Source organism: Sorex araneus, chromosome 4 (assembly GCF_027595985.1).
Source record: "Sorex araneus isolate mSorAra2 chromosome 4, mSorAra2.pri, whole genome shotgun sequence".
In the NCBI taxonomy this organism is placed as follows: domain Eukaryota; kingdom Metazoa; phylum Chordata; class Mammalia; order Eulipotyphla; family Soricidae; genus Sorex; species Sorex araneus.
This window is the reverse complement of record NC_073305.1, coordinates 10,483,949-10,541,650: the sequence shown is the minus strand read 5'-3', so window position 1 is coordinate 10,541,650 and position 57,702 is coordinate 10,483,949. Positions and strand designations below refer to the sequence as shown.

Below are 57,702 nucleotides of genomic sequence, written 5' to 3'. Positions count from 1 at the left end.
CCAGCCCGGCCAGAATTGCTCCCTCAGGGAGGAGCCTTGGGTTTTAGGGCCACACTGCGAGGTGCAGACAGTTACTTCGGTTTCGTGCCGGGAGTCACGGCCAGCCTTGCCCAGGGAACCACGTGGGGCCGGGGACCGAGAGGGGTTGGCTGCGTGCGAAGCACCTGCTGTGCTCTCTTCCGGCACTCCGTCCGGGTGCTCCCCTCTTCTCCTTACCCCAGTGCTCAGGGCACAGGAAGGGGGCGCTGTTCCCCTGACACCCCCATCAGGCTGAATGGCCCGGTGGTCAGGGACCCCTCGGTGGGTCCTACAGCCTGCAAAGTGGAAGCTCCTGAATCGTGAGGCTGTTTTTTGGAGGGGAGGCTCTTCTCCTGGTGCTCAGGGGCCTTTCCTGTCTCTGTGCTCAGGAGCGAGCCCTGCTGGTGTCCAGGGCTAAGTCGGTGGCACGGGGGTTGGAATCCGAGTCGCGGCCACCCCAGCGGCAGGGAAGACAAGCGTCTTATCCGTTGGGCCACCCCTGGCCCTCTTTTAAGTTTGTTGTCTTTTATTTACTTCTTTGTTTTGTTGGCGAGTCTGGGGATCAAATCCAGGGTCTCACATAAGGAAGGCATGGGGGGGAGGGGTCGGGTGGGGAGAAGGTGGCCGTAACCCGTGGTGTTCAGGGAGTGTTTTCCTTGGCTCTGTGTTCAGGGGTCTCTCTTGACAGTGCTCTGGTCACCGTATGTGGCACCAGGGCCGGCTACATGCTGTACCCTCTCTCTTGAGTCCCCATTATTCTGTCTTTATTTCAACATTTCTTTTGGTTTTGGGGCCCCACCCGGCGGTGCTCAGGGCTTACCCCTGGCTCTGCACTCAGGGATCGTGCCTAGCAATGGGCAGGGGACAACGTGGGGAGCTGGGGTGGCACCTGGGCTGGGCCACCCTGTGCAAGACAAGTGCCTTAGCCACTGTTCTATCTCACCAGCCCTCCTCCTCCTCCTCCTCCTCCTCCTCCTCCTTCTTCTTCTTCTTCTTCTTCCTCTTCTTCTTCCTCTTCCTCTTCCTCTTCTTCTTCTTCTTCTTCTTCTTCTTCTCCTCCTCCTCCTCCTCCTCCTCCTTCTCCTCCTCCTCCTCCTTCTCCTCCTTCTCCTCCTTCTTCTTCTTCCACACCTGGTGATGCACAGGGGTTACTCCTGGCTCTGCACTCAGGAATTACTCCTGGCGGTGCTCAGGGGACCCTATGGGATGCTGGGAATCGAACCCGGGTCGGCCGCATGCAAGGCAAATGCCCTCCCCGCTGTGCTATTGCTCCAGCCCCGAGCCCCCTGAGTTCTTTGCCAGAACCCACTGGTCTCAACTACTAGTTTCCTTTTTTATTTTTGTTTTGTCTTGCTCTGAGGGGAGCCACATCCCCAAACTCAGGGCTCCATCCTGACTGTGCTCCGATCCTGGCAGGGCTCAGGGCCCCCGACGCAGTGCTGAGGATTCGAACATTAAGTTCTTCCTGCCATGTTTTCTCTGTGCCCAGCCCCGGCTCTGGCACCAGCTGCCACTCTACGACAGCCTCGGGGCTTCTCTTGTTTCCAAAACAAGTTTTCACATTTTCTCCTGTTCTTTGCCCTGCATTCTTTTCTCCTGTTGATTTTCCATGCTGGGGGCTTCTCTCAAGCCGGGTGCACCCTCCCCACACCCCTTGGGCCCCCTGCGGGAAGCTGCCCGGGAGTCTCAGTGACCACTTGGTCCTGGTGGGTGGCAGGACTCCCCCCCACCCCCGCCACGGCCGCCTCCGGGCCAGGCCCGAGTGAGGGGGATGCTGCAGCCCCGGCCCTGGGTCTCACCCCTGCCCTCAGTGCCAGCTGGGCCAAGGCTGGACTTGGTCAGAGGCAGATCTGGCCTTGGGGCGGGCAGCAGGGCGCTTCCTCGGCGGGCAGAGGCTGCGCTGGGTTGGGGCCCAGGGCGCGGAGCGAGACCCCAGCCCCTCTCCCCAGATCTCATGTTCCCAAATCTCATGCCCCTGATCCCACACCCCCAGTGTAGACCCTGGGGTGTCTGTCCCTTTGCAAATGTTGGGTGGATCGTTTTTACCTGGGGGAGCAGACCCAGGTGTTCACAGACACCTCATCCTTGTGAATTTACCCCCCCCTTTTTAATTTTTTTTCTTTTTGGGTCACACCCAGCGATGCTCAGGGTTCTGCACTCAGGAATTACTCCAGGCCATATGGGATGCCAATGCCGGGGATTGAATTTGGGTTGGCCACGTGCATGGCAAACGCCCTTCCCGCTGTACTATCGCTCAGGCTCTCCCCACTTTTTTAAATGACCATCTAGTGATTGAGGCAGGGAGGGCAGTGTGGGGCGGCCATGGGTGTGGGGGCCCTGCGCTCGGGCAGAAGCTCGGGGAGAGCGTGTACACGTCACTAGTCACCAGCCCCTGCCAGAGCTGCTCACCCCTGGTGGGAGGGTGGCCGGGCCATCCCAGCAGGGCCTGTCTCAGTCCTGGGGGGGACACCTCACACACGGCTGACCAGCACCGCAGAGGGTCCCTGGACACAGCCAGGAGAGATTCTGAGCATTGTCCCCTGCCTCGAACCCCTGAATTAAAAAAAACAATCAAGAATCCTGTCAGGGTATTGATCTGGGGGTGCAATTGCATTTCGAGGCAAAGTGGAGAACCAAATAATCACAAACAGGCGTGTCATTTGTTCCGACTGTCCTCAGAGAGGTGTGACATCTGGAATCTATCACGCGCCATGTGACAAATGTCATGTGTCTGCAATGATTTACTCTCCTCGTTTCTTAATAAGCCCCATATGCACGACCCCACGGAAGCCCCAGCTCCGTCACACAGATGGGGCCGTCCAGAGCGCCAGTGGGGCTGGAGCGACAGTGCAGCGGGGAGGGCATTTGCTTTGCACGCAACCAACCCGGGTTCGATCTCCAGCAGCCCATCGGGTCCCCCGAGTCCCGCCAGGAGTGATTCCTGAGTCCAGACCCAGGAGTCAGCCCTGAGCATCGCGGGGTGTGACCCATCCCCCAAAGCCCCAAACACCACCACCAGTCGTGGGGCGGGGGGGTGGGGGAAGGCCAGAGGCACCCTTCACCAGGGCAAGCCTGTAGCTCACACAGCAGGTGCGGTAGGGAGTTGATGCGGCAAGTTCTTACTTTCCAAAAGACTGGCACTCTCAAAAACAAACAAACACACTTCCTGTAAGATTCACATAACAGGGGCTGGAGCGATAGCACAGCGGGGAGGGCGTTTGCCTTGCACGCAGCCGACCCGAGTTCGATTTCCAGCATCCCATAGGGTCCCCTGAGCACCGCTAGGAGTAATTCCTGAGTGCAGAGCCAGGAGGAACCCCTGTGCATCGCCAGGTGTGACCCCCCCCAAAAAAAATAAAGATTCACAGAACAGAACGTCACCACCTGGGGGCTGGGGCTCACTTTACTTGGCACGGAGCAGCCCCAAGTTCAGTCCCCAACACCACCACAGGGTCCCCCAGCAGAGCCGGGAGTGGCCCCCAGACACCGGGCTGGGGTAGCACACCAGGAAGTGTGCCCCAAAAAATGAGATAAAAGGATTATCTTCCGCATTGTTACAGCCCGGCTGTGTTCGGAACATTGGCATTCTTGGACACATCGCAGCATCTTCTTCCAAAATGCCAGGCTCTGAGTTTGTTAAAGACTTAAATGCACAACCAAAGACTTAGTTGGAAACAAATTTGGGGGGACAGAGCGATAGTAGGCAGGGCAGCTGGGGCATGTGCCTTGGCTGCAGTCGGGCCAGTGTCCCATACGCTCCCCAGAGCACTGCCAGAAGTAATTCCTGAGCACAGAGACAGGAGTAAACCCTGAGCACTATTGGGTGTCACCCAAAAACCACACACACACACACACACACATTCGAGCAATACTTTTTTTCTTTCTTCATTCCTTCCTCCCTTCCTTCCTTTCTTCCCCTCCCTCCCTCCCTCCCTCCCTCCCTCCCTCCCTCTTAATCCTTACTTCCTCCCTCCCTCTCTCCTTCCTTCCTCCCTTTCCTCTTTTCCTTCCTTCCTTCCTTCCTTCCTTCCTTCCTTCCTTCCTTCCTTCCTTCCTTCCTTCCTTCCTTCCTTCCTTCCTTCCTTCCTTCCTTCCTTCCTTCCTTCCTTCCTTCCTTCTTTTCATTTTGGGTCACACCCAGAGATGCTCAAGGGTTCCTCCTGGCTCTTCACTCAGGAATCAGTCCTGATAGTGCTCGGAGCACCATAGGGGATGCTGGGGACCGAACCAGGGTGGGCGTAAGACAAACGCCCTCCCTGGTGTCCTATCGCTCCAGCCCCCACACACCCACCCACAACACTCTGTCTGATCATGAAAACTTTCTGAACCCCAAGCAAGCATCAGTTCTGCAGGTTACAAAATTTCGGTCGATGGGCTTCTTCTGGAATCTAGAGCATCCCATAAGGCGGGCCAACACTTCTGCCGGAGACGCGGCGTGCTGAGGCTGAGTGGAGGGGGCCAGCAGCGGATGCCCTTCCCAGCCAGCTCTCGCGGTCATGGTTTCTCTGTAGCCCTCACTTTTGTTTTCTACTGAGGCCAAAGACCCAAACTAACAGAACAGAATTTCATGGGGTGAATGAACACAGGATTGGGGCGGTGGAGCGTGAGCAGACAGGCGGCAGGGGAGGTGGAGCCGGGCCTGTCTGTGCTGAGGCCGGGGGTGGGGGCACCCCCTCGCAGCAGGGGCCAGAGCCTGCCAGGTCTGCCTCCACCTCTTGACTGTGTTCTGGAATGTGCCACAGATAACACAGGGCACCTGGGAAATCAAATCCGAGTTCTAGACACTCAAGTGTCTGGCAGAAATGATTTCCCAGGAGGAAAGGGGAGGACAAGGCAGTCTCTGCTTCAAGCTAGTCACCCCCGATCAGCTCGGGGGTGGCCCCCAAACCCAGGTACCAGCCTGCCACCTTTGGGTCCAAATTCCCTCCATTAAGCTTGAGTTTTTCGTCTAAGAAATGGAGACAGTCTCGGGACTGGGGTGATAGAACAGCGGGTAGGCTGTGTGCAAGGCAAGTGCCTTAACCCCTGTACTCTGTGACCCCAGGGACAATTCTTACACTGCAGGGGTATCTGAAGATTAGAGATGACATTCTCTCTCTGTGTCTCTCTGTGTGTCTCTTTCTGTGTCTCTGTGTCTCTGTCTCTGTCTCTCTCTCTCTCTCTCTGATGTTTGAAACTGGGAATGAGTCTTGGTGGTACAGTAGATGCTTTGTAGGTGTGCGTGACCCTCGGTTTGGTTATCACCCTTAAAAACATAGTGTAGGGGGCTGGAGCGATAGTACAGCAAGTAGAGCATTTGCCTTGCACGCGGCCGACCCGGGTTCGATTCCCAGCATCCCATATGGTCCCCGAACACCACCAGGAGTAATTCCTGAGTGCAAAGCCAGGAGTAACCCCTGTGCATCACCAGGTGTGACCCAAAAAGAAAAAAAAAAAAATGGAGGGGGTTTGGCAGGAGGGAAACTCAGGACACCGCTAGTGGGAAATGTACACTGGTGAAGAGATGGGGGTTGGAAAACTATAGAATGGAAACCCAACCACAAACAACCTTGTAACTCCACATCTCACTGTGATTCAATAAAAAAAAAAATCAAGAAAAAAATTAAGAAAAAATAAAAATAAAAAATAAGCTGGGCGGGAAGGATAGCTCAGTGGGTTGGTACACACAGAAGCTTTTTTGTGCTGGAGGCCTGCGTTTGACCCCCGGCCCCATATGGTCCCTGGAGCGCCACAGGGAGCAGCCCCTGAGCACAGGAGAAGCCCCCAAGCACCACGGGGTGTGGCTCAAAAACAAAACCAGGAAAACACCCAAACATCAGTTTTTGTACAACAAATGGCTGGGACTCACCAAAGGAAAGTTTCCATCACAATGAACGTTGCCAAGTAGCTGATTGAACAAACCTTTTCAATTTTGTATTGTTTGGGGGCCTCACCCAGCGGGCTTGGAGGCGCCTTCCTGCTTGGTGCTCAGTGCTCCCGGCAGGACTGGGGTCTTTTAGGTCCGCACTAGCACACTGGTGTGTCCCCGGGTCCCGGGCCATCGGGCGGCCCCGAAGAGCTCTCCTGGGCAGCTGCTGTTATTGCCTGAGCAGATATTTGAGGGCCACCTTGAGTTTTTCTGGGGCTGGAAAGGAGAATTGAGAGGGAACGTTCTTGTGTTTGAAATGGATCTGACCTTTGACTCTCTAAATTCACTTCTGGGATTCTGTCCTGAGCAAACGGGCTAGATGTGGGAAAAGTTCTATGTAGGGAGAGTTCGTTCACGCTGCCATTCCGTTAAGAAGCAGAGAGAACTTGGAACTAATCTAAGTGGACCAGAAACAGGGTGGCATAGAAATTGGTCTTTGTCAAGGGTTTCATTAGAATATTGATTGAGGGGCTGGAGCGATAGTATAGCGGGGAGGGCATTTGCCTTGCACGCGGCCGACCCAAGTTCGATTCCCAGCATCCCATATGTATGATCCCCCAAGCTCCGCCAGGTGTAATTCTGAGTGCAAAGCCAGGAGTAACCCCTGTGCATCAACCCCCATGTGACCCAAAAAACAAAATAAATAAATAAATGAAATATATATATATATACATATATATATATATATATGGCTAAAAAGTGAAAGAAAGCAGACTGGCTGTTCCTGGTTAAAAAATTTAACTTAGGCGAATGTCCTAAGCTAAATGTCCAATCATAGATCAACACAATTTTGCACAAATCTGATGCACTGAAATCTGCTCTGCTACTCTCTAAAATGACTAAGTGAGGGCCAGGAGACGGTGCAAAGGGCTGGAGCTTACACTGTGCATGCAGGAGCCCTGGGTCCCCGTAACACCCAGAGAGGTCCTGGGCACTGCCAGGGGTGGCCTTCTCCAAATTAAAAACAAAACAAAACAAAAACCAGGGCAGAGGGACTGGAGCGATAGCACAGCGGGGAGGGCGTTTGCCTTGAACACGGCCGACCCGGGTTCTATTCCCAGCATCCCATATGGTACCCTGAGCACTGCCAGGAGTAATTCCTGAGTGCAGAGCCAGGAGTAACCCCTGTGCATTGCCAGGTGTGACCCAAAATGCCAAAAAAAAAAAAAAAAAAAAAAAAAACAGGGCAGAGCAATAGGACAAGCAGGTGGGGTGGTTGCCTTGCACACGGCTGACCCGGGTTTGATCCCTAGCATCCCGTGTGGTTCCTGAGCTTGCCAGGAGTAAGTAACCCCTGAGCATTGTTGGTTGTGACTCAAAAAGCCAAAAAAAAAAAAAAAAGGAAAGGCAGACCAGGGAGATAGTACAAAGGGTAAGGTGCTTGCTTGCCTTACATGTGGCCAACCTGGGTTTGATCTCCAGCATCCCATATAGTCCCCTGAGCACCATCAGGAGTAATTTGTGAGCAGAGTGTCAGGCGTAACCCCTGAGCATCGCTGGGTGTGACCCCAAAACAAAATAAGACACATCATGTGTATATGGCTGTGATGCATATGAAACATGAAAATAATGTTTTCAATTACTCTCATAAGTAAAAACAATTTTAACTAGTAGACCAAATACATGAACTGTTTTTTCCTGAAAACCTGGACGATAGCCAGGCCAGCTCTAGCCATGAACATCCCTCTGGGATATGAGGTTTTAGAGCTTTAAGTTTTTCTTTTAGATTTTTTTGTTTTCAGAATTTTTTGTCTTTTAACACAAATTAATAAATTCGGCTTTTAAGAAGCCAAAAATCATTCCCATTTAGGAAAAAAAAAGAGAAACAGTTGGGAAATAATGATTTTTTTTTTCTGGTGGTGATCTCAGTTTTCCCGAGAAAGACAAGAAAAGCATTACTGTGATGACTCTGAATGTTGTGTTTCCATTTCTTCTTTTCTTTTTTTTTTATTTTTTCCAATCAATTTTTTTTGGGGGGTGGGGTTGGGGTCACACCACCAGCTGTGCTCAGGGATCACTCCTGGCAGGCTGGGGAACTAGGTGAGGTGCTGGGGATTGAACCAGGGCCGGCTGTGTGCAGGGCCAGCACCCAACCCACTGTCCTAACCCTCTAGTCTCTCGACGACATATTTCTGCCTGATGCTTTCCTTCTGTGTCTTCACACCTTCCAGAATTAGAGAAGAAAAAAGACAGGTCTAGGGGGTAAATTGCATTGATTTGGGTCTTCATTAAAAAAAAAAAAATCGGGGCTGGAGCAATAGTACAGCAGGTAGGGCGTTTGCCTTGTATGAGGCCAACCCGGGTTCAAATCCCAGCATCCCATATGGTCCCCTGAGCACCGCCAGGAGTAATTCCTGAGTGCAGAGCCAGGAGTAACCTCTGAGCATCCCCGGGTGTGACCCAAAAAGAAAAAAAAATCCCGCAGAGTTCGGCAGGCTGAGCCCAGCCTCTTGCATTCAGAGGCCGGAGTTGGCCTTGGCCCACTTCCCGCCCCTCCCTTTGTGCTCCGTGGTTGTGCCTGGATCCCCTGTTAGTAGGGATTCAGTGCCATCAAATGCATCCGCAGTGTCGGGTGACGATGACCCAAAGCTTTTGCTTTTTCCCACCCCCCCCCTTTACTTAAACACTGCAGTTTACAAGGTGCTTTAAATGATGATTTATAGCAGGACATTCACTATCCCAGCCTCAGCCCCCACCGCTGTGACCTTCCCTCCATTATGTCCCATTTTCCAAACGGCCCCTAAGCCTGCCCCCGTCTCAGGCCCACCGTACTTTAATTGATATTGCTTGTTACCACTAAACGGCGAACAGAATGATCAAAATACATTTCTGGGGGCCGGAGCGATAGCACAGTGGGTAGGGCGTTTTCCTTGCGTGCGGCCAACCCGGGTTCAATCCCCGGCATCCCATATGGTTCCCCAAGCACCGCCAGGAGTAATTCTTGAGTGCGAGGCCAGGAGTAACCCCTGAGCATCACTGGGTGTGACCCAAAAAGCAAAAAAAAAAAAAATACATTTCTGTAGAAGAAAATTTGTGAAAATCATTGCATCTCACCAGAGACAGCAAGCCCGTGTCTGGGGGTTTGCTGAGCTGGTGTGACGCACGCAGCTTCCTGTGTTCGTGTTTCTGTTCCTTGAGACTGGCTGGCTTCTACGTTACACCCGTCCCCTCTGGTGTGCTGTTCCCGGGCTGTCGGTGTTGAGGAGTTTGGAGCTGTCCTGTGGCCACGCTTGTAGCCACATGCTCCAGAAAAGTCAGAATATTGACTGGGGAGGCTGGCCAGAGGTCTGGGAGCCCCTGAGGGGCTGTGGCAGGGTGGGAGCTGGCCCTCGCCCCCCTGTGGTCACCCAGGAGGCCTCAGCTTTTTCATCACCCCGACCAGCTCCCTGCACCCTGATGCATGCCCTCCTGTGCTGCTCTCGTGTGTCTTGCCCCCTGGTAGGGTGCTCCCAGGTCACACATGGTTGTGGGGCTCACATACTGGTGTGTGCTGGGACTGACGTTCATTTCACTGTGGTGCTCACTCCCTTCTGGAGGTCACACGGGCTGTGGCATGCCAGGCGTGAAGGACCTGCAGGGACCATCATGGCCGTACATGAGCAGCCCCGAGGCCCGAGCTCACGGCCTCATGTTTCATTCCCGGGGTCCCCTTTACATGTTTTATTATGTGCGCATGTGTGATGAAACACACACAGATCAATGGGAATTGCCTGAGCCGCCTGTTGGTATATAACTCAGGGCCGCTGAGCAGGTCCACGGCACTGGGAGACTATGACGCCCGGCTTCTTCATCACCCTGAACAACACCCGGCACCCAGTTACACTCCCCACCCCTCCCGCCGCTGGGAAGTTTGGTTCCCCTCTCTGCCTCTGCGAATTCTGCAAGAGTGTAGGAAATGGCCTTTTGGCTCCCCCCGGCAGTGCTTGGGGATTACTCCTGGCTCTGTGCTCAGGGATCACTCCTGGCAGAGCTCAGGGCACCGTATGGGATGCTGGGAATCGAACCCAGTTAGGCCACATGCGAGGCCTGTTTTCCTGACGTGCCGTATTACGGCCCTGACCCCGCCCCCCAGTTTGCTTGAAAGAATCCCCCATATTTTTAGAAGCCAATGCCCTTAGCCGGGAGAAGAGCAGGGAGGTAGGAGGGAGAGGGGAGACGTTTCAGGAAGATGGCGGCTTGTTTATATCTCAAGATTAGGAGAGGTCTTTGGAGACCTGGACTCCAAGTTCAACTTCCCTGGGGACTCTCCCTGCGCCTGATATTACAGACTTCCTGGGCCCACCAGTTTGGGCCCCGGGAGACAGCGCCAAGGGCTGGAGCACAACGTCTGGCCGCACGGGACCCCGGGCTTGAGCCTCGGCTCCAGGGAGCACCACTCTGGAGCACTCCCTTTGCCAGCATCAAATCCCAGCGCTGCTACTCCTTCACCCTCGGCGAAACGAGGCGAGGAAGGCACCAGTGACGGTCACCCCCCCCACACCCCAGCATGGCCGCGTGGCTTTCTGCCTTAATGAAGCAGGTGCTTGGGACAGGACCCACGTGGGATACAGTGTGGCAGCCCCGAGCACCGGGAGTGTCTGTCACTGTGACTCCTTTCCTGCAGGAACCTGACTCTGAGGGGGACCCCAGGGGGCACAGCTGGCTCTGCTCCCCCCAAACTGAGGGAAAACAGGCAGCATTCCGGGCGTGTCCCCGTACTGACAGACTACAGGGCGGAAGAATGGTTCTCCCCAGGTTTGCAGTGGGGAAGGCACCTCCTGGGAAAAACGCAAACCGAGAGACGCTCTCTGTGGGCCAACAGGGGGCGCAAGCGCAGAGACCTTGCAGCAGGTTTATTTATTTATTTTTTTTAATTATTAAAAGAGAGAAAAACTCTAATACACAGTTAGTGACAGCAAAGTGGGCCCGAGCTGTTCAAACGTTCAGGGTTCCAGAGAGGCTGCGGACGGGACAGGTGCCCCCACCTAGGACTGTATCCCAGGGACAGGAGCTCGTGAGGAGGGTGGGGGGTGGACTGACCCCACTGGGACGGTTGGACAGACCACAGGATGGCTGACAGGAGTGCCAGCAGTGGGCAGAGACCAGCGGGGCGGGCCTCAGAGGACAGGAGCACGTGTCTGGCAGGCGTGCGCTCCAGGTTCCATCCCGGACACCGCCAGGATCAACCCTGAGTCCCATAACGGCCACATCCTACCTTTTTGCCAGAAAGGTTTGGCATGAAACCAAAGACTCGTTATGTGGTAAAATATGGTGACTCTGGAAAATTCCACTATCTTTTTTTCTTTCTTTTTGTCACATCGGCGCTGCACAAGGGTTACTCCTGGCTCATGCACTCAGGAGTTACTCCTGGCGGTGCTCAGGGGACCATCTGGGATGCTGGGAATCGAACCCGGAATTGGCCGAGTGCAAGGCAAACGCCCTCCCCGCTGTGCTACACTCCAGCCCCTCCGTTATCTTAAGAGGCTGTTTTGTTCGTTTGCGTTGGGTTTGGGAGCCACACCCAGTGGTGCTCAGGGTTTACTCCTGACTCTGCACTCAGGAATCACTTCGGGCAGGCTCGAGGGACCATATGGCATGCCACAGATCAAACCCTGGTCAGCCACGGGCCAGGCAAGCGCCTTCCCCACTCCAGCCCCAAGAGATTGTTTTTTTTTTTTTCTTTTTGGGTCACACCCAGCGATGCACAGGGGTTACTCCTGGCTCTGCACTCAGGAATTACTCCTGGTGGTGCTCAGGGGACCATATGGGACGCTGGGAATCGAACCTGGTTGGCTGCGTGCAAGGGAAACGCCCTACCCGCTGTGCTATCGCTCCAGCCCCAGAAAGAGATTGTTTTTTGTTTGTTGCTTATGTGGTGCTGTGTAGGGTAATGTTGGCTAGCCCTTTCTCCCTGGCCACTGGAAGCTGGCGTTTGTTGATTGCCCTCCAACCTGTCAATTACCTTTGTCTTCTGATCAGACTCTGACTTTTAATATTGTCTTTCTCTTCTCCTTAATGTCCTTTGCATGGTGGGTTATTTCAGAGCAACTGCTTTTTGTATAGATACAGGAAGGCAGTTAAAAAGACAAGCCTGAAAAAAAAATAGTAAAAGAAAAAAAAAAAAGACCAGCCTGTGGTTTGGGAATTGATTGACTCCAGATAATATTACCTCCTGGCCATCTGCTCTCTCGACTTAAGCCTCAGTTGCCCTTACTTCCTAGATCCCCAAAAGTAGGGTCCTGACTGGGTGGTCCCAGGGCAAGAGGTGAGCTATGAGCTACCCTGGCATCAAAATGGGCCTGGCCAAAGATCCCTAATGTTTAACTATAAGTTAAGAGCTTGGTCATGGACAAATTCTGTCATGATCCAAAAGTAATAACAAGATTTGGACCCTGCTGGGGTTAGGAATGATTGATCCGGCCTGAGCACTGTAGTCTGAGTCTGTGGTAAGATGTCCCCAGGAGAGTCACCCTACAAGCCTAAAAGTATCTATTACTGTACGGAATGGTAAATATTAGGAAGGAGAATTAAAGATGCTAATTAAGTTGCAGGTCTACGGAGAGGAGAAACACACCTTAAGGGCTGTTTTGCCCTCTGGGCTGCAGGTGGTCGGGAAGTCTGGAAAAACATTTTGGATCACACTTCCCGTGGGGAGGCGTGGGGAGAGGATTAAAAGGAGCGGCTGAGGGGAGGAAGGGTGGGATTGTTGGATTGGAGAAATGGATTGTTGATTGGATTGTTAGAAGAAATGGAGAGTTGGGGGGCTGGAGTGATAGCACAGCGGGTAGGGCGTTTGCCTTGCAAGCAGCCAACCCAGGTTCGATCCCCAGCATCCCATATGGTTCCCTGAGCACCGCCAGGAGTAATTCCTGAGTGCAGAACCAGGAGTAACCCCTGTGCATTGTCAGGTGTGACCCAAAAAGAAAAAAAAGAAGAAAAAAGAAATGGAGAGTTGGATTGATGGTTGGATGGTGAATTGATTGACAGATTGATGGAGAGGAGAGAGAGAGAGAGAGAGAGAGAGAGAGAGAGAGAGAGAGAGAGAGAGAGAGAGAGAGAGGATGGGAGGGAGAGAGAGGGCTGGAGAGAGCTGGGAGAGACGAGAGACTGAATAAACAGCAACTAATCAGCAACCAGCTTGGCCCTTGTTCTTCCTTCGCCCGTCCAAGGCAACAGCCGTCCCGGGTGGAGAAGCAGCTGGAGAGCACTGAACACAGGCGGCGAGAGAGAGCAGCCCGGAGAGCCCGCGGACACCCTTTCACATGTAACCCCCTCGAGTGTGCGGGGCTCACACAGCCGAGCGGTGGGGGGAATTCACACAGCTCCCCGAGCGAGTGTGAGGGTTTTTTACAGCTGGCGTCCCTGGGTGCGGGCTCGAATGACCAGCTAAAGGACCAAGAGAAATTTCACTGTGCTGGAGCAGAAGTCAGAGCCAGACCACCAAGTCAGAACCCTGGATCCCTCATAGGGTCCCCCCCTCCGCCCCGCACCCTGGCTTTTGGGTCACAGGCGAGGCTCAGAGGTGACTTCCAGCTCTGCACTCAGGAATCACTCCTGGTGGTGCTCAGGCGACCCTATGGGATGCCGGGGATCGACCTCGGTTGGCCACATGCAAGGCTGTGTTATGCTCCGGGCCCCCTTATAGGGCTTTTGACTTGAGAAAATGAGGATAAAAATACACTACAACTACACGTCTCATCTTATGAATATAGCTTTGAACTTGGGGACCAGCTGAGTCTTAGGAAGTTCAGGAATTCCTAGGACCCCCTTTCAGGGGCAGTGGGTCTAGAGACAGCCGCACAGATGCTGCAGCAATGTACAGAGAACACAGGAGCCATCGTTCGGTCCTCTGCCAACAGAGGTCAAAGAAACGCAGGGCACAGCACAACGCGAACCCGCGCCGCAGCTAGAGAGGGAGTTGGGGAGGAGACCGCCAACAGGGCAGCTCCATAAATAACACGGCCATGGGAAGGAAAAGGCTGTTTCTTGTGTGTGTGTGTGTGTGTGTTTATGATAACATTCCCCTAAAAACTTGCCATACGACAAAAAATAGTCCTGTTGGTATGTATACACATTTGTAAGCGCATAGGAAAAAGTCCAGAAAGCTCGACCTCGAACTATCAGTTTGATGCCAGCCGTGGGCTATCAGCAGTGGGCATCTGCAGAATTGGGAGAGGGTGTACCCATTTGAAACGAGGAAACCAAGGCAGGCGAGCTTTTCTCGCTGAGTTGAACCCATGTTCTTGGGGCTATCTCGGAAACCCAAAGCCAAGACCAAAGTGCAAGTCAGCTCAAGTTAGCGTCTGCAGAGCCCTCCAGAGAACTGACAAGGGGGTGGGGGCAGCGTCCGCTGAGCCAAACTGTTTCCAGAAGATTCCCCAAGCTCCAGAATTCCCTCGGGGCTTCGGAGCCCAGGGCCCATCTTCCTCTGGCTGCCCGTAGGACACACACTTGGTGGCCCAGAGGCTGGGCTGGAGATGAAGAATGTTCGCGCTGGACCAAGAATCCGGTCTCAGGACTTTCAGGCTGTGAGCACACAGGGATGGGCACCACGTGGCTCCCAGATGTCCACAAGGGGCCTTAGAATCTCGGTGTCCGTGTGCACATATGTGCGCGTGCATGAGCACGCATTTGTGAGTATGCATGTGTGTGCATGTGTGCGTGTGTGTGAGCATAAGTGTGTGCATGTATATACATGTGTGAGCGTGCATGTTTGTGTGACCACATGTGAACATGCATGTGTGAGCATATATGTGTGTGTGCGTGCATATGTGAGCATCCGTGTCTCTGCAAGCGTGCGTGCATGTGTGAGCTTGCATGTGTGCATGCATGTGAGTGTGCATGTGCATGTGTCTGTGTGTGTGCATGCAGGCATGCATGTGGCTGTGTGGCTCCATGTCTGCAGAACCATGTGCTGTGTGCAGTGTTGGGGTCACGCTGTGGCCGGGGCTCAGGGTGGCGGGTGCCCCCTCTTCAGAAAGGGCCCTGGGCAGTGTCGCCTCTTGCTGGACAAGCATACACCCATAGCAGAGACCCGCCTTGGCCTTCAAGGGCGGGGCTGCTGACCAGTCCCAGGCCGGCTCCCCAGGGTCCCCTCTGTAACCCCGGCCAGGACTCGAGCACCCTGGCTGCTGGCCCAATGGCTGGAGGACGGCGCCCCGGTTCCCGGTCCCCAGAGGATGCCCTTGGCAGTTGCCCGGAGCTGTGCTGAAGCCCCCATCCCCCAACTGGGGCAGCTGACCACCCAGCTGGAGGCGGTGACCAAGGGAAGCCCGTGGTTGGGAGGGGGAAAGGGTGTGTCCCCAGGTGTCTTGTCCGATGGGGTGGTGCTGTCGGGGTGATGGATGACAGTGACAGTGCTTTACTAACCTCCAGTGGGACAGGCCTGGGGGTGATACCGCCTCGCACTGAGCTGAAGAGGAGGAGGGCGTCACGGGGAGGCAGGTGGGCAGGCGGCCATGTGGGGGCTCCGCCTGGAGTGAGGCTGGGGTGACGGCAGTAGGGCTCCCACAGGGGACAGAAGGGACCAGCCAGGAGCGCTGGCTCTGGTGGCCCTGGCTGGCCTGGAGGGTGCCGCCTGGGCACAGCTCTGCCGCCACAGAAGGGCCCTCGTGGCTTCAGGGACGGGGCTGAGTGCCAGAGGCCGGTGGGGAACGACGCGCCCCTCACCCCCACCGCACCCGCCTCTGCTGCCTGCTGGGTGGGCCTTGGGGAGGGGCTGGAGGAGCCGAGGCAGGAGCGGGCCCTGGGCGTCAGAGAGGGTGGAACTGGGGGTGCCTGGGTTGGGGCGCGGGGAGAGCCCGTTTTACTAGAAACGCGGGGAGGGGGGCAGGAAGGCCCGAAGTGCCTGTTGGAGGCCCGTGGCGCGGGTGCCAGGCTGCGTGGCTGCGCAGAGCGACTCGGCGTGGGTGGGCAGCTGCAGGTTTATTGCGCGCTCACGGGGGGCGGCGGGGAGGGGGGCGGCCCCCCGGGCTCAGCGCCGGGGCTCGGAGACCGCGCACAGCAGCGCGGCCAGCAGCGCCAGGGCCAGCGCGGCCACGGCCAGCAGCGCCACGTCCACCCAGAGCCGGCGCCAGGCCCCGTCCTCGCGCAGCCGCCAGCCGCAGCTGCCCAGCTCGTACCCGGTGAGCTGGCCCAGGGGCCGCGCGGCCGCCAGGGCCGGGCTGGCGCAGCGCACGTGGCGCAGCGCCTCGGGCGCGCGGTCCTCCAGCCAGAGGCGCAGGTAGGTGAGGCCGCAGTCGCAGTGCCAGGGGTTCCGCGCCACGTCGAGCGTCTGCAGCTGCGGCAGGTGGTCGAGGGCGCCGGCGGGCACGGCGCGCAGGCTGTTGTTGGCCAGCAGCAGGTGGCGCGTGTGCGCGGGCAGCGCGGGCAGCGCCGAGAGCCCGCGGCCCGCGCAGTCCACCCACAGCCCCATGGTGTCCAGGGGCTGGCAGCTGCAGGGCGCGGGGCAGTCGCTGGCGCCCGCCGCGGACCCCCGGAGCAGGAGCAGGAGCACGAGCACGAGCAGGGTCTTCCCGGCAGACATCGGGCGGGCTGGGGAGGGGGGGAGGGCCGTGAGGTGAGGGCGGGGGGCGGGGGGCGCCCGGTCCCTGGGGGCCTGGGGCGGAGAGCCACCCCCCCACCCCCCTGCCTTGGTGAAAGGGGGCCAGGCACAGCGGGCTGTGCAGGGGCGAGGGCGTGCCGGGGAAGGGCAGGCGCCTCCTTAGGGTCCAGGCAGCTCCCAGCTGGCCCCTGGGCTGGGGAAAGGGCCACGCAGGGGCCTCCCAGGCTGCCCCGCCCCCGCCCCCGGCCCCTGACTCAGCCCGGCCGCCCATTCTGTTGGTCACCGCAAGGCCAGCTCTGCCACAGGCCCCACTGCGGGGGCTGCGAGGGCAGGACGAGGCCACTGAGGGCAGCTGACCCTTGGGCTGGGACACTTAGGGCCAGAGAGGGGAGCGACTTGTGCGGGCTGCCCAGCATGTGTGTGTGTGTGTGTGTGTGTGTGTGTGTGTGTCTGTGTGTGTGTATCTGTATGTGTGTGTGTCTGTCTGTCTGTAGGGGGCTGCCCCAGCCTCTGTGTGTGTGTGTGTGTGTGCGTGTGTGTCTGTAGGGGGCTGCCAGCTCGTGTGTGTCTGTGTGTGTGTCTCTGTATGTGTGTCTGTGTGTGTCTGTGTGTGTCTGTGTGTGTGTGTGTGTGTCTGTAGGGGGCTGCCAGCTCGTGTGTGTGTCTGTGTGTATGTGTCTCTGTATGTGTGTCTGTGTGTGTGTCTGTGTGTGTATCTGTGTGTGTGTGTCTGTAGGGGCTGCCCCAGCCTCTGTGTGTGTGTGTATGTGTGTCTGTATGTGTCTATGTGTGTGTCTGTGTGTATGTGTCTCTGTATGTGTGTCTGTGTGTGTGTCTGTGTGTGTATCTGTGTGTGTGTATCTGTAGGGGCTGCCCCAGCCTCTGTGTGTGTGTGTATATGTGTGTCTGTATGTGTCTATGTGTGTGTCTCTGTGTGTGTCTGTGTGTCTCTGTGTGTGTCTGTGTGTGTCTGTGTGTCTGTAGCAGGCTGCTTGCCTCTCAGGGAAGGATCGGGGGCCCAGGCGGTAGCAGGTGCCCGTTTGCATGTGGTGATCCGGGTTATCCCCCGAATCCCGTAAGCTCCCCTGAGCACCGCCAGGAGTGATTCCCGAGTGGGAGCCAGAAGCAAGCCCTGAGCCTCGACAAGTGTGTTCCCACTGCCCTCTCCCCAAGAAAAGAACCAGAACCCGAGGCCGAGCCCTCGCCCGCCCTGTCCTCCAGAGGGAAGGGCCAAGAGGGGGTCGGGGCTGGCAGCGCCGGCTCTTACCTCCGAGGCAGCTGGACTCTCCTCTCTGGGCCCTGCACGTCTGGCCGCGGGGGGCCCGCAGGGGGGAAGGAAGCGGTGGAGATAGCCCGGCGTATCCCTCCTCCAGGGGCCGCCCGCCCGCCCAGCCACAGTTGACTGATAGCCCTCACAGCCCCCCCCCCCCTGCATGGCCCCTGCCTTGGCGGTCTCAGCCCAGGGCACAGGTGTGTTGGGACGGGGACAGGGCTGCCCATGGCTGCCCACCTTTAGGAGTGTGTGTGTGTGAGTATGTGTGTGTGTGTGAGTGTGTGTGTGTGTGTGTGAGTGTGTGTGTGTGTGTGTGAGCACGCGCGCATGGGTGCCAAGAACCACAGCGCACCTCCTGCCACCCTGCTCTGCTCTGCTTTGTGGCCTGTGACATTCCCCCCCCCACTCAGTCCCATATATTCCTTCTGGGTTGCAAGTCCAGCTGCACCCGTGCCCCCTGCCCTGAGCCCCCCATCTCTCCAGCCCAGCCTCGGGTGCCAGGGTCACTTGGGCAGCCCTCTGCAGGACACAAGCCCTTGTATTCCCCAGTGCCTAAGCCCTGCCCGCCTCAGCATTCCCCGCCTTGGAGGGCCGGCCCCGTCCTCTGCTCAGTCCCCAGCCAGAAACCAGGGTGCCCGGACCCGTCTCACCTCACTCCCACATCCCATCAGCCAGGCCGAGTTCCCTCCCCTCTCTGGACACTAGCCCCACTCTGCCCTCTCCTCCCTGCCTCTGTCCCTACTCCTGGCTTCCTCCCCCCACCTTCCCTCCCTTCCTTCCTTCCTTCCCTCCCTCCCTCCTACCCTCCCTCCTTTCTTTCCCTCCGTCCCTTCCTTCCTTCCTTCCTTCCTTCCTTCCTTGCTTCCTCCTTCCTTCCTTGCTTCCTTTTTTACTTTTTGGCCACACCCAGTGGTGCTCAGGCCTTACCCCTGATTCTGTGCTCAGGGAATCACTCCTTACAAGCATGGCTCGAAGGGGTCACATGGGGTGCTGGGGATCAAAGCCAGGCCCAGTGCATGCAAGGCAAATGCCCTCCTTCTGCACTATCACTCTGACCCCAGTCCCCCCTCTAACCCCGCCTTCTTTAAATTTTATTTTTTCAAAATTTTAATTTTTAAAATATTTATTTATTTATTTATTTATTTATTTATGCTTTTTGGGTCACACCCGGCAATGCTCAGGGGTTACTCCTGGCTCTGCACTCAGGAATTACTCCTGGCAGTGCTCGGGGGATCATATGAGATGCTGGGAATCGAACCTGGGTTGGCCGCATGCAAGGCAAATGCCCTCCCCACTGTACTTTCGCTCCAGCCCCATTTATTTTATTTTATAAGGTAGCTCATAACATTTTACTACATTTAATATTCAAACACCAATCTCACCACCATTGCACCTTCTCACCACCATGTTTGTGATGTTTCTATCCCAAACCCCAATTCCTGTCCCAACACAGAACCAAAATAATATATTTTGCATTGTTATGAAAACCGCTGAAAATGCTACAAAAAACTTATCCATAGGAGAAAGAGTGTGAAGATTGTTCTATTTTGGCAGGGGCCATTAAGACCTGTAAGATATCACTAACATGTTGTTAAAGGTTGAGCCTTATGAACTTTTGTATATATATTTGTATATATATATATATATATGTGTGTGTATATATATATACACATATATTCCCATCTATGATTGGTTGCCTACTGTTTGAGCCCCATCAGATGTGGTGTGGTGGGGCCAGAGCGATAGCACAGCGGGTAGGGCGTTTGCCTTGCACGCGGCCGACCCGGGTTCGATCCCCGGCATCCCATATGGTCCCCCAAGCACTGCCAGGAGTAATTCTTGAGTGCAAAGCCAGGAGTAACCCCTGAGCATCGCTGGGTGTGACCCAAAAAGAAAAAAAAAAAACAGATGTGGTGTGGTACCCTGGGAGAATGGGTCGGGTGGATCTTATGATGTGTCACGCGGCCACAAATGTGGCCACTCAGCCCAGGAATACGTTTACTTATGCGTGAGGCTCTGCCTGAGCCTGTGGGAGCCGCCTTGAGCACGGCAGCGGTTGGGTTCTGGAGGTTTTCGGCTGCCCGGGTGACCCGCTTTCTGAACCCTCTCTCAGGCAGTCTTCACCCCTGCTGTCTCTGCTGCTCCTTCCCCTGCAGAATGGGAGCCCCACTCCGCCTGGCTCTTGGTTTCCCAGCAGCTGCTCCGCATCTAAACCCCAGCTTGTGGGGGCCGTGTGCAGTCGGCCAGGCTGTCTGTTGCTCTCCCTCCATCTCCCCTGCCTTCTGGGCACCCCTGTCTGCCTGAACTCCGTCTTCCTCCAGCCCCAGCTCATGACCATAAGCCTTGGGCATCCTGGCCTCACAGCTTGCCGGCCTCTGTCTGCTGGGCTCTGCCCTTGGTCCACCACGGACCGGACACCACCGGCAACAGCTTCATTCAAGCACCACCCCCCCAATGGCACCTGCACGTGTTCTGCTTGGGACTGTGGCTGCGCCAGTTTCAGCCCAGCCCGGAGGTCATCGTGGTTTCCAGGCCAATGTCCTTGTCACTGTCCTTGTACCCTTCTCACCATCACGACCTCACACGCTGACCCCGGGATACCGTCAGCCCCACTATGTCCACTCTCCCTGGGTGCGCACTAAGGTTGACCTGGACACCTGGCCTTCTAGTCAAAGACTACAACTCCCAGGCGCCTTTGCTGCTAGATGCAGTCACATGACCAGGTGCAGCCCGGAAGTCGGCTGTTCCTCCTTGGCTCCGTGTCCTGCTGGCTGCAGGGCCAGGGAAGGGGTGGCCAGGGTGGTCCATGGGGCAGAGCCGGAAGCAGGAGAAACCTGGGTCCTCAGTGATTCTGGACTGCAGCCCCGGGGCCCTCCCTGAGCTTCCCCCGAGAGAGATGCCAGCTTTGCCTCGCTTGGCCTCTCGCGCAGGGCAGATGGGCTGCGGGTGTCCCTGGCCCGGGCGGCCGCAGCCCTGCCCTCACCCCCCAGACCCAGGGGCCCTGAGCGCAGAGGGGGAGCCCTCGGGGCCCTGCTGGCTGTCGACAGGAAGCGAGGGATACTGCAAGGGGAAGTGGGACCCCGCCTGCGGCTGCGATGACCAAGCCTTGGCTGAGCCCCAGGCCGGAAGTGGACACTTACTTCTTCCCCAGGGCCCCCGCCTGGGCCCCCGCCTGCCCAGAAAGCGTGATAAGCGGCCCAGGGGCGGCTCAGAGGGTCCAGCAGGGCTTTGTTTTATTTTTTTTTTTTTAAAAAGGCATTTGGGCCACACCCATTGGTGCTCAGGGGTCTCTCTACTGTACCCTGCACTTCCTCCTGGGGGAGGGGGGCTCGGGGACCGTACAGAGTGCTGGAGATTATTTCATGCTGGTCGTGTGCAGGTGCCCCACCCGCTGCACTGTCTCTCCAGCCCCCCAAGTGCAGGCTTTGTACACAGGAGCCAGGTCCGACCCCCAGCACCGCCCCGAGCACCAGTGGGAGTGATGCCCGACCACCACCCGTGTCACCCCAAAGCAGACAGACAGGAACAAGTGAGAAAGCAGCTGAGGGGCAGTGACCCCGAAGGTGGTGGTGGTCGTTGCTTCAACAGGAACAGGGGTGCCAGGGATCAGACCTAGGTCAGCCGCAGGCCAGGCGAGTGCCCGCCCTGCCATACTGCAGCTGCGGCCCGTCACGGTGCTGTCTGCCGTTACCCGAGTCTCCCCTCGGTCACTCCCCCCAGAACACAAGTGGCCTCGGCCCTGCGGCCTCTGCTGTCGCCCGATCCACCATCTCTCCAGCCCAGAGCCCCGGAAGGTCGGTCTCTGCTCACTCTCCAAGCCTTGGCCCGGACCTGTTCCAGAACTTTCCCCTTCTCCCCGTCCTGCCCCTGTTTGGGTGGCTCCTTATCCCCTCAGCTTCCCAGTGCCCACCCCACCCCCCATAAACCCCACTCCCCCATGGCCCCTGCAAGCTGGCTCCTGCCTATTTCTTTATTTTATCTCTTTGTTTTGGCAGGGAGATTCTTGCGCCACCCCTGGCAGCACTCGGGGCCACTCCTGGAGGTGCTTGGGGGACCACGCAGTGCCAGAAATCAAACTGGGGGCGGCTCTTTGCAAAGCAAGTGCTTCAGGCCCATACTGTCTGGTCTGTCGTGCCCCCTCCTGCCCACTTCTTGACCCCACTGGGCACTCTTTGCTTATTAACCTCCAACCAAATAGATCTGCTTCCCCCCCCCCCCAGACATTCTAGAATCTTCCTGCCTCAGGCTCTTGGCTCTGACTGATCTCTCTGTGCATCCTCCTCCCGGTCCCTCCCAGTCACTGCAAATGACGGTCTCAGTGCCAAAGACCTCTCTGAGCTTCAACCCATCCACCCCCGGGTCCACACGCCCACCTGGCCAGTGTGACCGTCTGCGTGGCCGGTGGGACTGGCTTCACTGGACGAGAGACCACAAACTTCCCTTCCTACAACCATTTCCAACAGTTTTAAGAGTGAGCTGAGGCCGGGGACGTAGCTCGATGGGGCTGGACACAAACTTTGCAAGCTGGACTCGGGTTCAACCCCCAGGACCCCGTGGCCCCCTGAGCACACCACTGACTGTGGCCCCCAAACCGTGTCTCCTCCCCACAAAGACAGTGTGTTAGATGCCAGGACCGCTGGGGTGGACAGAGAGGACACGGCCTGCTTGGCGTCACTCTGCCCACTCAGCGCTGGGGCTCCCTGGTGGCCGGGCAGTGGCTCCGACCATTCCCCTTGTCCCCCTGAGTCGGTCGCCACCTAGTGGCAGGTGTGTGCAACCTCAGCCTATTTTCCGGTGGAGGTTGAAGGAAGGCGATTAAAGGGCAACAGGGAAATTTAATTGTCAGAGTCGAGAGGGCATTGCTTTCACATTTGCAGGCATTTCCCCGACTTTCAGGTCATTTGAACAATCCCACAGGCGCCTTAATAAACGAGGGCCCGGGTAGAGTGTGTCACGACGGCTAAAATCCCGTTTTCCTGTTTTTTTCCGGAGAGGCGCTGGCACAGTCAGCCAGTCCCTGCGAGTCCTGCCTTCCCTCCACCCAGGGCTAGAGCAAAAACCGAGGGGCTGCCCTGGGCTTAGGGGGCAGTGCTCTCTGCCTGCTGGTTTTTTTTTTTTTTTTTTTTTGCTTTTTGGGTCACACCCGGCGATGCTCAGGGGTTACTCCTGGCTCTGCACTCAGGAATTACTTCTGGCGGTGCTTGGGGGACCATATGGGATGCCGGGGATTGAACCCGGGTCGGCCGCGTGCAAGGCAAACGCCCTACCCGCCGTGCTATCGCTCCGGCCCCTCTGCCCACTGTTTTGAACTCTTTTTGTTGTTTTGGTTTGGAGCCACACCTGGTGATGCTCGGGGCTTACTCCTGGCTCTGTGCTCTGGAATTACTCCTGGCAGTGCTCAGGGTGGGACCTTATGGGTCGTTGAAGATCAAACCTGGGTCAGCCGCGTGTAAGGCAAGCGTCATACCTGCTGTACTATTGCTCCGGCCCCCACATTTATCATCCTTAAAAAGTTTTTTTTTTGGGGGAGCTCACACTGAAAATTCTGGGGGGTGGGTCACTCCTGATGGTGCTCGAGGGGTGCTGGGGGGTGGGGTCACTCCCCCTGGTACTCAGGGGGCCGTGCAGTGCCGAGGGCTGAACCCGGCGCAGAGCTCCAGCCCCGAACCATCTCTCTGACCTTGACATTCCAGATCATTTTCTCTTGGAATTTGTTTGGAAGCCAATTCCCGTGGGACCAGCAGTTCAGGTATGGGACTTGCAGGCCCCGCTCACGTGTCCTCCTGGCCCTCGGGCCATCAGCCCTCAGACCTGCGCAAATCTGCCCGTCTGGTCACTGCCCCCAGCAAACAGTCCCTTCCCCTCCCCCATCCTGTGCCCTTGAATGCCCCTTCAGCCCACGCTGTGCCCACAGAAGGGCCCTGCCCTTCCCCAGCCTGCTGGGGGTTATTGCCAGGTCTCCACCGGTCACCAACTATTGAAGGTCATGTCCCCTCTCCCCCCCAGCCATCACACCATGTTTTGGTGAAGCATAATTTATTTTTATTAGAAACTATACTCATTGGGGGCTGGAGTGATAGCACAACAGGGAGGGCGTTTGCCCTGCACTCAGCCGACCCGGGTTCGATTCCCAGCATCCCATATGGTCCTCTGAGCACCGCCAGGAGTAATTCCTGAGTGCATGAACCAGGAGTAACCCCTGTGCACGGCTGGGTGTGACCCAAAAATTAAAAAAAAAAGTATACTTATTACCCCTTGCTACATAAGACATCGTCTCCCCCACAAAGATGCAGTAAGGGAAAATGTGCTCATTGACTTTCTTGCTCTCTTTTTCTTTTATTTTTTTTGGCTTTTAGGGCACTCCTGGCCAGGCTCAGGGGTTATTCCCTGGCAGTGCTGGGGGGAACATATGGGGTGCCGGGGATTGAACCCTGGTCGGCTGCGTGCAAGGCAAACGCCCTCCCCACTGTGCTATCGCTCCGGCCCCTCTTCCTCACACACTTTCTGCTGGAGAGTTCGGGGCTTGGCTGGGCCGTGCTGGTCTCTGGACGCAGCGGTCAGCACCGCGGCTGGGGCCAGGGTCCTGGGACGGCTGGTGGCTGGAGGCCTCGGCTCCTGTGGCCTTGGCATGAGCCAGGGTGCAGGGAGGGCGCAGTGGCCGGCTCTGAGGGGCCCGGCTGGGAAGAAACGCCCCATTCTGCCCCGTTCTCGGCTGGGCAAGGGCGTCGCTAAGTGGACGTCACGCTCGGGGGCCTGTGGCTTTCCCACTGGGTGGAGGCGGTGAGAGACGGGCCCGAGTGTGACGGGGACGTTCCCGGTTCCCGTCAGCCGTGTGACATGGAGACTCGGCTCCGAAGGAAGCGGGACGGGACCCCGGAGGCCCTGGGCTGGGCTGTGGCCGAGACTCAGCGCAGGTGTGGAGGGATTCCGCCCTATTTGGTGGCCCCCCCCCATTTTCTTTCCTGATGCCGGGTTCCCGGGAATGGAGCACCTGCCCCCACCCTGTGGAGGCCTCACCTCAGGCAGAGCTGGGGGCCCCGTGCTCCCCTCGGCAGGGGTGAGCCCCGTCTTTCTGTGACACTTTCCTCACCGCACCCCTTCCCAGCCATCGACGCTATCGATGGCCCTGCCTGCTCGGTGGGGACCAACGGGCCACGAGGCGGGGCCTGAAGACCAGGATCGGGGGGGCGGGCGGCGGAGACCCCGCCCATGGCTGTGGGTGCCCACCTGCCGTCTGGCCTGGGCCGTTCGCCGGGGAGACCCCAGTGTCCCCGCAAACTCGTTCACTGTGAGAGCAGCTGGGACCCGCCACCCTTAAGTCAGGCCATGCTTAAGGTCACACCCATGGCCGAGGGCTTCTCAAGCTCTGGTCACTCCACATGGCGGACGGAAAGGGCCCCCGGCTGCGGCTCGGCGAGGCTGAGGGGCCAGCAAGGCTCCACCAAGGCCCAGTCCACAGACAGGGCCGAGGGGCGCCTCTTAAAAAGTGTTCATCTTTCTCTTGGTTGGTTTTTGGGCCGCACCCCGCTGGGTTCAGGCTTGCTCCTGGCCCTGCACTCGGGAGTGGCGGGGCTTTGGGGCCCCAGGTGGGCTGCCGGGGGTTGAACTCGGGTCGGCTGTGTGCAAGGCCAGCAAGGACTACCTCTCCAGCTCCAGAGATTGTTTATTTGGTTTCGGGGCTGGGGCCCAGCCCGCAGTGCTAAGGTTTACTCCTGGCCCTACTCAGGGATTCTCCTTTTTTTTTTTTTTCTCCTTTTTTTAAATTTTCTGTTTTTCTTTATTTTTGGTGATGCTTGGGGCTTCCTTCTGGCTCTGCACTCAGGAATCACTGCTGGAGCTGCTTGGCGGTGCTCAGGGGACCCAATGGGGTGCCGGGGATCGAACCCAGGTGGCTGTATGCAAGGCAAGTGCCCTGGCTGCTGTACTGTCCCTCTGACCCCCAAAATTTAATGCATATTTTAGTGTGTGATTCCACGGGTTGAATCTACAGCCTCGTACGTGCAAGGCACGAGCTCTGTCACTGACCGCGCCCCCAGCCTGGCTCTGCTCTAAAGGAATGGGGAGACCCAGGGTCGGGAAGAACTGAGCCCAGAGCCCCCCTTCGCTTCCTGTTCTCCCGCACCCTGGCCACAGCCTCCCGCTGAGTGTTGTGCCGTCACGGTGACCAGTGACCGACGCTGTCACATCAGCACCCGCAGTCCACAGTTAGCGTGACCGTGGCGGTCCGAGTCTGGTGCGGTCTGTCCTGTGGACCTGGAGACGTGTGAGTTGACGTGGCGATCAGTCAGCACTGCCCTGTCCTCTCCCAGTGACTCCTGGGGACCGTCTGGGATGCCGGGGATCGAACCCGGGTCGGCCGCCTGCGGGGCAATGCCTGCCTCCCCTCTGTGCTGTTTCTCAGCCCCTCCCAGCACTTACTTACTTTAATTCTCTTTCCTGTGACAGTTTTTCTGGATTGGAAACCTCCAATTTTGACAGGAACAGCCTGGAAGGGTCGTGCCGGAGCTGTGGCATGTAAGATAGAGCGACTCCTTGGGCATCTGGCTCCCCCAGGCCCCCGTGTTATTTCCCTGGAGTTGGATGGTTCTGAATTTTACACAGAAGCCTGTGATCTGTTTGGAGTTAATTTGGGGTGAACATATTTTTGTTGTTTCTAGGTGGGTCCCGCTTGTTACGGCACTCACCTTCTTTTTTTTTTTTTTTTATTTGCTCAAGGCTTACTCCTGGTGATGGCCGGAGGACTATAAGGGATGCCGGGAATCGAACCCAGGCTGGCCACATGCAAGGCAAACACCCTCCCCATGTCTCGGGTTCCACCCGCCTCCTTCCATCCAGTTACCGGGGAACAAACTCTTCCTCTGACGGAAGTGCCGAAATATTTGTCCCCGGGCCTTTACTGCGAGGCTCTGAGGTGCTGCAGGGAGGTCAGAAACCGTGGCCCCCTGCACACGGCCCCCTGCAGCCTTCCCCATTCTCCGCCACAGCAGCTGGGGCTGGACAACCCGGTGGCCGCGGTACTGGCAGCATCACTGAGCCTTCTGGTGGCTTCTGAGTTTGCGTACGTGCTCATGGGCGCCACCTGGGACGGCTCTGGGTTGTGCTGCTGGCCGGGGGTCACTGCCGAGTCTGTCTGTGCCCGTCAGGGCCCGTCTGAGCTCCAGAGCTGGGGTGTGGTCTGAGGTTGCTTGCCGGGCCAGGCTGGGGGGTCACAAGCCGCGAAGCTGCTTGGATCACGTGACCATCAACGGTGGCACCTGGCGTGTCACTCGGGGTCCCATGCCCCACCAGAGCCTTCGCCTGACCACTGCCCCGCCCAGCTTTCCCTCCCTCCCTGCTTCCTGCAGCGTGGCGTCCACGCTGGCGACTCCCCTGTCCTGCTTCTCCATCTCTCCCGTTTGGGGGTGCAGCTCTCTAGACCCCCAGGCTCACACACGCGGGGCTGGAAACCAGACACTTTCCCCCCACTTTCAGGATGGTGCTGACTCGCCCCCACCCCCAGCTGCCCGGACATACAGGTGACCGTCCTCGCCGGCCCTGTGGCAAGGGACGCCCGGAGGCGGGGCAGAAGGGAAGAGGCTTCTCCGTCTCTCTCCAGGGTGAGGGCAGGGGGCAGGTGCAAGGCTGGTCACCGGCACCCCGGGCGGCCACGCGGAGCAGAGCGGCTCGGCTCCTGGGCCCCGGGGAGGAGGCGGCCTCTGTCCTCCTGCCCAGCGAGGGGGCGGGCCGGGCCGTGTCTCTGTACGGGTGACAGCCTGGCCCTGGCCCCGGACCCTGAGTTTCCGGCCTCTCGGGGCACCATCGTCATCGTCACGCGGCCCCGGGGTGAGGGGCAAGCGGGTGCCCGAAAAACGGCGCTGGGAGATTTTCCCCGATGCTCCCAGGCAGGAGCTCAGCGTCGCCGGAAGCACCCTCAGCTGGCCGGGGCGGGGGACCCTTTGGGAGGACTCTCTCCTCTGTTGCTCGGGGAGCTGGTCTGATGAGGGCCGGGTGGCTCCTGTTCCTCTAGGACCAAGAGGCTGGTCTGTAGTGGAGGCTGGTCTCTGTGGAGGCTGGTCTGTGGTGGAGGCTGGTCTATGGTGGAGGTTGGTCTCTGTGGAGGTGGGTCTGTGGTGGAGGCTGGTCTCTGTGGAGGCTGGTCTGGGTGGAGGCTGGTCTCAGTGGAGGCAGGTCTCTGTGGAGGCTGGTCTGTGGTGGAGGTTGGTCTCTGTGGAGGCTGGTCTGTGGTGGAGGTTGGTCTCTGTGGAGGCTGGTCTGGGTGGAGGCTGGTCTCTGTGGAGGCGGGTCTCTGTGGAGGCTGGTCTGTGGTGGAGGTTGGTCTCTGTGGAGGCCCGTCTGTGGTGGAGGTTGGTCTCTGTGGAGGTGGGTCTCTGTGGAGGCGGGTGTCTGTGGAGGCTGGTCTGTGGTGGAGGCTGGTCTCTGTGGAGGTTGGTCTGTGGTGGAGGCTGGTCTGTGGTGGAGGCTGGCCTCTGTGGAGGCAGGTCTCTGTAGAGGCTGGTCTATGGTGGAGGCTGGTCTCTGTGGAGGTTGGTCTATGGTGGAGGCAGGTCTCTGTGGAGGTGGGTCTCTGTGGAGGCTGTCTGTAGAGCTGGCCTGACAGTGTTCGGGCACTGCAGTGGCTGCAGGGATGGCGTCTGGACCGCAGACTCCCACGGCCGGGCCGAGACTCAGCAGGAGAGGAGCAGGGGGCTGGGGAGTGCGGGCGCCGCAGGGGCTGGTGCGAGCGGCTCTCCCTGGAAGAGCTCGCAGCTGGCCAGGGCTTGGCGCAGGGCGTCCAGGGTGGCCATGGGTCCGGGCGTGCCCTCTGGAGGACAGAGGCAGGGTCAGCCTGCGTGTGTCCCCTCCCCCTGCCCCCGGGCCCCGCCCCCCTCCAGCGCCCAGCAAGGACGAGAAGCGCATGCTTGGGGCTTCTCCACACGCTCGAGCCCTGGCCGGGGCGCCTGGCGGGGGGACCCTGGTCATGCTCCGCGCGCCATGCTCTGCTGGACGTGAGCGGGCCCGGGGTGGCTCTGCTGTCCTGGACTTCGTAGTGTCGTGCAGAGGGAGATGCCCAGAGTCCGGGCAGTGGCGGGTTGGTTTGCGGGTCTCAGTCCCCACATCTGTGAAATGGGGGCACTTGCGCCCCTTCCTTCTCGGGGTGCAGTGAAGGCACAGGGAGCATCCTGACTCACCCCCCAGTGCCTGGCCCAGCGAGCCCGGGGGCAGGGGGCTCGGCCGTGACCCCGACCCCTGTCTCGCCGAGGCTGTGCTCCGGGCAGGAGCAGCGACGGCATTTCTGGGTCCGAGAGTGCTGGGACTGGGCGCTGCCCGGCTGTCCTGGCCAGCAGGTCCTGCGGCCACTGAGGGGGCTCCTGGAGCGGGGGGGGCGCCTACCTTCCAGGGGGGGCCCGCAGGCATCCAGCGTGGTCAGCAGAATCTTGCCCAGCGCTTTCCTCGAGATGTTCTGAGGAGAAAGGAGACAGGCCGTGGCCGGCGGCTGTGCCGCGCCCTCCGGGGGCTTCTCAGAGACCTCAGAGGCCAGGGCAGGGCAGGGCCAGGCCCCGGGAGGCCCCGCGTGTGCAGACGGCCTGTGTGCGGATGCAGCCGCACTGCCCACTGAGCCGCCCAGCTACACTGCTCGCCCTGCACTGCCCGGACGCTCTGGCCCGCTGCTCCGCCCGACGGACGCCCTGTGCTCACGCCGGCTGCCACGGGGCGGCGCTGTGTCCCCGGGAGAGCAGCTGGGCCCGCTCAGCCCCTGGGCCCTGAGCACTGTTCTCTCCTCCTGGATTTGGGGGACACCCCGGCGGTGCCCCGCCCACACTCAGGGTCACACTGGCCGGCTCAGGGGCCCGCGGGGGTGCGGGGGGCGGACCCCAGAGGCGCGAGCAGGGCCAGCGCCCTCCCCGCGGGGCGGCCCCGGGGGCCCTGCTGGGGCTGCAGGGGCTGCAGGAGGCTCCGGCCCTTCCTGCGGGGTGGGGGGAGGCTGTTTCAGGCTCTCCCACCGCGGGGCTGTGTGCGGGCCCAGCTGCTGGCGCGGGAGGGCAGCCCCCGCCTCCTGATCCCCGGGGCTCCGGTCCAGAAACCCACCCCCGCCCCACGCTGCCCTCCTTCCCCTCTAGTCCCGGTGCCCCTCTCCTCAGAACAGGCTCTGGGCACACCCCGCAGTGCCGGAGGACTGAGCGACCAGCACCTAAGGCCCCTCCCCCGCCTGCTGAGGCGCTGGCCCTTCTCCCCTTGCTCACACCCTGGGCTGCCCGTCCTGTGCCCGGCGCCCCATCTCACTGCACCGGCCCGAGTGGCTTCTCAAACATCGGCCTGGGGGGGGTGGGGAGGAGCCCCCAGCCCGCACCCATCAGCGGGAGGGAGCACTGTGCTTCTGAGGTGCTCCCCAGGGAAGGATGTTGACCGTCTGGGAGCTGATGCCAGCCCCGGTCACCCACTCGGGCATCCGGGGACGGGGGTCCCACAGGCCGGGCAGGAGGCCCTGAGGCTGGTGCCCAGTGCTCGAAGGCTGCAGGGGCCTGACCTCGGGGTGCCCCTTGGTTGGTGAGAGTCGCCGGGCCACACCCCTCCCTGCTTGGTTCATCAGCTTCAGACCCGGGATCAGAGCCGGCACCCCCATGGGACCCGGGGGGCGGGCTCAGAGCCGGGCACGGGGGTGGGACCCCGGGGGGCGGGCTCAGACCCTGGGCACTGACATGGGACCCCCGGGGGCGGGCTCAGACCCTGGGCACTGACATAGGACCCCCGCCCCTGCCCCCGGGCAGGCTCAGACCCGCCCCCGCCCCGCCCCGTGGGACCCCGAGCGGGCTCGGACCCGCCCCCTTCCCCCCCCTCCCCATCTAGGCTCGGACCCGTCCCCTCCCCCCTCCCCCGTCCGGGCTCGGACCCGCCGCCCTACCAGGTCTCGCAGCCGCCGCAGCAGGCGCAGCGCGTCCACCAGCTTCTCCTCCAGCAGCGACAGGCGCACCCGCTCCGCCTCCACCATGCGCAGCTCCAGCCGCAGCTGCTCGTTCTCCGCCCGCAGCTCGGCCTGGCGCCAACGGGCTGTCAGCACCGCACCCAGGGCGCGGCCCGCAGCGCCCCCTCCCGGCCGCCCGCGCGTTACTGCCCCCGCGGGCTTCCCTCCCGTAGGGCTCCTTCCACAGTGCTCAGGGGACCCCGCAGTGCTGGCGGTTGGCCCGAGGTTGCTGGGGCTGCCGAGGTGAGGCAGCCCGATGGACACCAGCTCCCGAGCCCCTCCAGCCCCCTCCCCGCCCCACGTTTCACACAGACAGTCCTGGGGCCGCCGGCAGTGCTCAGGCACCCTCGGTAGCGGGACTCGAACACAGCCCGCACACGCTCCCGTCCCAAGCTCTTGCCCCCCCCCAACTCCGTGTGCTCATTTCCTGTTTGGGGGCTGGAGCCGGGGGTCAATTCCAGCACCACAGACCTCCCAAGCTGTGCCCGTGTCTGAGCACTGAGCCAGGAGACACCCTGCACACACACAGAGACACAGACACACACACACACAGAGACACAGACACACAGGCATACATACAGAAACACAGACAGACATAGATACACACAGACGCACACACAGACACAAACACAACACATACACACAAAGAGACATAGACACACAGACATACAGAGACACACAGACACAGAGACACAGACACAGACACACACACACTCACACAGACCGGGCTAGTTCCCTGTTCTGTGCGGGGCTAAGCCAAAGGGGCCCCTAATTAGCCCCCCCAAATGCGTGTCAGGTCTCCTCTGAGTCTGTGTCATCTCTGGAGGGGGCCCGGGTGGGGGCTGACCTCCTCCCCGGGGGGCTGCTCGGTGCTCCTGCCGCAGGCCGGGCTCCCCAGCTGCTGGGCGCAGGGCTCGGCTCCGTCCATGCAGTAGGTCACCAGCTTCCGGTCACCGCACCTGCAGCAGAGGGGAGTCCAGTCACAGCTGCCTCCAGAGTCTGCTCGGCCCCGGGGCCGGGGGCCAGGGGAGGACAGCTGGGCTGTGACAGCCTGGGGCACCCCGTCTCCTTCCCAGGAAGGCCAGCGCCACACCCAGCGGGCCTGTGATGGGCCTGTCTCCCTGGGCCTACGGGTCCCTGTGCCCCTCCATGTGCCCCAGGGCCTTGGCACTTGCTGCAACATGCTTCCTTCCTGCTTCAGCTGCTGCAAGTCGGCCTCTGCCCTGGGTCAGAGCCCCCAGAAGCCCCGCCTGACGAGGGGCCTGAGAAGGGCCTAGTGGGCAGGGGGTCACCTACCGGCTCCCGCAGCTGGAGAGGCCGGCCAGCAGCCCCCCAACGGTGGCGGGGGGCCTCGGCCTCGGCGACTCTCGCCACTTCTCGGCCGCGGCCTCCTCGTCGTCAGAGGCCGCCTGGCCCTCCACGGAGCGGAAGAGCTGCTCGTCCACGCCCGGGGAAGCACCAGCTGGGGGACACGGGCGGGGTCAGCGGCCCTGCCGCAGGCCACGCCCCCAGAGAGGCCACGCCCCTCCCACGTGACCCACCCCTGGGGCTTCACCCAAGGGCCCCTGGAGAGGCGCCCCTCCCTCCCTCCCTGGGGGGCACTGCCGCTCGGGCCGCCTGTGTCCCCCTCAGCCGGACCCTGGCGCCTGCGGGCTGGGGGGCTGTGGCGGAAGCGCCCCCCCCAAGGCACCCGCCTCGCTAACGCGGGGGGGGCATGGTCGGAGGGGTGTCCAGGGGACCCCCGGGGTCTCCAGCACGGATAGGCCGAGACCCTCGCGCCTAGCGTTGGGCCCCTTCTGGGACAGCCCCGCCCCTCTGTGGGCGTCCTCCCCGCGCTCTGCTGCCCCCGGCCCGGGTGGGGGGGCGGTGGGCCAGGCCTGGCCGCTGGGCACCGGCTGTGGGGTGGGCAGCGCCTCTGGGTCACGCCCCGCGGGAGGGGCCGGCTCAGCCCACACCTCGGGGCTCTAGGACCTTCTCGGGCTGTGAATCAGGGACCAGCCTCTCCCCGTCACCCGCCCGCTGGGCTCCGGGCTCCTAGAGGCCCGTCCTGAGCTGCTGTGCCCCGCGAGGTGCCTGGCGGGCAGAGACCCGGGGCCTCGGGGACGCCGTTTCCGAGAGGCTCGGACAGGCCGGGAGTGTGGACGCTCCGACGCTGGCCCCCGCCCCGAGCACTGAGCACTGAGCAGCGGGCACAGCCACAGGACTCCTGGCCACCCGCTTCTGTCCTGAGGCCTTGATGACACCGTGTGGGAGTGTGTGTGTGATGCTTGTGTGCGTGCAGACACATACACCTGCATGCGTGTGTATGTATGTGCTCGTGTGTTCAGGCCGTGGGAACGGGGTGCGTGCATGGCACCAATGGCGCCACCGTCATTAAGAGCGTCTGGCATGCCTGGGGCAGTGGTCTGGCAGGGGCTCTGGGGGTGGGGGTCTCTGTCCCAGGCAGCGCCCACCTCAGTCCCCCCCTCCCCGCCGACGCCTCATCTTCCAGCCCAGACGTGCAGGTGGGGCCTCCCCTCCCTGTGGCCGTCTCCCCCTGCTCTCAGGGTGGGGTGCTTACCCGCCCGCCCACCCAGCCCGGCCCCCGGGGGGTGGGAGTCCAGCTCCGGCCCGGGGAGGCGGGGCAGCGCGGTGGGCAGGGACAGACCTGCGTCCAGGGCGCGGTTCTCGCAACTGCTGTCCGGGGGCCAGGCTCGCTCGCTGGGGGCCTCGGGGGCCCCAGGACCCCCGTCCGCAGCGTCACTGTTCTTGGCTGTCGGCCCCGGGCTGGCTGCTGGCGAGGTCAGGCGCTGGGTGCTCTCTGACCTGTGGGCAGGGGAGACTCGGGCTGAGGGACGGGCCCCCAGCGGCCTCCCCGGCCCCTCCCGCCTCTGCAAAGGTGCAGTTCAGGGCGCTCGTGTTCTGGGGAGGGCCAGGGGCAGGCTGCGGGTTCCGCTTCAGTGAGTGAGTGCAGGGGCAGGGCCTTCTCTGAAGGGAGCTGGAGCAGACCCGCAGCAGCAGAGGCCTCGCCCCTCCTTCCCTGCCTCTGGACGTCGCCCTGTGGGGATGAGAAGTCCGGAGCCATGGCAGCCACTCTGTGATCGCAAGGGAAGGGCAAAGGTCAGCAGTGGGGACAAGCCCCAATCTCTGTTGTTTCGGGGCCACACCCAGCTGTGTTCGGGAGGGCCTCCGGGAACCCGACATGGCCCCCTGAGCACAGAGCTGGGAGAAACCCCTGAGCACTGCCGGGTGTGGTTCCACCCCCCCTCAAAAAGACTTTTTTAAGTGATATTTTCAGTCCGATATGGTACACAGCTATTCTCTTTGATCCCATTTTATGTGGATTCACTTTAGTGCATTTCCCAGGACCAATATTGTTGGGGAACAAGGACCCACGTACAGTTCATGGGACACTCTTTGGGGTCACCGGATCTACACACAGACCTACTGTAAAGGCAGAAGCAGAGACGGGAGCCAGGAGTTAAAAATCAGCACCCTCAGCCCACCGAGAAGCAGTTCCTTACGGGGCGGCTCGCCAAGACTGGGCCGGGCCAGAATCGAGAGGTCCTGAGTTTCAGTGGGAGAAATTTTCTCCTTTAAAAATGAATTGACTGGGGCCAGAGAGATATTACAGTGGGGAGGGCGTCTGCCTTGCACGCGGCTGACTGGGGTCTGGTCCCCCAAGCACCTCCAGGAGTTATTTCTGAGTACAGAGCCAGGAGTAACCCTTGAGCATCACCAGGTGTGATCCAAAAAGAAAAAAATATATATATATTTTATATATATTATAAAATATATATATTTATATATATTATATAATATATATTTTATATATATTATATAAATATATATATTTATATAATAATATATATATTATTGGACCAGGGATATAGCTGAAGGGACAGACACATACCTTGTATTTGAGAGACCCTGGGTTTGATCCCCAGCACTGCATGGCCCGTGAGCACCATAGAGACTGTGCCCTTCCCTCGCCCCCAGGCCCCAAAGATCTACAACAGATTTATCACCAGTTTATAATACAGAATTTCTGGGGTAGGTGTACGCCCTTAAGGGCTTGAGACTCACTGCTGCCACCCAGTGGAGACATTTTAAAGTGCGCTGAGGAGACCGTCTTTCCACTAGAAGCTTCCTTCCCGCTGAATCACTTAACAGCTGTACCAAGCACCGTGGGAGGGAGGGGCGGCCCCGTTGGGAGTTTCTTAGCGCAGGTTGCCTCGAGCATACTGGACCCCGCCACTGCCCCAGCTTCCCGCTGTGACAGTAATACCCGGCTGAGTGCCAGGCGCGGTTGCCCAGGGCAACCGTCTGAGCACCCCCCCAACAGGCCCCGAGACCTAGAGTAACCCCATCCAGCTGCAGCCAGGGGACGGGGCAGCCGGGGCACACCCTCGGCCGCTGCTCTCCGGCAGACAGAGTTTGGAAAGAGGCTCTGGAATGACCCGGCCCAGCTGCCGCCTCCTTAGGCGACTCCGGGTCACGGGCACGGAGGGGGGAGAAGAGGAAGCCGCGGGTTCTGGAGAGCGGGACCCATGAGCGCGCACTCTGGAATTTTCCAAGAATCCGCCGGCTGTGGAGAAGCTGTTTGCGCGGGGCGTCCGGGGTGCGCTGGGCTCCCCCACCCCCACCCCCACCCCTGCCAGGCCCGCTCTGCCCCTCACCGCAGCTCCTTCAGGACCCAGGGGGGCAGAGCGATAGCCCAGCGGGGACAGCGTTTGCCTTGCACGCAGTCGACCCGGGGTTCGACTCCCGGCATCCCAAAGGGTCCCCTGAGCACCGCTGGGAGTAATTCCTGAGTGCAGAGCCGGGAGGAACCCCTGAGCACTGCCAATGTGGCCCCCAAACAGACAGCAACCAGAATCCACCCCAAGCACCCACTGAGTGCCGCTGTCAGTGGTCCAGACGCGCCCACAGCCTCCTGCACCCCTGGCTCTCCTCCCCTCGCCCCCTCCCTCGCACAGCGCCCCCCGAGAGGCCCCGGGCTTAGTGACCTGGAGTGAGTCTGACGGCCTCAGCGTCCAGGGGGCTGCAGCGAGGCCACGGGCAAAGGGGAGAGCGGCTGCTTCGTGGTGCACCCCCCAGGCCTGCGGGGGCACAGCCCGCACCCCAGCCTAGTCAGACTCTGGCTGGAGGCCAAGGAAAGGGACCAGGGAGAGCAGAGACGCCTCGGGCTCTGGGCCCTGGGCCTGCGCTCAGGCCGGAGCCTCACCCGCGAGGGCTGGGCAGAGGGAGGACAGCAGCGGGGGCCTGGGGATGAGGGCAGCAGGGAGGGCGGGAGGAAGGGCCTCACTGGGCAGCACTGCTCCCGGCCGGGGCACCTGCCAGAAGGCTGTCGAGCTTTAAGTCCCAGCCCCCTGGCTGAGAGACGCTCGGGCGAGAGACGGCGCGGGCGCCCTGGCCAGCAGGGTTGACCTGTCCACCCCTCACTCCTTCCTCCCCTCACTTGGCAGTGCGGTCTGCAAGCGTTACCTTGGACTCTTCGCACCTCCTGGCTTGTTCCTGCAGCCTTTTCCCGGTCCCAGGGGAGCACAAAAGGCCCCAGCGGGAGCCTCACACCCCTCCCCGCGCCCTGGTTCCCGGGGGGGCTGTGTCAGCCTGCTTCTGAGTTCGGGCCACACCTGGAGATGCTCCGTGGTAACTCCCAGCTCTGCACGCAGGAATCTTTCCTAGTGGTGCTCGGGGGACCGTCTGGGTGGGAGGGCCAGAGGTTGAACCCGGGTTGGCGGCGTGCAAGGCAAGTGCCTTACCGGCCGTACTAGGGTCTGGGCCCGATCTTGTTTTGTGTATGTGAGGGTGGGCTCACACCTGGCGGTGCTCAGGGCTCACTCCCGGCAAGCTCAGGGGGCCAGCTGGGGTCTCAGGGATCGAGCCCAGCCTGGATCGGGGTCCTGCCCGCCCCGTGAGAGCGCCGTGCCCCTCTGCCCCCACGCCAGGAGGGGGAGGTGCGGGTTCCCCAGCAGGAAGCACCAGGCTCGGGCCCTGCTGTTCACTAACAGTTTCCCAAAGGAAACTGGAGTCCGCCCAGCAAGGGCTAAACTCTCCCGCAGGAGGCGCTGGAGTGATAGCACAGTGGGTAGGGCGTTTGCTTTGCACGCAGCCGACCCGGGTTCAATTCCCAGCATCCCATATAGTCCCCTGAGCACTGTCAGGGGTGATTCCTGAGTGCAGAGCCAGGAGTAACCCCTGTCCTTCGCCGAGGTGAGACCCCCCCAAAAAAAGCAAAAAAATAAAAATAAAATAAACTCTCCCGCAGGAATAGAAAGCCAGCAGGAAAAAGAGAAAATGCAAAGTTAGTGAATTCTAGCCGGATCTTACTTCCTGCCGGCCTCTGACCCCGTTTCTCCTTTGACCCCGTTGGTCTTCTGTCCTTCCTCTGCTCAGAGGTGGGTGTGTGTCCCGGCAGGACAGGAGGGCAGCGGCAGAGACAGGGGCCAGGCAGGCCCAGCTCCTCGCCCCAGGGGTCCCCACAACCGGCCTGCGACCCCAGAGCCACACCCCACCGCGCCTGGGGGCCACGCTGAGGGGTGGGGGACATCTGGGACCCCCAGAGCTGCCTGTCCTTTCCAGGTTTTAGAGTTTCCCCCCTTTACTGCTCCCGCTGTTCTGGGGGAGGGCGGGCTTGGGCGTCTGCCCACGGCCCCTCACACCCTTGCTTCCGGCCTGAGGGCCTCGTGTGCGGCTGGACGTTTCCCCCAGCTGGCCACGTCCTCAGGAGCCGCTGATGGCCTCCGCCTGCTGCTGGCCAGTGGTCACAGCTGGCCCCCCGCCCGCGGCTTGCACAATCTGACAAGGCCCAGCTGTCCTTCTCCCACCGGGCCTGGCCCTCTGGTTCCTCCCTCAAGGTCTCCAGCGACAGACCCCTCCTCGAGGGGGTGACAAGACAGCAGGGTCCCGGGGCGCGGGGGCGGCCGAGTCCGGGTTCCACCCAAGGGCCCTTCTCTGTCCATTTTTCTCTTTTTGCCCTACCCTGTCCAAATGACGGCCACCACCAACCAGAGAACACTTCAATGTGTGAAAATGAAATAACGGTCAACAATAAAATGAAAGAACCTGGAGCCTCGGTCCAGGTGCTGCCACGCGCGCCCGGGGGCTGATTCCCACGTTGGACACAGCAGCTCCGGGCCAGCCGCACCATCACAGAAGGCTCCAGGGACGGTGCTGACGTCTAGGCTGTTCCACGTCACGGCGACCGTCTTTGGGCCTGAGGGTCTAACGCTCCCTTGGAAGCCGCCTGCTCAGCTGCCAGTGCCCCAGCGCGGGGACAGAGCCGCTTTCCCTGGGACCGTCCCCAGCTCGACGTCTGTTGGGTGCGCTCACAGACCAGACCCTGAGCGCGGACCTTGTCGCGGCCGCACTTCCTTCCTGGAACCGTCTGGACGGGGATCCGATCGCCAGGATGAACACGGCAGGGGACCCGCCTGGGCTTCTCCGCCCCCACGATACAGACACCCGCGCCCCCCACCCGCCAGCCCACCTGGAGGAACTCCAGCAGGCAGGAGTGTGGGTGGAGCCCAGTGACAGAGCTCAGGCCCGTCAGGGACAAGGCGCTGGGGCTGACCCCAGCAACGCAAAAACAACAATCAAGTGGGGTCCTGCCCAGACCACGCGGAGCGGGAGAGCGTGGGCGCGTGAAGGGCCGAGAGGAGGAGGACGTGGTGCAAACAGAAGCGAAAGGTTTGGGGCTGGAGCAATAGCACAGTGGGTAGGGCGTTTGCCTTGCACGCGGCCGACCCGGGTTCGAATCCCAGCATCCCATAGGGTCCCCTGAGCACCACCAGGAGTAATTCCTGAGTGCAGAGCCAGGAGTGACCCCTGTGCATCACCGGGTGTGACGCAAAAAAAAAAAAAAAAAGAGAAGAAGCGAAAGGCTGAGCTACTCTGTGGTTTAGGACCGGGCCAGCCCCCAACTCAACAGCAAAACTCACAAGGTACAAAGAACCTGGCGGGATGGGTGACGACTAAGAGACTAAGAGCACCCAGGGGCTGGCCTGTGTCTCTTTTTTATTTCCTGTGTGTGTGGGGGGGGCAGGCAGCACACCCTAAGCAGTGCTCAGGGGTTACTCCCGGCTCTGTGCTCCGGGATCACTCCTAAGCAGTGCTCAGGGGTTACTCCTGGCTCTGTGCTCCGGGATCACTCCTAAGCAGTGCTCAGGGGTTACTCCTGGCTCTGTGCTCAGGGATCACTCCTGGCAGGCCTGGGATGCAGGGGATCGAACCCGGGTCGGCTGCATGCTGTACCAGTGCAGCCCCGGCCAGTGTCTCCTGGTCGAACTATGTCTAAGGCTCCCAGGGCCCTGCCCTTCCATATCCGGGTGTGCATTCCAGGGAACCCCCACCCGTCTGCAGGGGGGTGGGGAGGTGGGGGAGGTGGACAGGGCCCTTCCAGAGTCGCCGGTGCAGAGCGTCCCCCGGGTGTGCAGGAGCGGGTGTCGGCGTGTTGCTGTGAGGGTCCGTGCAGGGGGCTCACCTGCACCATCGGCAGAGTCTGGTGTCCGGGGTCGTGAGAGCCAAGCCACGGCCCGGGGGCAGCCAAAGGACACAGCAGGAGCAAGGCTGCTCCCGTGCCCCGCAGGTCCTGCCCTCGCTTCCCCCCGAGCCCGGCCCTGCAGCCTGGCCACAGGGTCCGAGGGCCTCCGGCTGCTCGGCTGACCCTGCTGCAGGTGGCTGGTGCGGGGGTCTCTGGAGACTGAGCTCCCGAGCCCCTCCAGGTCTCCCCTTTCTTCTGCTGGCTTGTTGGGTCACACCAGCGATGCTCAGGAGTTCCTCCCGGCTCTGCACTCAGGAATCACTCCTGGCAACACATGGGATGCCAGGGATCGAACCCAGGTCGGCAGAGTGCAAGGCAACCACCTTCCCTGCTGTACCATCTTCCGCCTAAGCCTCGCCTTTGTTTATTTTTTTTTTTTGGCGGGGAGTCACGCCCGGCGATGCACAAGGGTTACTCCTGGCTCTACACTCAGGAATTACTCCTGGCGGTGCTCAGGGGACCCTATGGGATGCTGGGAATCGAACCCGGGTTGGCCGCGTGCAAGGCAAACGCCCTCCCCGCTGTGCTATGGCTCGAACCCCTCGCCTTTCCTTTTTGTGAAACACCGGCCTTGTTGCGTGGCGCTACGGCTGATGGTGCCGTGGGCACAATGTCCGGGAATCACCGCCCCTTCCCCCCAGCTTCCTGCAAGCTGTGACCGTGGCCCCCACTGTCACGGGGACAGCGCTGTGTCCCGGGACAGCTGGTTCTGACCGGAGGACGAGACCCAGCTCTGCTCCGAGGCCCGAGGCCAGCAGAGAGCTTCCCGGCCTGCTGGGGGAGAGGGAGTCTGGAAGTGGGGCGGGGAGGACTCGGGTCCTCGCTGGCTGGGAAGCAGCATCCCTCTGTCCCCTGCCCCCCACGGCCCCCCAGGGGAGAGGGGACTCTCCACCCAACCACGGACAACCCAGCTCCGCCCACACCTGCGTGAGCGTGGACGCGGGTGTCTCCCCTGAGCCTCGGGGCCTGGCCAGCGGCAACCTGGCTTCAGCCCCAGGAGGACCCGGGACTTCTGGCCCGCGGCGCTGTGAGCTCATGGGTGGGCGGTGTTTCGCATCACCCAACTTGTGGTCATTTGTTATGGTTGCATCGAAACCAAACACAGCCACCCGCCCACGCCCGTCTACCCTGGCATGAGCTCTGCCCTCCCGAGGGAGACGGGACTGGCCACGTAGGGCATGTTGATTCCTTCCCTCTCACGGAGAAACAGGCGTGTGGCGGGATTCTCGTCGCCGGCAGGTGAGGGGAAGGCTGCCAGGGCAATCTCTGGGAACACGGAAGTCAGAACGAGTCAGGGCTGGAGATGTAGCATGTGGCCGAACCTGGTTTGATCCCGAGCACCACATATGGTTCCCCCGAGCACTGCCAGGAGTAGTCCCTGAGCACCACTAGATGTGGCCCAAAAAGGGGGGAATTAAATAAAAATTTTAAAAAGAGGCCATTATTTCTCTGTCTCGGGATGTGGCAGTGAAGGCCAGGGCCATGGCAGCTGTTTTGTGACCACGAGGACTTTGCTGATGTGCAAGATTGTGAGCTGAGGAGGGGGGTGCAGAACCGGGTCCTCTCTGGCGTCAGTGAGCTGTGAAGAAAACGGAGTCTCCTGGCCCTCTCCTGGGGCACTGCCCGCACCCCTCTGCCCAGCGACTTAGCTGTGTCCCCCAGCTGTGCTGTCCCCCTGCCGCCTCGGCACCAGGGTGAGTCAGCGTTCGAGACTTGGGCACGAGCTGCCCCTGAGGCCCTTGCTGGCAGCGAGCACACCATCTCCAGAGCTTCCTTCCAAGGCGGTGGCCGCTGAGAAAGGGGGCTGGAAGCCCTAGCAGGGGAGACCCTGAACGGGCAGGCTGGGCTCATGAAGGGGGGAGACCCCGTCCAGGCCAGAACAAGGCCAGTGCGGGACGGAACCTGCCAGCCAGCCAGCAGGCGCCCCAGACCCATGGCCCAGGGCCACTCCTGCCCAGACCAGCCCAGGCGCTGCCGCTGGCCTCCCCGGGCACTTCCCAGACAGCCTCCGAGTCTGTGCAGCTCTCCTGGGCCTCTGCCTCGCCACCAGGACAGAGCCTCCACTTCGGTGCGAGCTGCAGTGCTCAGAGGCTGCAGTGCTCAGGGCGTGTGGGCACGCGAGGGGAGCGGCAGGAAGCCCCATCCCCGGCCAGCGCAGGGGAGCTGGCCTCTCCCTGACCCCTCCCGGACTCGGGCCTCCCCTGGAGCGCCAGGCCGGGCCCTGCCCCTGTGCTGCTTCCTTTTGTCCATGTAAAGCCCCTTCCGGAAGAGCCGCTCTGGTCCTGGCTCTCGGCCGCCTGAGTGTGCAGGGGGCCTGGGGCTCACGCCCCGTTGTTTGGGCTCAGTCCCAGCACCTCTTTTTTTTTTTTCGGTCGGGGTCCCACACCCAGTGATGCTCAGGGGTTACTCCTGGCTCTGCACTCAGTAATCCCTCCCGTGGTGCTCGCGAGACTCCATGGGGGGCCGGGGATTGGACGCAGTTGGCCACGTGCAGGGCAACCACCCTGCCCACTGGGCTCCCTGCCCCCAGCACCTCCTTATCTCAGGGGAGCTTCAGCCTTGCTCTCGGGCCCTTTCAGTCACTCCCAGGTTCCCGAGACCGTGCACTAAAGGACATTGATGTCACTAAAGGACATTGATGTCCTGGGCCTCATCCTTCACCAGGCTGCAGGCTAGTGTCCCAGCACCTGGAGGCTGTACCCCAGGAACACCGCAGACCCCTGCGCCCACAGGGGCCAGCTCTTTTTTTTTTTTTTTTTGCTTTTTTGGGTCACACCTGGCGATGCACAGGGGTTACTCCTGGCTCTGCACTCAGGAATTACTCCAGGCGGTGCTCAGGGGACCCTATGGGATGCTGGGATTCGAACCCAGGTTGGCCACGTGCAAGGCAAACGCCCTACCCGCTGTGCTATCACTCCAGCCCCCCCAGGGGCCAGCTCTTTCCAGAATGGGTGGAACTTGCATCAGCTTCGGTCTGCTTTCAGCCCCCGAGTCTCTCGGCGACGCCTGCGTGCATTTCTGGACAGCTGCAGAGCCGACAGGATGCCCAGAGCCTGGCCAGGGCCCCGTGTGTGTGTGTGTGTGTGTGTGAGTGTGTCTGTGTATGGGGGCTCTCGGCTCCCGCGCCCACCCCGCAGTCCTGGAGGCCTGCACACCACTTCCTCTGCTGTGTGGCATTTCCTGAGAGAAGCCTGTCAGGAAGCAGCGAGCGGCGTGTGGAAACGAGAGAACAACAGAAGGAAGAAATGCAGGAGAGGGGCCGCAGAGGAAGCTCTGAAAATAAATCAGGAGGCGCGCAGGGGGGCCGTCCTGGGGGTCCTCTCGGCCTGGGAACTGCTCTCCCGCACTGTCCTCACTGTCCCCACGCCAGTCCGGGTCACGGGGACACTGGAGGCTGGGACTTGGCGTCCGTCCTGCAGAGTCACGTGCACGGTCACCCGGCAGCCCAGTGGCCAGCTCAGGCTGTGGCTTCTGCCGTGTCCCCTGTCACAGCTGTCACGCTGGTGCTGGAGACGGAGTCCAGCAGGAGAGCGGGCCTGACCTCACGGAACTGACCGTCCCCAAGGAAGGAAGCTTGTCACGAAGTGGTCACAGACAGAGCAGCCAGGCCAGGGGCCCTGAGGTGATGGGAACAGGCTGGACACCAGGGCCTGTCTGAAGTGGGGGAGCTCAGGAACCGAGGGTCCCAGTGGCTGCTGTGGTGGGGCTGCTGGCCAGGATGGTGTGTGTGTGGGGGGGGCGAGGGGGGACACTCGGCTCTGATGGTCACAGTGAGGACGCGGGGCTGCAAGGTTAGAAGTGTTGAGACCACCCTCGTCACCGGAATTAGGGGTCCCTTGTCATGCCAGGGGCCGCCTAGGTGGTGGCACCGTGGTGGGAGGAAGCATCAGCCTGGTGCTGGGCAAGGGGGGCTGCTTGGGGGTGTCGGGCTCTTCCTCTGCCTCCTGGTTAGCCCACCCACATGGGGTCAGCCTCCGCCTGGTTCGACTTTGCAAGGTGAACCCCCCCAGCCCCGGGGCCCACGTGGCTGCTTCTGCTCCATCACTGCCTCCCCTCTGCTGATCTCACACCCTCCCCTCTGCTGATCCCACACCCTCCCCGAAGAGAGGCCCTGGTTAGGGGCTCCACTGTCGCCTCCCCATGCATATGCGGGAGTGGCCGGCGGGAGGGGGGAGGGATGTGCAGTAGACCAAGGACAAGGACGCCCTGTGAGAGAAGGCAACCGCGGGGGGCAAGGAGCAGGTGGCAACAGGCTCCTCGCACACGCTCAGAAGGAGCCAACTCAGAATGCCGTCCCAGGACTGGAGCGATAGGACAGCGGGGAGGGCGCTTGCCTTGCACGTGACCGACCCGGGTTCGATCCCCGGCAAACCACTGGGTCCCTCGAGCCCCGCCAGGTGTGATCCCTGAGTGCAGAGCCAGGAGTCATTCCCAAGCATAGCCGGGTGTGGCCCCCAAACAAACAGAACTGTGTCCCAGTGCAGTTAAGGACCATGGCCCTGACCACTGGGCAACCCCCCACCCCATCCAGGCAGCTGTTCTCAGACCGCTCTCCCCGGCTCCCTTCTCTTAACCACGGCCAATCTGATCAATCTGGCCAATCAGAAGTGGGCCCGGGTTGTCACATGATCCTACCGGGCGAATCAGCTTATCGGGCCTCCCTGGGGGCCTGTGATTGGCTGGAGGACGGCACGCCCCCCGTGTGGGGATGCTCTGAGATCCTGAATGGGGGACTTGCAGCTGCAGGGCCAGGGAAGCTCCCGGGGGGCCGTCACCCCCAGTGGGCAGTCATCTTACCACCGGGAAGAGGGATAGGCGAGAGCCCACCCAGGAGCTGCCACTCCGCGGCCTGAGTGCTTGGATCCATCCACGCCTGAAGGGCACCCTGGGGCCGTGAGGGGGTAAAGAGCTTATTTGTGGGGCCGGGGGCTAAAGCAGCCTGAGTCTGGCTCCGGTCATTAGCAACGCGGGTCGTCAGTGGGATCATTTCCACTGGAGAAGGCATCTTTACTTCCTGCATTCCCCCTACACCTTGGTTGCCCGTCGTACCCCAGGTTGTCCCATCAGGACACTCTGGGGACTGTGGTGTCCGCTCCCCAGTGCTCCCCAGAGTCCCCGGCACGGGTCAGCAGAGCTCCTGGACCAGCCTGGGGAGACTGCTCTGAGCCTCTCTGCTTCCTGGGCCTGGAGCCCCCCAGCCCCCACATCTCTTTTGACCAAGCAGCACCGTGACTCCCATCCACCCGTGGCAGACCTGGAACTTTCTGGAAAACCATTACATGACATTAAAAATAAAAACCCTCCCGCGCCAGGCCCACACATCCGCCCGCGCTTGGCGCCACGCTGGAGCTGTAGGATTTTCACTTCCAAGGGGAAGTGCTCAGAGGGACGGGTGCTGTTTTGTCTGACCCGCGGCAGCACCCACCCTGTCCCGCAGCCAGAGCCTGTGTGGCCGCAGGGGCCCTGGACTGGTCACTGTGGCTGGCTCAGGCTACCTTCTCCGAAGGAAAGGGTGGGCTCGTGGAGGGGGTGTCCTCAAGCAGGGCCGGGCAGCCAGGCTCTGGGCGAGGTGAGCGGGGCCAGGCAGACGGGGTTTAGAGACGGCTCGAGAGTGCGGGGCAGGAAGGCGGCCACAGCGGGGAAGGCCAGCAGGCGGCCACGGGCAAGTGCCGAGCACTATATGAATTTAAAATTGATTTAGCGGGGGCTGGAGCAATAGCACAGCGGGTAGGGCGTTTGCCTTGCACGCGGCCGACCCGGGTTCAATTCCCAGCATCCCATATAGTCCCCTGAGCATGGCTAGGGGTAATTTCTGAGTGCAGAGCCAGGAGTGACCCCTGAGCATTGCTGGGTGTGACCCAAAAAGCAAAATATATATATATATATGTATATATATATATATATATATATATAATTGATTTAAATCCTCAATGCCTGACCTTTCTCCCAGAGGACCTGGATGGGGACCCCCTCACATGTACACTTTCTCTCTGCGAACTCACCAGTCCAACCTCTGAGGGCCTTGTCCACACCGGCCCGAGGCTGCCCGGGTGCCCGTGGATGGTTTCTGTGGACAGAACAATCCCCGGGGGCTGGAATGCATCCACAGGAACAACCCCCAGTTCCCATCACGCCTCTGCAGAATGCACATCCAGAAGCAGCATTTCCCACCTCTTTCATGTTTCACTGGGCGGGGGGGAGGGGGGAACCTCCCAGGCCGTGCCCAGGGGCCCGGGGCCACTCCTGCTGACACTCACCCACCAGGGCTACAGGGGTCAATATTTGGACCCAGTGAGGTGGCACTGCTTGGACCCTGCAGTGGACAAGAGTCAACAGACACCAGGTGGTGTTCAGGGACCAAGTGGTGTCGGGGATTGAACCCGGGTCCTTATGCACGTGCCCACTGAGCCGGCTCCCTGCCCTGCCAGTCCTGGTGAGCCCTGCCCAGCGCGCCTCAGTGCCCTGTCAGGTGGATCACTGCTGGCATCCCCCCAGTTTAGAGAGGAGGGTACCGGGGTCCCCTGGAAGTGACCGTGGCGTACACAGGGCCACATTCTGCCACTGCACACCCACTGCACACCCCACTGCACACCCCACTGCTCACCCCACTGCACACCCACTGCACACCCCACTGCTCACTCAAGATTCACATCTTCCAGGCCTCACACCAGAGGCAGGGGGTGAGGGGCAGAATGTGGCTGGAGCGATAGCACAGTGGGGAGGGCGCTTGCCTTGCACATGGCCGACCCGGGTTCGATCCCCCGAACATCCCATATAGTCCCTGGCATCCCCTGTGGTCCCCTAACCCCACCAGGAGTAATTCCAGAGTGCAGAGCCAGGAATAAGCCCTGAGCATTGTTGGGTGTGGCTCTGCCCCCAAATAACAACAACAACAACAGAAAGAATCTGGCAACAGAGAGGAGGTGACATGTGAGAGAAAGAGAAGGGGGGAGAGAGAAAGAGAGGAGAGGGGGGGGGGAGAGAGCACGGAGGGGAAGAGAGAGGGAGAGAGGCTGGGACTCATGTTCAGATTCTGCTGCCTCCCCCCTCCCTGGCCTTCTATATTGGGGGGGCAGGTATCCCACTGTCCCTTTGTAATGGGAGAAAGGCTTTGGTTCCCTCACACCCACTTCCGCACTGCCCCTTCCTCCCCCCCTGCCCCTCCCTCAGGTCAGGCAGGCTGCCCCTCAGGGCTGGAAGGAGGAGGTGGCGCTCTTTGTGTCCCCTCCTTGGTGGCCCTCCCTCCTCTGTCTGAGCCTTTTCATCCTTCCCAGGAATGGAGCCACTGAGGCCAGGCCGCGCCCTCCCTCCCTGCCCCCCATCCAGGGGCTCTTGTCAGGGCCGGGCAGGCGCGGTGAGGCAGGTGGGCTGACCGTGGAGGCGCCTTTAAGAGAAGACAGGCCACTGACCTAGGGGTCCCCCTCCAGGCCCCACAGGCTCAGCCCTCGGGCCGCCCAGGGTTTGCCCTGAGCTGGAGTCGCATGCCCATGTCCTTTCTGCCAAGCCACTCTCGAGGCCAGCGTGCGCCCAGGTGCCCACTGACCTTTGTGCCTGTCCCATGCAGTGTCCCCACCAGCCTGTGGGGGTGGGGCAGAGACCAAGACTTGAGCTTCCTCCTCAGGGCTGGGGGGGCTCCTGGGCTGGGACAGGAGACCCCAGAGGGCTCCTTTCTGCCCAGGCTCTCCAAGTTCCCACACACCCAGAGACACACCCGTGAGGGCGCAGAGTGCCCCTGACCGTCCCGTGAAGTGGACTCAGAGAAACCTGCCTTCTCAGCTCCTCATTCTCTGGGGATCCCCGGCGCCTCCAGAGGGGCCCAAGTTCAGGATGTGTGCGGACATGTGGGGTTCGCTTGCCCTTGACCCTCCAGATTGCATGGACTGGCTCTAGCCCGGGCACAAGAACTAAGCTTTGGCCAATCAGAACATCTCACTGTGATGGGGTCGAGGGTGAACCCGGTCTCCAGGGGGTGTGTAAAGAAGTTAAATTCTGAGACTTCTGGGGAATCCTCGGCTGAGAGAGGAGCCTTCTCCCGGACTGGGAGCACCGGAGGGGTGAGCATCCCGGGGTCCGACTCCAGGAGAGACTGAAGCAGAACTCCACACCCGGGGGTTCTGGGTGAGCACCTGGATGCCGCGGACCCTGGATACTAATTTCTTTGATGCCCCAGTTTTCGGGAAAGTGAAACCGTCTAACGCCAACTCTCAGTTCAGACTCGGGAGCAGACCTGTGTTTCCTGTCGCTCTCTCGGGCCGGGGCCTGTGGAAACCCCCTTCCTACCTACACACACACACACACACACACACACACACACACACACACACACACACACACACACGGACATGCTGGACACCTCAGAGCACTGCAGAAAGACAGATGGAGGAGACCCCGGCTGCTGTGGGGGCAGGGGATGGAACCAAAACACAGACGGCGGGGGTGGGCCTGGGTTTGGGCCCCTGGGGTCAGCACGGCGAGGAGCCCCTGCAAGAGGCGCCCAGGCCTGTCCCGGCTGCCCCGTCCAGGAACTCAGGCGAGAGAAGACCCAGGTGGTCGCGTCCGTCTGCACTTCCTATGCCCGGGGCCCTTCCCGCTGAGAAACAAACTCCCCACCGACCCAGAAGCCGCAGAGACGCCCACTGGGCAGGGGCGTGGTGTGAGCTGGGCACAGCCCCCAGGCACCCCTTTAGAGTGTGGCCCTAAAGCCCAAACCAATAGAAAACTCAGCACCGAGAGCAACCGAGAGACGCCTTGAAGGAACGCCTGTAGGTTTCACACGGGGGATCCCTGGGCGTGATCCCTAGCACCACACAGCACCACCGGAAGCAGCTCATAAGCCCTCAAAGCAGTGAGCACTAACTAAGGGGCACCACCGGAAGCAGCTCATAAGCCCTCAAAGCAGTGAGCACTAGCTAAGGGGCACCACCAGAAGCAGCTCATAAGCCCTCAAAGCAGTGAGCACTAACTAAGGGGCACCACCAGAAGCAGCTCATAAGCCCTCAAAGCAGTGAGCACTAACTAAGGGGCACCACCGGAGGCAGCTCATAAACCATCAAGGCAGTGAGCACTAACTAAGGGGCTGGGGAATGAGCTCGGGGTGCAGGCTTTGAGTGCTGCATGGTCCCCTTGACCCTGGGGACAGCCTCTGAGACCCAGCTCCACTGGGGCTCGCATCGAACAGGCGGGCCAGCTGGCCCCGGACCCCCAGCTCCGGCCGGGAGCTCCCGCGCCCCAACCCGGAGCCAGGCCTTGGTGTGGGCAGACGGGAGATCTCTCTTGGGAGCCGTACAGCTGCAGGGCCGGGCGGCTCTCCGGGATCTGGGGTTCACGTCACAACGCCCCAGGCAAGCCTGGGAACCTGGCACCCCGGCAGAAAAGGCAGAGGCGGAACCCCAGAAAAACCAGCAGCCCCCCAGGGATCCCTGGATCCTGGGTGCGGAAATGTGACAGTCATCAGGTCCCGGAGAGAGAGAACCCGCTCCGAGCACTGGGCAGGATGACCAGCGGCAGGTGTGGGAGGGATGGCCGCGCCCGCCCAGCCACGGGACCTGGGGCTGCTGGAAGGTGGGTCGAGGGAGATGGCGGAGCCAGGAGAGGGCAGCTCGGCCGAGCCCCACATCAGTGGGGGTTTGACCATGTGACTGAGGAGCAAACCCCACCCGCCCCTCAACACGCTGCTTCCCTGGGGAGAAAGAAGCCGTGGCCGGCACCAACCTGCCTGTTGCTGAAAATGGGTGATCAGTGTCTGAGAGAACACTCTGGAAACGAGAAGTTTCTGGGAACGGGCGATCGGCGGTTCATTCTAACCAAGCGGCTTTAAGCAGCATCTCCCGGCCTTCCTCCTCTTCCTCCTCCTCCTCCTCCTCCTCCTCCTCCTCCTCTTCTTCTTCTTCCTTCTTTCTCCTCCTTCTCCTCCTCTTCCTCCTTCTCCTTCCGCCCCCTCTTCCACCTCCCTTTATTCTACTTCCTGCACTCTGCCCCCCCCACTGCCCCCAACACATCTGCAGACCACCTGGAGACATTCCACAGTGAGGCCACTAAAGTGGCATATGGAGGTTCCGGTCGGGGGCGGGGGCCCTTCCCAAATCTCCAGACTGCAGGCGCAGCAGTCCAACCCCCCCACACCGGGCCACCCCCATACACCGGGCCATCCCTGCACACCAGGCCATCCCCCCGAACACCGGGCCATCCCTGCACACCAGGCCATCCCCCCGAACACCGGGCCATCCCCCCGAACACCGGGCCATCCCCCGAACACCGGGCCATCTGAGCTCCCAGCACTTGCAGTGCAAAAGCAGAGGAGATACTGCCACCCCCACCCCGCTGGGCTGTCAGGCCTCCCGCAGACGTTTCCGGAACTCCTGAAAGACAGAGGCACCTCCAAACCAGCCTGGCCTCGCCGGGTGTGACTCCTGTGCCGCTGTGCCAAGCGCAGGCAACTACAGTGCAGGGTCCCGTGAGCTCGCAGGGCCCAGCCTTGGGCACTCAGTAAGTGCCCTGAGCTGCTCAATGTGCCCCAGACCCTTCCCTCCTTCACGAGGGAGCACTCTGGGGCAACCTGCAGGCTCTGATGACACCTTCTTCCTGGGGCAGGCACCCTTCCGGGCCCTATTTTTTATGTGTGTGGGTGTGTGTGGGAAGCTCGCCCATCAGTGCTCAGGACCTCCTCCTGGCTCTGTGCTCAGGATCACTGCTGGAGGGCTTGGGGGACCATATGGGGTGCCGGGGATCGAACCAGGTTGGCTAGTGCAAGGCATGCGCCACTACCTTTCCAGCCGCACCCCCACCTTTCCAGGCTCTTGACTATGGTGGCTGCAGCGCTGGGGGTCCACGGGGGTCTACACTCAACCATCACCACCAGCATCCACAGTTCCAGACCCTCCCCTGCCCACCCATATGCTCGATCATGCCAGGATGGAGCCAGGGTATCCCATGCACAGCATGAGCTCTGCCCCAGGGGCATACTCTGTGCCCGCTGGCTGCCCAGCCCTAGGCGCCATCACGGAAAGGAGCTGGAGGCACGGCTCATCCCCACAGACCTTCTCACACACTCACTGTCCCAGCGCCTCGCACCCGAGGCACCTTCTCAAAGCTTCTTGAAATATCTGCTGCCGTTTTCCGAAGAGTAACCCGAATTTGGTGTGTGGGGGGCAGCATCATAGCTAGACTCAGAGAGGAACACACACATGTTCACTGCTCTGGCGAAGGCAATGGAGGGAGGGGGGGTGGGGATCCCCTGAATATAAAGACAAAGTGTCCTCACGAGCCTCAGCAAGGCCCATCAACACAGCAGGGGGCTTGGGAGGCGTGGCGGTGACTGGAGGCTCAGCTTGTAAGCCGAGTTCCAAGGCCAAATGGACGGAAGGACACACTTGAGTGTTTAGAGTGTGGTTTGGGGTGCAATAGTTCTCAGGGCGCCCTCTCTCCAGTCTGTAAAATGCGGATAAACTCCCCCGGCCCCGGCACGGCTCTTGGGTTGCATAAACGGCGCGGCGGCTGGAAACCCACCGAGTAGAGCCATCTTCTCGGAGTGGGGACTCCGCAGGTGCCTGGGAGTCTCGCTGAAACGCACAGTTCACTCTGGGACCAAACAAAGCAAGTCGCTCCACTGCTGCTCTTGGAGAAGGTTCCAAGGCTGCACGTGGGCCTCCAGCCAAGCGGGGCTGCTCGCGGCCGCCCAGCTATGCAAACAGGAAGTAGCTCTCCAAACATCGGGGCGGCGGGGACTGGCCCCGAGTGGACCTCCTCAGAGACCCCCACCGCCCGCGCGCCCGCCCAGCGCCCAGCGGGGACCGCGGGGCGGGACCGGCTTCCAAGCGACCCGCTGACGGCCCCGCCCTCCCGCCTGGGCCAATCAGCTGCCTCCGAGGCCGAGGCCACGCCCCGGATCACGCCCCTCTCTGCCTGAGCCCCGCCCTCCCGGGACCCGTCTCGATGCCGGCCAGGATTCTGATGGTTTTCAAATGCGCATCTGCTCCTGACGCCTCCTAGGTCGAAGCTGTTGCACGGCTGCTCGCGCCTCGCAGGGAAGGCTGAGATCCTTGTGGCCCATCTTGCCACCCTCAGCTCCAGCCCCTCCGCCCTCTGCCCGCTCCGAGCCTGCTGCGAGTGTGGTCGCTCGGGGTTTCTCGGGTCTCGCTCCCCGTGGCAGCTCTACTGCCGCGGAGAGAGTGAAATCTGGTGCGCCCATCTGGTCGAGCGCCAGGAAGGGCGGGGTGCGGGCAGGCACGGGGCCCGGATGGGGCTTTTGATGAGGTGCTTTCTGCCCCTGCAATACTTGTGTTCCTTCCATTGGAGAGGAAACGGGCTTGGAGTGGGCCAGTGACTTGCCCAAGGCCGTACATCTGTCACCAGCTCTGCGAGGATTTGAACTTGGCCCCTCGGCCAGCTTCCTCCCCAGGGTGGAGCCAGCACATGAGGTCATTAAACCTGTTTCCTCCTCCGGAGAACTGGGGCACAGAGCTACTGCGAGGTGCACTAAGCCACAAACAGAACTTAGTTCAAAGGCTGGAGAGGTAGAACAGCAGGCCGGGCGCTTGCCTTGAAGGCCACGGACCGGGGTTCGATCCCCAGCACCCCATCAGGAGGAAGCCCTGAACGCAGGTGGCAACCCCTCTAAAACAGAGCGTCCCTGCCTCCGTGCAGTGATGGGCAGTCCTTAGCCAGGACCATTATCATCCGTGCATTGATCAGTTTGAGGACAAATAAGAATTCATATGCAGGACTGCAGCCCGGGAACTATCAAGGGTCGGATGGGGAGCTGCAAGGGGAGCGGAAGAATGACAAACAGACCAACCAATGAGCAAAGAGAGGACAGACCAGATCTAGGTCTTCCAGGACGAGGTGGAAGTGGGGGGCGCGCAGGGGATGGGAAGACCCCCGAGCTGACCTGAGGGCCCAGGCTCTCCCCCTGGCTCACCTGTAGTGCCTTAGCTCGCCCTCCAGCCGCCGCCCCCAGCGCTGCAGCTCGGGGACCTGCCGCGCCAGCGCCTCGAGCTCGCGCACCCGGCGCAGGCCCAGCAGCACGGCCTGCCTGGCCTCCTCCGCGCGCCGCCGGACCTCGGTGTGGCGCTGCCGCAGCCGCCCCGCGCGGGCCTCGGCCTGGGCCAGGGCGCCCCGCGCCTGCCGCAGCTCCAGCGCCGCCGCCTCGGGCTCCTCGTGGCCCGCCTCGTGCGCGCCCGCCTGGCTCTTCCAGAGGCCCACCTGCAGGACAAGGGATAGTGACCGTGAGCCCGCGGCCCCGACGCATGCCCTCTAAACCACGGTGCACAGTCGCCGCACACAGTCTGCAGGCAGCGTGGGAGGTGGGAGCCGGCGTGTCTGAACCCTTAATTCTGGCGAAAATCTGAATGTGGCAGCAGCTCGCCTAATCCCCCTTGGTTAAGGACAGAGGGAAACTAAGGCACAAAGCCCCCCAGTGCTGCTTCGCACTGGACCAACAGTTCCGCTTCCCAGCTCTTCGCCTCCCACCTGTGCTGTGGCCCCTCCATCTCCAGCCCTCCCCGCTCTCGGGATGATTCTGAAGGGGGAGAGTTTTGTTGGCCTGGATAACCCCGCAGGCCTGGGTACACAGGATGGGAGCCTGGAGGAGACATCACTCTGCACCACCAGGGCACTTCGCGTCCCAACCCTTTGTCCCCAGCCCCCAGCCAGTCCCGTGCCCAGAAAGCATGCCCTCCTCAAGGGCCCCCGGGCGGCTGTGTTTGTGGGCTGCATCCGGCACCAGTCCTTCCGCCCGGAGCAGCCCCCGCAGGCGCTGGGTGGCCGTCTGGGCCGCGGATTTAGCATCTGGCCACCAGGCATAGCCCTGAGGGAGGCCCATCAGCAGGGGTGAATAAACCGCTTCCACACTCCTCCTCTCTACCCCCGCTAGCTCCTCCGAGGCAGACTGCAGCAGAGGGGGGTGAGACCACGCCAGGAACGACAGCGACAGCGTTAGCAGGACCAAGAGGGGGCAAACGGGGCTGGGGACGGAGCGCGACGGCTATGCGGGAAATGGGTAGGGCTGAAGGGAGCGAGGGAGCGGGCCAGGGTGCCTGGAGGCTAAGCCGGCAGGAGCTGCCCAGTCGGGGTTCGGGAGAGGCCGGCCGCCTCCCCCCACCGCCACCCCGACCCCGCGCGGGCGCGCACCTGCAGCGCCAGGCAGCGCGCGTCACTGCTCTGCAGCGCGGCGCGCAGGTCCTCCACCAGCTCGCGCAGGCTGCAGTTCTCCTCCTCCAGCCGCGCCGCGCCCTCGGGGTCGGCGCCGCCGTCGGGGCCGGCGGGGCGCGGCGCGGGGCGGCGGCGGCGCGGGCGGCGCAGGCGGATCTGCGTCTCGATGTGCTCGCTGAGCGCGCCGCGGGGCAGCCGGGGCCCGGCGCGGGTGCCGAAGTAGCCGCAGAGGCGCGCGTGGAACTGGCGGAAGGTCAGCTCGGGCGGCTCCGCGCTCAGCGCCAGGCGCGCCTCCTCGTCGGCGTCCGCGTCGCCGTCGGGAGCCGCGTCCCCCGCGGCGGGCACGGTGGCGGAGGCCGCGTCCCCGGCGGCCGCCCCTTCGGCGCGCAGCCCCAGCACGGCGCAGAGCGCGCGGAAGTCGGCGCGGGGCAGGCGGCCGGCGCCGCGGCTGTCCAGGTGGTGGAAGACCTCCTGCAGGTACTGGTCCAGGCCCGTGGCCAGCACCACGATCTCGTTCTCCACGCCGCGGTCCAGTCCATAGTGGTGCGCCAGGGCGCTCAGCAGCCACTGCGTGCGCCTCGCGGGGCGCCGGTACGGGTCGCCCCCTGCGCCCTCCATGCCCGCCGGCCTGGGCGCTCCCCGGCGGGGCGCTGCCGTGCACTCGGTCCCTCGACCCCGCCGCTCCGGGACCGGCTCCGCAGTTTCTCCCAAGGACGAGCGGGAGCAGCGCGTCCGGCAGCTGCGCGGGCTCGTGGGGCGTCCGCGTTTACCTGGGGGCGGGGGGCGCACTCCCGGGGTCTCCGGGTGCCGCCCCTTTCCTTCCGCTCCAGCGCCTGTGCGCTCCCAGCTCCGCCGCCGGCTGCTCCCCGCGCCGCGCGCGCGCTGTGTGTCCGGGGAGCCGCGCTGGGAAGCTCGAGCCAGACCCAGGGTGGCCGCCCGGTCCGCTCCTGGGGGCGTGTCCCTCACGCCCACGCGTCGCTCCACCCCCTGTCCCCAGAAAGCCTCGGGCCGGCGTCTCCGCCCGCTCACCCGACCGCCCTGTCGTGGGTAGGTGCAGAGAAGCCCTCCTGCCCTCAAGTGCAGAAACGGAGCTCGCGACCCCGCACCTCCTCCACGCGTGCCGAGGAACCGGCTTGGGGGAGGCGGCGCGACTAGGGACCGGCCCGAGAGGGACCCTCGCTCTCGACACTGTTTTGTCGGGAGCGGGACTAGGAAGGTGGCGGTGGACTTTGCGCGGGAAGTTTGTCTCTTAGCAGCACTTAGCCCAACTGGGTGCTGTTGGGTTAACATTTTATTACGGTGCTTTAACACAGTTTATTCTCCTAGGTCCCCTCCTCCCCCCAGGGGTCCCAGGATATGAGGGAGGGGGACACAGGTGAAGATTGCGTGAGGAAGGAAGGACACAGCCAGAGACAGGCAACGTCTGAAAAAGATTGAGGAGGTGAGCAGGAGGCTTCCTCACCAGATAGATGTGGAAGTGGCGGGCCTGGAGCCATTGTCCAGCCACGTTGGAGCCAAGACTCCAACTTCCCTCTGCTGATCACAGGGAGGAGGGGGTCAGGATCCGGCTTCGTGGGTCATCCAGGAATTTAAATGTTGAAGCTCAGAATTTGACAAAGTATCTGGGACACTGCACTTCTGCTGCAGTACCCCAGTCTCTCTCCCTTGGGTAAGTTCCTCCTCATTCTTGGAGATTGTTGCCTGGGGAGGGAGTCAGATGTCCCGTCTCCAACTTATGTGGATACACATCTTTAAAATATATTCTATTATTGTTCTCTTTTTTTTCTTTTTGGGTCACATCCGGAGATGCACAGGGGTCACTCCTGGCTCTGCATTCAGGAATTACTCCTGGCGGTGCTCAGGGGACCCTATGGGATGCTGGGATTTGAACCCAGGTCGGCCATGTGCAAGGCAAAAGCCCTACCTGCTGTGCTATCACTCCAGCCCTTCTCTTATTGTTCTCATTGTTGCAGGGTCTGGAGAGATCGCACAGTGGGTAGGAGCGCTTGCCTTGCACGTGGCAGACCTGGGCAGGGTCCCGAGCACCTGGCCTCGTGATCCCTGAGTGCAGAGCCAGGGGTCAGCCCTGAGAATAGCACGCCGACCGCCTGCAAGAGATCAGTAGCATCCTCAGTTTAGAACAGAGACCCCAGAGGCTCCTTTCAGTAGCAGCTGCTTCTCTCCTGCAGACCTCCCACGGAAGTTTCTTTCCCTTCTGGCACAGCGACACCCGGCCACAGTGCAGGACCGGCGCTTATATACAGCAAGTATCCCCGCCCCTCTTGTCTGATTGGTTACCCCCGATATTAACGAGTGTGAAAACTGACCAATCTGATTGGTTCCATAAAACAACCAATCACATCACTTAGATTGATTGCCTGGATAAAGCCCTGGAAGCTGGATCGGTAGTTTTACAACCATCACACTTTTGACTTCTGCCGCAGAAAGACCCCGCTTCCCCAAGCCCACACATCAGTGTTTACAGCAGGACGGCCTGGAGCCCAACTAGTGGCGCCCACCAGCACAGCTCCCACTTCAAAAGGGAAAACAGCCTCTGGCTGGCATTGGTGCTCCATTGGTTAGGGTTAGGGGGGTCCTAACCAGCGGCGTTGGAGGTGGTGAATGCTGGTAATCGATCAGCGTCAACCCCCGCCCCCACTCCAAAGTGGACCGCAGAAGTTAGGGTTTTTTATCTAATTTTTTTTTTTTTTTTGCTTTTTGGGTCACACCCGGCTATGCACAGGGGTCACTCCTAGCTCTGCACTCAGGAATCACCCCTGGCGGTGCTCAGGGGACCATACGGGATGCTGGGAATCGAACCAGGGTCAGCCGCGTGCAAGGCAAACGCCCTACCCGCTGAGCTATTGCTCCAGCCCCTCTAATTTCTTTTTAATTTGGGGGCCACACCCGGTGGTACTCAGGGCTTACTCCTGGCTCTTTGCTCAGGGATCACTCCTGGTGGAACTTAGGGGACCATATGGGATGCTGGACCCGGGTCAGCCACATTCAAGGCAAATTCCCCCCTGCTGGATTACAGAATCTTGGGAGCCTAAAGCTTATATCCTGAGAACAGAACTTGGGAACTTGGCTCTGGCCTTTGGAGTTGCCCTGATTTCTAGTTAATTCTGAGAGTACTTCCCCACCCCTACCCCACCACACACACACACACACACACACACACACACAGACACACACACACACACACGCCTTCCCTTGCCCTCCTGCAGCTGCTGACAGCTTTGGGCAAAGAAGTCCTTTGAGCTGTGACTTTGCTGGGCCAGTCAGCGGTGGACAGAAGGCCTCTGAATAGCTTGTCTGGGAGCTTTGCTGGGCCTCCTCCCCCCCGCGGCTTGGGGGCAGGGGATTCTGGGTTCACAATTGTGCCTGTCAGGCCCGCCTGCCCGCCTGCCCGCGGTGTTACCAGGCGCCCGCCAAGCATGCCCGTGGGACCCGCGAGGTTTTGTCTGAGGTCTGAAGTGAGCAAACTCTGGGGTCTGCCAGCTCTTTTGTCTGATCTGGGGGGCAGGGGGGAGGGCGGGATTCTGTGGGGGGGAGGGGGAGGCCCTGGCAAAGAAGTGATTTTCTGAAGTCAGTGTTTGAACCATGTCAAATAGTATATTGTTCAAAGGGTCTTCAAACAGTCCAGGAAAATGCTAAAAAGCAAGACTCCCCCGCCCCAACAAAAGGAGCCAGAGGGTTCTCATGATGGATGTTATTTCCAGGCATTTTTCATGCAACGTATGCAGAAAAGAACTTTGAGGGCCGTATACAAACAGTCTAGGTCGTCATACGATGGTGGTTATGTGACTCTATGTTTCTGGAACGACACTTAAAAAAGGGTGAACTGGGGCTGGAGCGATAGCACAGCGGGTGGGGCATTTGCCTTGCACCCGGCCGACCCGGGTTCTAATCCCAGCATCCCATATGGTCCCCTGAGCACCGCCAGGGGTAATTCCTGAGTGCAGATGCACAGAGTAACCCCTGTGCATCGCCTGGTGTGACCCAAAAACCAAAAAAAAAAAAGGGTGAACTTAGGACCCAAAAGAGAACTGACCAACCCCAGTTCCATCCTATCACCGCATGTTCGCTGAGCACTGAGCTAGGAGTAACCCCGAGCACTGCTGGGTGTGACCCACTCGCCCAAGCAGAGTGGCTTTCTCAGAGTGGGGACTGACCCCTATTAAATTTGAAATGAAGATGGGCCTGAAGAGATAATGCAGCGGGCAGGGTGCCTGTTTTGCATGCAGCCAACCCAGCACCCCGTATGACCCCCCCAAGCACCACCAGGAGTGATCCCTGAGCACTGTTGGGTGTGCCCCAAAACAAAATGAAAATTGAGGTGAAGAGATAGGTGGAATGCTGGTATAGG

The 57,702-nt window shown here is 60.8% G+C and overlaps 3 protein-coding genes across 3 annotated transcripts; 1 reads left to right on the top strand and 2 right to left on the bottom strand.

The window, feature by feature from the left end:
• Positions 1-15,878: 15,878 nt before the first annotated feature.
• Positions 15,879-16,430, bottom strand: GP9 (glycoprotein IX platelet). Its single transcript, XM_004613202.2, has one exon. It carries the CDS (start codon positions 16,428-16,430, stop codon positions 15,879-15,881), a length of 552 nt encoding a protein of 183 aa, XP_004613259.1.
• Positions 16,431-24,558: 8,128 nt separating this feature from the next.
• On the top strand, positions 24,559-28,304 carry LOC129404207 (uncharacterized). The gene is made up of 4 exons (XM_055135005.1): positions 24,559-24,635; positions 27,221-27,236; positions 27,328-27,917; positions 27,983-28,304. The coding sequence occupies exons 1-4, from the start codon at positions 24,559-24,561 to the stop codon at positions 28,302-28,304; spliced, it is 1,005 nt and encodes a 334-aa protein (XP_054990980.1).
• An 81-nt stretch (positions 28,305-28,385) lies between these two features.
• EFCC1 (EF-hand and coiled-coil domain containing 1) lies at positions 28,386-56,772 on the bottom strand. The gene is made up of 9 exons (XM_055135004.1): positions 56,755-56,772; positions 53,313-54,320; positions 52,102-52,385; positions 33,309-33,466; positions 31,958-32,123; positions 31,509-31,620; positions 30,602-30,733; positions 29,092-29,161; positions 28,386-28,522 (listed from the first exon to the last, which is right to left on the bottom strand). The coding sequence occupies exons 1-9, from the start codon at positions 56,770-56,772 to the stop codon at positions 28,386-28,388; spliced, it is 2,085 nt and encodes a 694-aa protein (XP_054990979.1).
• Positions 56,773-57,702: the final 930 nt, after the last annotated feature.

Bases quoted from the DNA above. Each gene is read 5' to 3' on its own strand.
- GP9 (XM_004613202.2), bottom strand. From the start codon at position 16,430: ATGTCTGCCGGGAAGACCCTGCTCGTGCTCGTGCTCCTGCTCCTGCTC.
- LOC129404207 (XM_055135005.1), top strand. From the start codon at position 24,559: ATGGAGACTCGGCTCCGAAGGAAGCGGGACGGGACCCCGGAGGCCCTG. The intron at 27,918-27,982 runs GTTGGTCTCTGT...GTCTGGGTGGAG, and splicing joins GAGGCTGGTCTGTGGTGGAG to GCTGGTCTCTGTGGAGGCGG.
- EFCC1 (XM_055135004.1), bottom strand. The intron at 33,467-52,101 runs GTGAGCCAGGGG...CCCTGCCCACAG, and splicing joins GGCGAGCTAAGGCACTACAG to GTCAGAGAGCACCCAGCGCC. The intron at 29,162-30,601 runs GTAGGGCGGCGG...CTTTCTCCTCAG, and splicing joins TGCGGCGGCTGCGAGACCTG to AACATCTCGAGGAAAGCGCT.